At 42.2% G+C, this 71,553-nt stretch overlaps 1 protein-coding gene and 11 non-coding genes across 13 annotated transcripts in view; 3 read left to right on the forward strand and 9 right to left on the reverse strand.

Annotated features, from left to right (window-relative positions):
• The first annotated feature begins 6,126 nt into the window (after window positions 1-6,126).
• TRNAH-GUG lies at window positions 6,127-6,198 on the forward strand. The gene has a single exon. It is a non-coding gene; the product is annotated as a tRNA-His (tRNA).
• Window positions 6,199-10,707: 4,509 nt separating this feature from the next.
• TRNAI-UAU lies at window positions 10,708-10,801 on the reverse strand. The gene is made up of 2 exons: window positions 10,764-10,801; window positions 10,708-10,743 (listed from the first exon to the last, which is right to left on the reverse strand). It is a non-coding gene; the product is annotated as a tRNA-Ile (tRNA).
• A 5,425-nt stretch (window positions 10,802-16,226) lies between these two features.
• Window positions 16,227-16,300, reverse strand: TRNAI-AAU. The gene has a single exon. It is a non-coding gene; the product is annotated as a tRNA-Ile (tRNA).
• A 3,594-nt stretch (window positions 16,301-19,894) lies between these two features.
• Window positions 19,895-19,967, reverse strand: TRNAV-CAC. The gene has a single exon. It is a non-coding gene; the product is annotated as a tRNA-Val (tRNA).
• A 2,710-nt stretch (window positions 19,968-22,677) lies between these two features.
• Window positions 22,678-22,751, reverse strand: TRNAI-AAU. The gene has a single exon. It is a non-coding gene; the product is annotated as a tRNA-Ile (tRNA).
• A 10,465-nt stretch (window positions 22,752-33,216) lies between these two features.
• On the forward strand, window positions 33,217-33,290 carry TRNAI-AAU. Its single transcript has one exon. It is a non-coding gene; the product is annotated as a tRNA-Ile (tRNA).
• A 5,244-nt stretch (window positions 33,291-38,534) lies between these two features.
• Window positions 38,535-38,616, reverse strand: TRNAS-AGA. Its single transcript has one exon. It is a non-coding gene; the product is annotated as a tRNA-Ser (tRNA).
• Window positions 38,617-41,462: 2,846 nt separating this feature from the next.
• TRNAK-CUU lies at window positions 41,463-41,535 on the reverse strand. Its single transcript has one exon. It is a non-coding gene; the product is annotated as a tRNA-Lys (tRNA).
• Window positions 41,536-43,152: 1,617 nt separating this feature from the next.
• On the reverse strand, window positions 43,153-43,224 carry TRNAH-GUG. The gene has a single exon. It is a non-coding gene; the product is annotated as a tRNA-His (tRNA).
• Window positions 43,225-44,697: 1,473 nt separating this feature from the next.
• TRNAG-UCC lies at window positions 44,698-44,769 on the reverse strand. The gene has a single exon. It is a non-coding gene; the product is annotated as a tRNA-Gly (tRNA).
• An 11,362-nt stretch (window positions 44,770-56,131) lies between these two features.
• Window positions 56,132-56,203, reverse strand: TRNAE-CUC. Its single transcript has one exon. It is a non-coding gene; the product is annotated as a tRNA-Glu (tRNA).
• An 11,051-nt stretch (window positions 56,204-67,254) lies between these two features.
• LOC114043188 (hemojuvelin-like) overlaps window positions 67,255-71,553 on the forward strand; it is a 6,441-nt gene continuing 2,142 nt past the window's right edge. Inside the window, exons 1-4 of one of the 2 annotated variants that reach the window (XM_027862208.1) lie at window positions 67,255-67,511; window positions 68,940-69,117; window positions 69,596-70,161; window positions 70,813-71,553. The exon at window positions 70,813-71,553 is cut by the window's right edge and continues 2,142 nt beyond it. In XM_027862208.1, coding sequence (XP_027718009.1) covers window positions 69,027-69,117; window positions 69,596-70,161; window positions 70,813-71,433 — 1,278 coding nt within the window. In that variant the 5' untranslated portion in view covers window positions 67,255-67,511; window positions 68,940-69,026 and the 3' untranslated portion in view covers window positions 71,434-71,553. The remainder of the gene's footprint in view (window positions 67,512-68,939; window positions 69,118-69,595; window positions 70,162-70,812) is intronic. The other variant, XM_027862209.1, reaches the window with a different exon arrangement.

The raw sequence follows: 71,553 nt of genomic DNA on the forward strand, positions 1-71,553 counted from the left end.
TGGGCTTTTTCTCAATCCTCTTTCTCCTTGACCTCTGTGAAGCCTTTGTCATTGCTGATGACTCTCTCTTCCTTGATACTCTCTTCTCTTTAAGCTTTTGGGACACCACTCTCTCCCTGGTTTGTCTGCTACCTATCCAACCAATCTTTCTCTGCCTCCTTTGCTAGATACTCTTCCAGATCAAGCCCTCTAACTGTAGGTGTCCCTCAGTGGGATGCCCATCAATTGGGGAATGGTTGAACAAGTTCTGTCCTATGTCTTCTTATCTTCTCTCTTTATATACTACTTCACTTAGTGATCTCATCAGCTCTCATGGATTTAATTACCATATTTATGTTAATGACTCTCAAATCTACCTATCTTGCCCCTAGCTCTATGCTGACCTCCAATCTCCCATCTCCAAGTGCCTTACAAATATCTTGAACTGGAGGTCCAGTAGACTCAATATGTCCAAAACAGAATTCATTATCTTTTCCCTCAAACCTTCCCCCCTCCATACACACACACACCTTCCCTACTACTGTCAATTGCAACACCATCCATCCAGTTCTTTAGGTTCACAAACTAGGACTCATCCTGGATTCTCCACTATATCTTACCACCACCACCCCCATCCAAGCAGCTGCCAAGGCCTGCCAATTTCAGCTTTGCAAAGTCTCCTGAATACCCACCCCACCTTCTCCTCTGACACTGCCACTACTCTAGTGCAGGGCCTCATCACCTCACACCATGATTACTCTAGTAGCCTGCTGGTGGGTCTGCCTCTCTCAAGTCTCTCCCCAATTCAATCCATTTTCCATTCAGTTACTAAAGTGATTTTCCTAAAATACAATTCTGATCATGTCACACACACACACACACACACACACACACACACACACACACACACTCAGTAAACTCTAGTGGCTTCCTATTGCCTTAGCAAACAAATACAAAATGCACTGTTTGGCATTCAGAGCCCTTCATAACCTAGCCCCCTCTTACTTTTCCAGTCTTCTCACACCTTACTCCAACCCACATAATGTTTGATCCAATGACACTGGCCTCCTGGCTATTCCACAAACAAGACATTCCATTTCTTGACTCTGGGCATTCTCTCTACCTGTCCCTCATGCCTGGAATGCACTCCGACTACTGACCTGCCTGGCTTCCTTTAAGTCCAACTAAAACTCTACCTCCTGTGGAAGCCTTCACCAACCCCTCTTAATTCTAGTGCCTTCCCTCTGTTAATTAATTTCTATTCATCTTGCATATAGCTTGCTTTGTATGTTGTCTCTTCTGTTAGATTGTAAGGTCTTTGAGGGCAGGGAGCCTATTTTGCCTTTTTTTTTTTGTATCCCTAGTGCTTATCACTAGGCACATAGTAGGGGCTTAATAAATGTTTGTTGAATTGAATTAAGAATTATCTGTGCTTGTAAAAATTTTAAAAACCCAGCAAGGTAAGGATTATCTTCTGCCCCTTGGTGCAGCAACTTAAAGGAAGCTAAAAAGCACAACAAATCATATTGAGACTGTACCTGGAAACCAGGACAGCTAAGCCAAAGGGGCTTGATCAACATTAGATTAAGCTGTTCACTTAGCCTGCCTGGTTGTCAGCCCCTTTGGTGCTGCTTAAACTCTTTTTATTTTATGACAATGTAACAGGGTTAAATCAGGGAACCCCACCTCCATCTGTTGGTTTGAAACACTTCCCCTGGAGCTAAACTTGTGTCATGGGCCTTTCCATGGGGCTTCTCCTTCTGGCTGCTTGCTAAAAGACACAAGAACAGGATTTCCTAGTTGTTCTCCATAGTTCCCATCATAGCAGGTCACTTAAGGGTGCATGGCAGCAGGGTTGTATTTTGGGGCTCAGACAGCTCTCCTTAAGCAACTCTCCCTTGGCTCAACCCAGCAGCAGCTAACCTCAAAAGTCATGTACTACCTAGAGTGTGACTCCTGTCCAACAAAGGCACCCATCTCTGGCTTCCAAACCTTGGTTAAGTCCTGGGGCATCCTGACTTCTAAAAGAGGAAATCAGGTTTTTCTCATACTCCCTGGCTCACTATGCCCCTTGTCAAAGGGCAGAACTGGCGGGAAAATCTCAAACAAAGCTTAAGTATGGCTCATGTCTAAGTCTCTCCCAAAAAGGGAGTTAGTAGCATGCTTTTTGGAAAAGTTACTCAATCTATACAGTAGATATCAGGTATAGGGTTGTTATATATTTTCTCCACCATAAAAGAAATGCTTAAAACATAAGAGGTTCATAGATAAAATTGTGCATACTTATTATAAAAACTGTCACATACCGTTCCTTTTATATTCTCCACAGAGGTAAGAAAAACTCCAGGGAGAATCTGAAGACTTCTCAAAAAATATCATTTTTATCTCAGTCTCTCTTGTAGGAGCCACAACTCAAGGAAGGTCCATATTTTGTGACTATCCCAGCAGGCACAGTCACTGTCACCAATGCTGAGAAAGTCACAACTGCATAAGGACCTCCTCCTGGACAACCAGCAATCAGAGTTTTCAATGGCCCTGGATCTCTGGAGCTCAGACAGTAACCTCCAGGTCAAGAATCATTTCCCTTATATTGAATGCTGGGCCACTTATGCTCAATGAAAGAAATACAAAGCAGAAAAAGCAGCTTGGGATCCGATCTCAGGCTTACCTACCTCTCAAGTCAGGCAATGATGGATGTGATAGCTGCTGCTGGAGATGGGGAGAGGGGAGACACCTTCTGCTTACACCCCCTACCCACCTAGAGAAATGCAAAGTCAAGCTTATAGGGTTCCCATGTGGTTCAGAATAGGAGGTGCCAGGAAGAGAGAGAATTGGAGCAAAAGTTATTTCTCCTTTTAAGCCTTCTAAGTGGGCAACTCTTCCTCTTCAGTTGCCAGTTATCTTTAAGAAAGCATCCATTGACAGAGATCATGAACATCCACCTGGAGACTCTGATTGAGCACGTCTCCAAACACAGGTCCAATATGGCATCTACTTTATCAACAAAGCTGCCAAAGCCCTATAACTTCTCTACTCAAAACTCTTCAATGTCTCCAGCATGGCTCTCTATTGCCTACAAAACCCTCACTCTAGCTTTTAAGTTTCTCAAAGTCTGACCCACCCCACCTTTCCAATCATATTTGTATTACCTTCCCCTTCCCTTACTCCTGCGCCAGTCCATCTATCCTGCTAGGTTCCATGTACACAGCAGACCATCTCTGGTCTTTGTGCATTTGACAAATGGTACCCTTTGGCTACAGTGCAATCCCTCCTCACCTAGGCACCCCAGAATCCTCAGCTTCCCTCCAGGAAAAGCTCCTGTGTCACCTCCTGTGAAAGACCTCTCCTACCTAAATGTCTCACTTGGCTCATAGATCCCAGTTATTAGCACTCCTACTGCCTCATGAAATTCTTTGCATTTCTTTGTATATGCTTGAGGTTCCCATACTTATGTGCATTTATACTTCCCCAGGAGAAGGTAAAGCTCAATGAGGTTAGGCACTGCCTGGTTTTTACCTCTGTGTCCCTAACACCTAGTACAGGATTTTGTGCTTAGATGGAGCTCAATATTTGTTGTTGTCTGTGCATGAAAAAGCAGATAACCACACCCCCAAAGACAATCTCAGTGGATAATAACAGGTATGATCTGTTGGGGCTTAGGGTGTGACATCCTCAAGAATCCTTGATAAGCAGGAAAACTACACTACTGGGGCAAAATAGTTTGAAACAAGCAAAGAACTGTGGCTCTGGTGCTTTCCCATGAAGAGTGAGCAGGGAGGGGAGACATAAGAGAAGTTTGTGCTTAGAGAGAACGCTCTTTGTGTTGGGAATCCCCAGAAGAAGATATCTCAGTGTAAAATATCCAAGCCCACTCCTCTCCCAAGCACCCAGATGCGTCAGACTCCAAAGCAAGTCTGGTCCACTTTTCCATTTGGCCCTTCAGGTTAGAAACAGCCAGAGGGAAAGAAAAATGTTCAGAAGCTTTGTTAACCATAAAACAATGTTAGGATGTCCCTACCCAATAGTACCAGATGTGGGACTTGCTCTCAAAAGGTCCACCCTACAGGCTGTTTCTGTATTGTAGGGGTTTATTACCTTTGCCTCACAGGCAATTTGAAACCAGGAAGAAACATGCCCTTTATGTTGAAATTTCTGTGTTGCCAATTTTCCAGGAAGAAAAAAAAAAGTTTAGTCTCTCCTTGATCTTTGGCTCATTGTTGATTAAATCTACTGCCCTGGAGGCCAAGGAGAAAACTCCTTATTCCTTAGTTAGAAAGGTTTCTTATCTATTGCCTCAGAAATCCCTTGTTTTTCTCCCCCCTTTGCCCTTCTGCAACAGGGGAAAACACAAACGTGACAAAGAATGAAATAGCAGGTACAGTTATAGATCCAGGCATCCAAATATGCTAAGATTTGAAAATTAGAAGGTATCTCAGAGACTATCTCTTTCAAGTCTCTCACTTGCCTGCCTGTGATCTACTCTGGTGCTGAGGACTTCAGTCCTCACTGGACTCCCTAACTTTTGACTACTCCCACTCCAAAATTTTGGAAGCTTCTAAGGTCAAAGCTTATTCTAACTTTCTTATCCTTAAGACCAGAAAAAAATAAATACAAAGGGGCAAATAAAAGTGACTTGTGTTGACGAGTCAGAGTAGGGAATGGGTAGGGAGGGCCTGAAGCCTCTTTTCACCCAGAAGCTCACAGCCTATCTTACTGGGATCAGTCAAGCAAAAATGAGGACTGGAGTTGTTCTCCCATGGGAGTATTTTGTCTACCTCACAGTTCTAGTTCAACAACTGGCCGTGAAGGGCTTTTCTTCATCAAGAGGTAAGCTGAGTGGAAATAGAATATCTGTTCATGTTAAGAAGTAGAGGGCCAGACCCCTTCATACCATGTCATCTTCAGGAACTTCCAGAAATAGGCACATTCAACACACAAGTTCCCAAGTCAGACCCCTGTGGCATGAATATATGCATTATATGTACAAAATGATTACAAGGTGGTTGAGGGCTGGGATGGCCAGTCCTTGAACCATACACAGATGGTCTCTGCCTGCTTCCAATCTAACCCTGTGGAAACTTTAGGGAGCCAGTTTCAGGCCATGAGTGAGGATGTGATTGGTTCTGGAGATGGAAGTATTAGTGACAAGAATGGCTGATCAGGAATTGAGTTTGTATAGAAGCAGAATGAACCAGCCTTCTCTCCATCACTTTTCTTTGGTTGTTCTAGAGCATCCAGATTTCATACTCTTTTGTATTTTAATTTTTGTCCACCTATTATGCTTTACTCAGGAAATGATAAGAAAGAGCAGAGTTGTGCAGACCGAGAGCCAGTTGCATTCTTCTTCCAAGTCCATTTTATTGGTTCCTGGTTTCCTTTTCTGTCACAGGGAGAAACATTCACTTGGGCTCTCACCTGGGAAATCTAGTGTGCATCTCTACTGTTCCTTGACAACTTTATAATGTGTGCTGAAGCAAAGTGACTTCTCCTTCTGGTCAGATGGAAACTGTCAGTTTTAGGAGATGAAATGTAGGGAGGTGGGAAAAGGGAGAGACTGAAAGACAGAAACAGAGAGAGGTGTGTGAGGGTGTAGTGTTGTGGAATGGGAAGTATTTCTGTTGTATTTCCTTGGGTTGTTACTTGTCCTTCGTTGGAAGAGCGCCAATGACACCAGGAGGGTGGTGATGTCTTGACTTGCAAGAGATTTAGATTTAAGTGAGGCAAGACTATGCAGTCATCAGTCTCACTCTCTCCTCCAGGGTCATCTGAGTCCAGTGGCAAGATATAGGTCAGGAAGGCTGGAGATGACCCCAGATGCAGTGGGAGACCTTGGCCTTTTTTTTTCTCCTTGGGAATGAAGAGAAGATGGGCTGTGCCATAATTCTATGGAAAGTAGAAGCTGTGTTGTAATTGCTCCTTGGGTTGTGGTTTCACAGTGTGTTCTCCATACTGAACTCCATTCTTGGGAATCGAGTTTAGATTAGAGGGATTGGAGGTGTCATCAAAAAGGGAAGAGAAGTAGGACAATTCCCACCCCACCCCACCCCCACCCCCACCTTCTAAAATGGTAATTTCCTTGAGAAGGCGGGTTTAAATGCTTCTAGAAGAGTCTAGTAGAAAGCTCAGTAACGTCTTGCTTCATGGCTAGCCGTGATCGTATAGTGGTTAGTACTCTGCGTTGTGGCCGCAGCAACCTCGGTTCGAATCCGAGTCACGGCATAACAATTAGTTTAATTTTTGCCACAAGCCAATAGTTCTCTCCCAGGGAAAGTGCATCTTTTACAATCCACAGCCTCCAGACTCTTAGGTGAGATTTCTGCTACCATTATCCCGTATATGAATGCTTGGAACAGTGACTGGCACCCTGGACAAGGGTCCACTGTTAGGGTCACTTAGAGATGAGAGCAGTCGTGAAAGCAAAGTCCTTTGGAACACAGACTTAATAGGAACCAGTCCCATCTTCCAAAGAACCTGCTCCTATTGTTGGAAATGTCAGCACATGTAAAGTGGCTAACTAGCCTTTGGTGAAACCACTTGGCTGTGGCTTGAGGATCAGGCCAAGTTATAAAGTTTGAGCACTTGCTAGTTAAGTCACAGCTTACTATTTATTATAGGTTGCAGAAAAAAGGGAAACAAGCCAGGTGTGGCAACAAGCCCACCAAGTAGGTAGCTGATGGGCACCGATGTCACATCAATACAAAAAGAATTACAACAAGTGTACTCAGATAAGCAGGAATTCAAAGTCAGGGATCACTCATTCTATTGATCCCTGGCTGAAGTATTTCACCTAGACTTGTGGAGCTTAGTTTTCACAATTTTTTTAATTGTCCAGTTTGCTGGGGTTTTGTTTTTTATTTTGATCACCAGATCCTTCCAAACAAAGGTCTATCTTTTTATTTCTTTTATCTATTTATATCCTATATTTTATATCACTTATATTTCTTGACACATTAAACTTTTATAATTTGATAGTTGTTATTGAGTCGTGTCTGACTTTTGTGACCCCATTTGGGGTTTTCTTGTCAAAAATCCTGGAGTGGTTTGCCATTTCCTTCTCCAGCTCATTTGACATATGACGAAACTGAGGCAAACAGGGTGAAGAGACTAGCCCAGGGTCACACAGCTAGTAAGTGTCTGAGGCCATATTTGAACTCAGGAAGAGTCTTCCTGATTCCAGGCCAGGTGCTCTATCTATTTGACACCTAGCTGCCCCAAATAGAGATCATGGCAAAAAAAAAAAAATTGATCCTTTCAAACATTGTGGTCCATTTGCCAGTACGATTTGTCCTACTTGTAGAATACCCTTAACAGGATAACTTTAATTAGTCAGTCAATACAACTGATGGCAAACCCTGAAAAATCAAGAGAGAAGAAGGTGCAAACTTTTGGGTTGAATCTGCCCCCTTCCCTGGCTAAACTGAGTGTTCAGATATTGCTCAGCAATGCATTGTACAAGTATATTACTGACCCAGATAGTTAATCTGCTCAATAGAGACCAATATTATAAGGCCTTTAGTCCTAGTTCAACCATAATGCTAATCAGTAGTGATTGCCACTTTATTTCTTTGGACCTGAGTTGCTTCATCTATAAGAGGTAGCACTTAAAGCCCATAAACTCACTGGTCTCACCAGTTCAAATATTCCTTCATATTTTAATAACATTCCAAATAAAATCCATCCACTCTTCTTGGGTAACCAACAACTTTGAACAGATGACTCTACAAAAATCTTCATTTTCAGTGCTGACCTGTCATGCGGGATGTAGCAAATGCTACCTGACCTTGCTTTTTATCTTTTTCTGCTGACCTCCTGGCTCATCAATCAAATAGCAAACTCTTTGAGCTCAGGAACCATATTTTATACACCTTAACATACTGCATCTGCTGATGCTCATTAAATTGTTGATGGTAAGGATGATTCTGTTTTAGTTTCCTTGAATAGGATTGCCTTCACATTCCTTAATACGATTCAAGGACTCCCTAGGGGAAATGAAAAAAGTTTCATTCTAGGTAATGAATGTGGGTTTGAACTGAAGCTTCTTCAGTCAAAAAGCATACTTCATTTGTGTTGAAGTCAAGACTAGCCATTGAAATACGACGATGAGGCATTCTCTCTTCTTTCTACTTGTTGTTTAGTCATTTCAGACTCTTTGTGACCCCATTTGGGACTTTCTTGGCAGATACTGGAGTAGTATGCTATTTCCTTTTCCAGTTCATTTTACAGATGAGGAAATTGAGACAAACAGAGTTAAGTGGCCCAGGTTCACACAGCTAGTAAGTGTCTGAAGCTACATTTGAACTCAGATCTTCCTGACTCCAGGCCTGGTGCTCTATTCACTTTGCCACCTAACTGCCCCACTTTCTAATAAGTCCACTTGACACCTAGTAAACATATTTGACTCATTGTATCTTCTGTCTGTGTTTCTCAGCTGATGATCTGCATTTCCTTTCCCACATCCCCCTTTCACTACAGATAACTATTCCCTGCCTCTTTCCTGGCTTCACCCCATTTGCTCTCCATTCCAAGTCTCCCTAGGATCATGACCTTCCACCACCTGGGCCATTCTTGCCTGCTCTTCAGCACACTAGAAAAGTGAAATCCTTCAATCTCTCAGAACCCAGCTCTTCCTTTGGGGTTAAAGGAAACATCAAGGGAATAGATATTTATTAATGAATTTTATTTGTTTAACTGTAGTCGGTTACTTTTAACTCCTAAAAATTAATTTATACCTTTTGCTTTTACATAATCTTTTCTAAATATATCCCCTCCTTTCCTCAATCCAGAGAGCCATCTTTCACAACATAAAATAAAAAATAAAGAGAGGGAAGGAAATTCAGCAAAACAAATTAATTTTACCTCCATATTTAGTCCCCTTCCTCTTTGACATAAGACAGGTACATTCTCATATCTACTCTTCATTTCCAATATCAGTCATTATAATTGTACAATGCACAGTTTTGATGTTGTTCCTTCCATTTACACTGCTAAGGTCCTTGTGTATATTGTTTGTTCTTTTCTACTCACTTCACTTTGCATCAGCTCATAGGTCTTCCCTCTGACTCTTCCTTTGTTTCTAGTGCATAGTAACATTTATTATATTACATATTATATTACATTATATTATACTAACTATGTTATATTATATTAACACTGGACCCACTGGCTTTAACTGCCAGTTTTGTGGGTTTAGGTAGGAATGTCACACTGATAGATGGGTGGAAGTTTGTTTACTTCTTTCTGGCTATTTCTTCACCAACACCTTTTTCCTAGCTCCTTTGTATGTTTTCTTCCACCATTAGACTGCAACCTTCTTGAAGAAAAGGACTGTCTTGCTTGATTGTATTTTTATCTCTAAGTGTTTAGCACAGTTCCTGACATACACTTAATAAATGCTCCACTCATTTCAGTTCAAATAGACAAATGTTGAGTCCCAGAGTAAGGTTATGCCTCCGTCTCAGAGTTCTAGAGTTCCCCCTGAGGAGTTAAGAGTGGTTATCTTATGCCTTTGGCCCAAGATCCCACTGGCGTGCTTTCCAACGCCCCTCCCTCCTACCCAAGATTATCAGCTACAAATTAATTTAGTCAGGCAGACAAAATTGTTTTTCTAATGGAGTATTTGCAAAAGTGGTATAATTAGAACAGGAGATACAAAGTGTCATCCCCAAAAGTCTCTGATAGTCTTACAGAAGTGCAGAGTCCAGGGGAAAGCAGTCTTAAAGCCTAGAAAGCAAAGGGATGACCCAACTCCTGATTGCTAGAAGTCCTTTTCTTCTATTCATTCTCCTACTGAAGAAGTTCCCTTTACCCATGTTGTAGTTTCTTTGCTGAGCTCCTTGTGTGGTTGTGAATCTGTGTATAGTATGTCCTTGCCTCTCAATGCAGACTCTCCTGTCAGTCACACCAGAGATGCCCCTAGGAAGTCCAACATCCTCTGGATCCTTTGAAGATCCTCCTCCAACCCAAGGAGTGAGGGGAAAAAAAATAAAGTCAAAGCCTCTCTTCCCTCTCCTACCACCAACCCTAGGAAGTTCCTCCTTGCAGGTTTGATGAAAACACTCTCTCACTTTCTTCCCCAGCATGCAACTGACTGGAACTCCCCAATTCCAGCTAACTCTATGCTCTTATGTAGGATAGAGAGAGCATTACAAAATCCCTAAATGCAAACCTGCAAACTCATTGCAGAATCCAATGGCCTTCAAAGATTTTTCACACAGTCTAAATACTATGACTGAGATTGATTGAGCATCTTATCACTTACTAGTGGGGTGATTATTGATTTATTCAATTATCCTACTCTTCCATTCTCCCACCAGGTCTGACATTTGCTGTCCTTAGCAAATCTGAAGTGTGTTTGCCAAATCCAGGGCCCCAAATCTTATATATTCTTTAGTGACTGGGACATCTCTTTTTGAATGCCTTCTTGAATACTTGAACTAAAGAATCTTAGGAAAGGTCCACGTGACCCAGTTGGCAATTAAACTTGATAACTCACATTCTTCCAAAGTTCCAAATACATAGTGATACAATTTAACAAACCAATACCATTTTACAAAGTTCTAATAAGTTAATGTCTGTCTATCTTGCTGTTTGCAAAAGACCTTCCTCAACCCAAAACAATAAACCACAGAAAACGAATAGCCTATCATAAATCTATAACCCACCATTCACCCACAATAGCTGTTGTGGAGTAAAAATCCAAGCAGTTTTTTAAGCACGAGAAAAAACACCTGCTCCAGGTGAGGATCGAACTCACAACCTCGGCATTACTCGCTCTTGTACTGTCTTATAAGTACCGCGCGCTAACCGATTGCGCCACTGGAGCTTTCTACGCAACAAAAGGCCGAGCGAAGGTACATAAATCGGAGTTGGAATCCTTTGCTGTTTTAAAGGTAGGTTTTATGAAATGGGTTTTAAAGACGTTTTCTACTGGGTAAATATGAGTCCGTAGGGGTGCCAGGTGTATGTCTAAGTTGAAAGAATATAGGAGTTAGGATTAGGGGCGCCAATCAGAAAGCAAAGGGATATGTCTGGAGAGCCCCACCCTATTATACAAAAGTTCCTTGGCCACCAAGAAAAGCGTCCTTTTTCTGGAGCGTCAGTGGATCAAAGACACACAGCCGGATCCGCTGTATGAAACGTCTTGCAGGAAAATAGTGCGGCCACTGTCCTCAGACCACCAGCACGCTCTCTTGCAGTGTGTGGGCATTGCCATAGCAATCTGAAACTCAGGCCAGACACACACTCTGGTCTACTGGTATAGTCACAATCTCTGAGCGGAGCGACTAAAGACATATTCATGTTGCACATGAAATTCATAAGGAAATAACAGAAAAGGGACACAAGCTCACTGACCTCGGCCGAATACGCAAATATGAGTCTATTACCGCACACAGCTGAGTCATGGTTTCAGAGCTGAGCTCCTGGTCAAAGTTGGGCTCTCTGGCTCGGCCCACACAGCCAGAGGACACGCCCGGTCAGTGCCTCTGTGACTGACCGGGGAAGAAAACACAGCCCGGAGCGGGCTGGAGATAAGAACTATTTGAATGTTCAAGTCCATTCTTAAAATCACACCACCTGCTTGGACCTGGGCAGATCACTTTAACTTTTCCTGAGCGAACTACTCTCCCAGCAGGTGCAGATCTGCATTGGACTGCTCTGACTCCCCGAGGTGTCAGGAAGGTCTCAAGAGTTATACAAATTCACATTCTCTCTCTCTCTCTCTCTGTTTGTGTGTGTCTTTCTGTGTGTCTCTTTCTTTCTTTCTCTTCCTCTCCTTCTGTCCTACCCCTTCCACTTTTCATGCTTTTCTGCTTACTGCCTTTCCCTCTCCGTCTTTGTTCAAACACACAGGGGTGCACAATTCAGTGGATAATCACTTCATCTCAGAGAAACCTTGAAACAGAAAGCAAAACAAACTTTTAAAAAAACAAGAATTGGGAAACAATATTATTTTTCTCTTGAGAGAAAGGGAGAGCGGAAAATTCCTGTGGAAAAAAAAAGGAATGGAAAACCAAAAATTCACCAGTTCTGTTTTAGGCAGCATGAACAGCTCTAGACACTATAATAATTCTGTGTGACTTCATAGTTCAGTTTCACTCTCTCCCTTTTTTTGTTTTTAATCTCAGCTTTTACTTCCTTACCAGTTCTAACAGTGTTATCAAGGAATACTCGTGGTGAGAGTGGGGGATATTGCTTGGTTGCAGTCCCTTGGCAAGGGCCACCAGTGCAGAGGATCTGTCTCTCAGGGTGACTCTTCCATTTAGTCTAATGTCACACACACATACACACACACACCTGACTGCTCACTTCTGGGTCTCACCCTTAATCCACATTTGCACTCTAGGGTCTCACTTCTCCTTTCAGACTGCATAGAGGCTATTAGTCAGAGTTGCAAGGCAGTCTGGGAACTCAACTAATAAATTCCCATATGGCAATGGACATAGGTCTTCCTAAACATCCTGTTACACACAAAATGCTCACAAACTGAGTTATGAAGAAATCCTTAAAACCTTCGACAGTAACCCATCACATCTGGTATGTGCTTTGGGGGAGGAAAAGGCAATTTTAGAGGAAGTGCTGGAAAGGTATTTCACTTTCATATCTGAAGTGCCTGTCTGTGACATTCACAAGCCCAGATCTGTTGGCAAGGCAGGGCATGCCTTGGGCTTTCGTAGCACTTTTACCTGCAGCAACTTCCTAGTGGTGATCATCTCCTTAAAGAAACTGACAGGTAATCTCCGGCTTTACTTTGCACCAGCTGTTCTGCTTGGTTTCTATGGCACCATTCTTCCCCCAGGATAAGCTCATCAGCAGAAATCTCCTCATTCTGGGGATTGCTTCAGCTTTGGTACTCAACACCTCCTTAGCACCCTCAGTTGCCTCTCCCCTCTTGTTTGGAGGTCTGGAGGCCAGAGCAAAAACCCCCAAGGCCTCCCTTTATTGAAAGCTCAGAATTTCCAGCCCCGTCTACATTTCCCACCAGCTGCTTTGGTTGGTTTCCACTCTATTAACATCATGCACCTGCCTCCGGTACCCTCTTGCATTCTCCCAGCCCCTGCTTTTCAGCTTCTTTTTGGATATGGCCTCCCTCTGTTAGAATAAGAGCTCCTTGAGGGCAGGGACTGTCTTTCTTTTTTCTTATTAGGGCCTGGTACATAGAAGAGTTCATCCCTGTGAATCACCTGACATTTACATTTTTTTAAACTAATTTTTCTTGATAACTAAGTCCTATCTAGGTCACATTTGATCTGTGAAGCAGCTAATTGGAAGAAGTCTGACACCTTTCACAGCTCATCAGTCTCTTCTCTTCATTGCCACCATTCCTGTCTTGCACAGGAAACCCCAAACACTCTGTTCAAATTTGTAGTAGGTGAGGGCCAGCCCTAGACAGGAGTTTGCAGAGGGCCAGTGTCCTCTACTAAGAAAAAAAGAAGTGGTGAAAGCAGGCAAAACAAAGTTTACCAGAACAAAGAAATGCTTACCCACAGTGGTCTTTCCCTTCACACACAATAGTGTGGGAGAAAGGGAGCAACAGAATCAATCCATCAATAAACATTTATCAAGCACCTACTATGTGCCAGGCACTGTGCTAAATACTGGGGAATGTGAAAAGAGGCAGAAGGGGTAAGAGATGCTTGAGGATAGGGAAGTAGCAGGTGATGCTAGGAAGCTATACAAAGCTACCATGTTCATCCTCTTGCTGTCTGGAACAGGTTGGGGGGGCAGGGAGAAGAAAATGCCTAGATCACTCTACATACAACTCACTTCTGCTCCTCCCCGCTGCTGCTTCCCTAAGGTGAGTTAATGTCCCTTTTCATATGATTAGAATTCTAAGAAAATAGTTACTGTTTTTGATTGTGACAAGCTGTAGTATGCAAGAGTGATATGGATGTCATTATTACCTGTTTTATAATTTTGGGACAAATGTCTATTTAATCACAGAGAGAAAATGAGAATTTGATTACTCATCATGAACTAAAGTTGGACCATTCTGAGAGAGGACCCAGAGTTTGAATCCAGAAAGAGGGGAGAGAGAGGTAAAAGAACAGATTTCATAATTGTAACAGTTAAGGTTGAGGCTGGAAGTGATGGATATTACAGTTGCTGTTAAGAAATAAGTTCAAGTAAGGGGAGTAATTTGAAAGCAGAGAAGTCACTTAGTATATTGACCAGTTTGACTGAGACCATCATGTTCAGTGAAGTGTTAGGTAAGCACAGAATGGATCATCTCAGTTTAGCAGTGGAGCTATCTGTTCAACATAGAAGCTATGTTCATCAAGGAATTTTATGAATTGTTCCTGAGACAGAAAGATAACACTGAGGTTTATTGTCCTGGACCTGTTAGTTACCCTCTAGCGAATAGGTTTTCCTAACCCATGTGTTTCCTTGGCACATTTCTGTGTATACTAAGCCATCTCCATAGACATAGACAGATACTGAGAACATTGGTGAGAGAGGTGATCCAAGTTTATTCATGGATTATGTTATAGTTACTATTTCTGTATTTACTTTAATATATAAGTACTTGTGATATTATTATTTTGTTAGGTAAACAGTTATATTTAAGATCTAAAATTGTCATTACTGTGAGTAGCTGGTTTTGAGTAAATGAAAAGATATGAGTCAGGGCTCCCAAGCTGAAGTGGTAAGGGACATGTGACAATAAGGTTACCCCTAGGACCCTGGGAGAGTTTGGGTGTAAACATGTGGTAATGATCCTTCTCTGAGAAATTAGCCCTGAGTGAGAGTAGAATGGAGTGAGTAAATATGCCCTATATGAGAGATGTAAGGTGCTATAGTGTGGAGTCACTTGGAAATGATTGGGATACTTGAAGGTGAGGAAGAAACAGGCATTGTAGAGTAGCTGATGTCTGAGGTCCCAGTTTCTAGCTTGGTATTGGGACGTCTCAGGATTCCTTACCACACTCCTTCCACCAAGGTACTTAGCGCTCCAGTGAGCTGAAGAATCTGACTTCCTTCTGTTCTTATTCTTATTTCGCCTGTTAGCCTTCTGAATCCTGCCTTGGCCATCTAAGTTGTCTCCTGGCATCTCCAATTCAGCATGCAAAAATAGAATTCATCATCTTTTCCCCAAAACCTTTATCTTCTTTCAAATTTCCCTGTTATGGTTTTGGGGACTATTATTGTCCCAGTACCCAGGCTCCCAACCTGGTATTAGCCTTAACTCCTCACCCTAATTAACTTCACATATCCAATACACTGCCAAATCTCATCACGTCTATGCCTGTTCTCTCTCACAGAAGCCCTCTCTCTTCTCTCCTCTCACACAATCCGACACGCTTGTTCAGATCTTCATCACCTCTCACCTGCACAACAGCAATCGCTATTTAATTAATGCAAAGGCCTCAATTCTCCCCCCGATCCCATCCCCCCTCCATTCAGCTGCCAAAGTGATTTTCCTAAATTTCTGATCTGACCATGTCATCCTCCTATTCAATCAACTCCAGCAGATCCTTGTTACCTCCAGGATAAAATATAAGTTCCTATCTTTCACATTTAAAGCTCTTCATAGTTTGTGCCCTCCACTGGCTTCCTTACCGTTCCTCAAATTGGCCACTCTGCTTACTTTGTGGTCCCTTTGTACTGGCTGTCTCCCATAACTGGAATGATTTCTTCTTCAACTCTGAGGCTTGGTTTACCTGGCTTTCTTCAAGACTCAGCTCCAATCCCACTTTCCAATAGGATGCTTTTCCTGGTTCCCTCCTCCCCCCAGGTCCTAATGCCTTCCTCTTTGAAATGATCTTGCATCTACTCTGTATATATCATGTTCTTAGTTATTTACACGTTGGAATATAAACTTGAGAGTAGGATTTTTTTTCTTCTTTTCTTCTTATCCCAAGTGCTTAGCACGTTATTGGTACACAATTTTTAATAAATGTATTTTGGCTATCACCTGGAAATATGAAAGGCATACTATTTTCGGTGTTATGATAAAATTGTTGAGATGTATAAGGTAAAAAACACGCTCCTATAACCGTCCACTGTAGACTGCCTTCTTTCGTTGGATAAGTATCTGCACTCAAGAAGCCCAGATCCATTAGGAATATAGACGTATGAGATATACTCCGGTCCCTACACGTGCAAGACAACACACATAAGCACATGGTTAACGAGGACTCTTAGTATTCCAAGTACATTTAGAGGTTCATAAGAAACTGCTTGAATGACTTCGTTTGAGTTTCTTCATGAAAACCTCAGTCAGCTACCCAGCGAGCTCCAAAACATCTTGGCCCGTACGGGGATCGAACCCGCGACCTTGGCGTTATTAGCACCACGCTCTAACCAACTGAGCTAACCGGCCAACATACGTAATTCTTCTATGAAAATTACATTAAAAGGAAAAACATTTTGGCTGGACGTTTAGGATACAAAGCCCGGAAAAACTTGAGAGAACAACATCGGATTTCTGCTTTCCCTCTCCACCGGCAACTGAACAGAACTTTGCTCAGAATTTACTGCAAGACATGTGTCCGACACCCGGAGTTTCTCGCTCTTTTGCTGTTTACTTACATTTTGTAGTGGATTTACAACTGCTTTCCGGACTCTGTCCCTGCCCTGCCTTAGGGGAACAGACAACTTGGTCTGGAAGCCGAATCACCCGCATTCCACTCCCACCTCATGCGCTTCTAACAGCCTCGCCCCATGCACGCTTGCACAAAACACAGCACCAATCTCCAGCCCGCGCCCACTCACGCTCTCGCCCAGAGGCCACTCTCTCTTCCACCCTCCATCCACTCTTGAGCACCAGCTGGGAGTTGTTTGGGTTCTGACCGATTACCCGGGAGCCTGCGAGGCAGAACGCCAATGACCAAACAGGGTCTTAGCAGAGAGAGATGGATGAAACTAATGAGGCAGCACTTCAGAGCCAACTCTTCGCTGCCTTTCTGTGTTGTTTTCACCTCATTAGCATTCTTTTCTAATCCGCAGACCCCCCGGAGGGAAGCTCACTTCCCTTTTGATTGGATCGCCTTTGGCCCCGGCCTCAGTCACAGCCAACTCGAGAAATCAAAGGGAAACCTATTGGGGAAAGCCGGGAAATGGGCGAGAGAAGAAATTTTAGAGAAGTGACCTAGAGATTGGAGAGCAACGTGTCTGTGATTTTTGAACAGAAGTGGAGAGGAGGGGAGAACGGGATTATGGTGGAAACAGAGACAAAGGGCACGAGAGACAGAGACAGGGACAGACAGAGAGAGGGAGGGGGAAGGGGAGAGGGAGAGTGGGGGAGAGGGAGACGGAGAAAATTCCTCTGTCTCTGTGTGTCATCCTCCGTCTTTCTCTTCCTGTGTCTGTGTCTCTACCTCTGTCTCTTTCTGTGTCTCTTTCATTTCGTATCTCTCTGTGGGTCTCTTGCGCTCTCTGTCTGTTACTGTCTCATCTCTCATTTTTCTTGTCTGGCTTCATTTTAACAAAGAAGCGATTACTGCTGTAAGCCGAGTAGGAAGGCGACAACAGTCTACTCTTACTACCCAGATCCACCTGAAGCCATGAACACATGGCCCTGTTATTGCTTCTTTCCCTGTGGTATCTATTCTTTTTTTTCCTCACTTAATCGTATCTTATTTTTTCTAATTACATGTAAAGATAGTTTTCAGCATTCACTTTTATAAGATTTTGAGTTCCAGGTTTTTTTCTCCCTCTCCTCCCCCCTCCCCAAGACTGCAAGCAATTCGATATAGGCTATATATATACATGGTTAGCCAGATTTTTACTGAGCCAATCTCTAACCTGAGAATGCTGGGAGCCTCACAAAGCAGGCCTAGAGACTGGAGTGCCAGCAATCAAGTAGTTTAATTAATCAATTTCAGTGTGAGGAATGTTCTTTTAGCTGAAGTAAAAGCACAGGTTATATACTTAAATCACAACTGGGGAAGGGGTGGGGGGGTGGATTCAGTCAATTAGTGGTTTCCCAAGAGAAACCCCTAGGTCTCACAGTACAACAATTCTGGAGTCAAGTCTTTGGGGGTTGTGATCACCTCCCCTAAAGTACAGAACCAGAGTTCAGGGAGGGGAACAGGTTCTTCAATCTTTGATTCGCTTCATGTAGGGTCCAGTGATTGTGAACCTTGTCAGAGTTTTGAATAATCAGTCTAAGCTGCATTATGACCTCAGATTCCTAAGCCAGAGAGGCTTGAGAAAACTAAGTTATTAGGATATTCATTACATGTATTATATTGATTAATATGAAAATTACAAATTCCTTTCTCAACATGTACAATCATATTGAACAAGTGGTATCTATTCTTTTCTGCCTTAGGTGGAATATTGGAGATTGAAGAATTAGACTGGCTTTGTGATCTTGGAAAGGTCAGGAAAGCGCCAGGTACTAGGGCACTCGTCAGAGTAAACTGTCAAGTCCCTTGAAGATTTAAAGTTCCCTGACCTAATCCAGCCCATCAGTGAATCAGCAATGAAACTACTGGTGTCTTGAAACAAAGAAGTGACTTTGTCCATTGACTATGCTGCTTATGATATGGAAGTAAACTTAAGTTTGAGTCATTTCCCCAGGGACTGAGGAGGTATGGGAGAATGTGCTCCCTGGTGTTGAGGGATTTGTATTTCTATTCTTATTCTATCTTCTTTGTAAGTATCCCTTTGTAAAAAGTAACTGATGTTAATTGATTAAATGATACTACTATGCTAATCACTGAGTCTATTGATGATATAAGTTAGATATTAACTGCCACTCGGTGACTGCTATTGGGCAAAACACACTGGAATGGAGGCCCCAACTGACAGGATTTGCAGTGTATACCAAGCCCTCATGGGTACCTCCTAGAACACTAAAAGGAGTAAGAGATAGTTATTTATCCTTACTCAGGCAGCACCGTTAGTGGAAGTGTTCAAAATAAGATACAAACTGAATTGTGATCTGGTTAAGAAATATTATATGTGAATAATTTTTAAAAATCTTTTTTAAAGACACTAGACCAAGTCTAGAGGAAGGAGGAACAAGATTCAAGAGGACAACGTTTGTCGCAATTAGTTCATCTTCCTATCCCTCCAGAAAAAAGGGGCAAACTCCTTCAATACAAAGATGGGCATGGCAGTTTGCCCCTTCAGTCTGGTAGGTTATGTATCACCTAGTATGCATACATGTATACATACATATGTATATGTATGTATATGTATGTGTGTGGATCTCACTCCCCCCATACTTGGGGTGTTCCTCTGACTTGAGGGTTTGCCAAGCCCTATTCAAGGCTGCTCATCTACCTTTGGTGCCCACCTGTCATCCAGCTCTCACCTGTGGCTCCAAGAAACGGTGGCCTGCGCAGTGGCCACACCCCGTACGACAGTCTCGGCAGATGGGCTAAACCAGATTGAGAGTAACTGAGGGACCTCAGGCCTGTTGGTAAGTTAGAGGGATGTCTACCCCAAACACATGAAGACTTCCCCCGGCGGAATGGACAGATGAGAACAATTTGTTCCAACGGCCATGAATGCAGCTGAAGCAGGCACTGTGGATCGCTTAGAGCTTGGTTAGACATCGAAGATGGCAAGGTCGTCCGCTGTATCCTGGGCTATCAACAGTCGTCTTGAATTTTGTCCTGCCATTGGACTTCCTTGATGAAGGGAGAGTGAGGCTGATGACATTACTCAAATGCTGCCTCACTTAAACCCAATTTACGAGCAAGTCAAGAAATCACCCATGATGTCACCGGTCCTCTTCAAAAACGGACAAACAACAATATACACACACTGACATTTATCTCTATTTTTATCTTACAATTTACTGAAATGATACAAAGGTACATTTAGATACAGTTTGAGGGATGAGAGAAGCATGTCTGCCTCCCATACGGGGATGCAACAAAGCGTTATTCCTTTGCTATTTTTGCCTGGCGAAGGTGCAGTGGCGCTCTATGGGGTCGGGCAAGGAATAAAAGTTTACGACTGTTTCCGCCCGGTTTCGAACCGGGGACCTTTCGCGTGTGAGGCGAACGTGATAACCACTACACTACGGAAACCACCTACTACAGGAGGACTATTACCCCTTAAAAATTCACTTCCGTGGGAAATGTACATATTTATATGTAAATATAACTACGGGAGTTGTAAATATGGAAAACATAGTATATTGAACACTAAACTGTACAGTATTGTCACCACTGGCTCCAAGAAACATCGCCCGTGAGCGAAAGCCTCACACTTGAAGCTCCATCTCAGACACGAAGAAAGCTCTTTCGTTTAGCTCTTGCTTGCCCCTGAAACTTTCGCTCTGTTCTGCTCCCCTCTCCACGCCCGTCCAGTTCTCTGCCTCTCTGGCGGTTTCTCCTGAAGCTTCTTCTTCAGCCACTTTCCAGGATACATTTCTCAGACCACCACCCGTTACTCTACATAATCATCCCATCCCTGATACAGGACGGTGCTGGCTGAGACTTCCCAGCTATGGACTTGCTCCAAGTCTCTCTGCCTCGGACCAGAGTTTTCCAGGTTACAAAACTGTTGCCTCCCACAGGGGAGCAGAAATCTCGATACCCACCGAGATGGTGTTCGTTCCTATTGTTGTCATTTTAGGAAAACGTCCCGCCCCCTCCAACCCCAAATAGACTGGAAGGCCTTCTAAGATGGCAGATGCTTTCTCTTGCTCCTCTGTCTATGCTTAGTGACTCTCCTTTGCAAAAAAAAAAAAAAATCGCTCAATGATCGTTGATGATGAAGAAAGAGAAATAACATAACTCTTGGTGTGCTGATAAAGGTTTGACAACGGGCTGGGGGAAGGTGGGGGAATGTATGCAATTAAGCTTAATTAATTAATTAATGTATGCAATTAAGCTTAACCTGCATTATTACCATTTTCTCCAACACTTCATTGTCTAGACAATCAGTAAAACAAAAAAAAAAAAAAATCAAGCGCTGATTTCTATCATTTGGTGATTTCGAGATGTAAATGCTCACACCGAAAATTTAACAATTGGTTCCCTCTAGTCGGTGAATGGTTCCAGCATACTTCTGGATGCCACCACCACCTCCCACCCCCACTGTTGTGAGCAGACCCGGACTTAAAATCCATTGTTCTGGAGAGTCTTTCTTCGGGTTCACCTTCAAGAGCTACCTCTTTCTTCTCCATCTCTCTATTCTCATCCACAGCCTCACCCACCTCCTATTCCTGTTGTCTCTGGAAAACCCCCACACCTCTCTCGAGTCCTGCCAAAAAGAAACTCAGGCTTCCTGTATGAGAAAGGCCAAGATGTCTCAGCCCCACGAATAGCTTGCCAAAGGGAAGAGTCTAAAAACAGAGAGTGTACTAGGATGTGTCCATCCTTCCCCAATCATGCAGTTTTCAATCAGGACAGACTGAAATCTGGCCTTGGCTACTACAGCTTCTGGGAACTTCCCAGAGCCAATGCACAAGCAAGCACTTCAGAAACTCTGGTCACATCAGCCATTCTTGTCTACAGTCCAAGTCACTCTCAGGCTACACTCATTGTAGACTCAGTCAGAAAATCAAGCATTTATTGAGAGCTTCCTATGTTCCAGTTACTGTGCTAAGCGCTGGTGACACAAATAAAAGCAAAAAGAAAAGCCAATGCTCCCAAGTAGCTTACAGTCTAATAAGAGAAGATGATTTATAAAAGGGGAGCTGTAAAAGGAGGAGGAGGGAGAAAGGAAGATGCTGTATGGGGGCATGGCAACTAAGCCCAGAATGTGAGGGATGGCTAGTCAAGACCTTCCCTCAAAACTGAGGTTCCAGGAAGAATTTTGCAAGTGGAGAAAGGGTCCACAGGAGCAGAGCAAGGAGACTGCAACTGAGGCATGGTGGCCTACTCTGACGAAGCAAGGATGGTCACTAAGAAAGGAAACAAGCATTTATTTATGAAGGTCCTACTATGTGTCAAGTGGGAGCAACGGAGTGGATAGAGTGCCTAACCTAGAGTCAGGAAAACCTGAGTTCAAATATGGCCTCAGTATGACCCTGGACAAGTCATTTAACCTTGTTTGCCTCAGTTTCCTCATCTGTAAAGTGAGTGACAAACCACTCCATTATCTTTGCCAACCCCAAATGTTTTCAGGAAGAGTTAGACTCGACCAAATAATAAATGTGTCATGTACCTTCCTTTTAAAAATGTTATCTTGCTTGATTCTCACAAGACACCTGGGAGATAGGTGCTATTAGGATTCCCATTTTAAAACTGACAGAAATAAAGCACACAGCTGGTATCAAAGGGTTTATCTGGACTTCAGCTTCATCCTGACTTCAAGACACTGTTCAAAAGAAGAAATTGAATACAAATATAGCTATATTTTTCTGATAATACTTTCATTTCCTTCTCCACAACACTCAATCACAGTCACTGAGTCTGAATTGAAAGTGACTTCAGAGGCTACACAATCCAATTAACCTCTACTTGAACAAGAAGCCTCCCACCAAAATACTGGAAGAGTCGTCACCCACTACTGTATTTGAGTACCTAGAATTGTTAGAAAGTTCTTCCTTAATAGATTTATTGTCCCCCAAAGGTTTGCTCAAATGGTATCATTCTGTTTTCTTCTGCACCATAAGTAAAATAAGAACAAAGTCCAATACCCCAGATGAATAAGGCGGGGAAAAGATTGCATTCCCAATTTCCCATAGACTGAAGCCAGTTGATACGAAATGCGAGCTTAAAACGCGAGTACATCGAGACACAACATATGGCTTTCGAACAAATCGTGCAGGAGGGCTTTAAAACTAAGTGGCCCGTACGGGGATCGAACCCGCGACCTTGGCGTTATTAGCACCACGCTCTAACCAACTGAGCTAACCGGCCGCCTTACAAGCTACTTTCTACGTCTTATTAAGAGTACTATAAAGAAATTTCAATATGACAGTTAAAACTATGTATTCATTGTTGCCTCAGATAAAGTTATTTCCGTAGCTAAGGATATGCTCTGCGATTCCTTAGACCTCTCTCAGCTGTCTCTCAACACAACACTCTATTCACAAATCACGAAGTCAGGAAGTACCAGTAAAACAGAACCCTCTCACTTACAGTTGCAACTGCTTTCCGGAGTCTGGGCCTCTCTCAGCTGACAGTTAACAAGTCCGACTGCAGACAGACGGCTGATTCCGAAATTAATCGTTTTGTTGTTGTTGTTGTTAAAGATGTAGTTAATTTAATTTTTCATGATGTTCACTGCTGGTTGTCTTTCAATTATTTCCCTATTAAAGAAAATACTCTGATGCATATTCAGGCAAAAATTATAGGATCACTTAGAGCTGGAGGGGGACCCGGCAATAGTAGAATTACAGGAACTGAAAGTGATCTAATACAACTTTCTCATTTTATATATGTATGTCTGTCTATCTATGTACCTCCCTCCCTATCTACTTATTTTTTACAATAAATATTTCTCTCTTTTTTTTGCAAATGACATCTGATTATCAAGTATTTTGTTCCTTTCCATTTCAACCACCCCCTCCAAAAAAACTGGGACAAGAAAAAAGAAAAACGAAAAAAAAAAAGCATTGTAACAAATAAGTATAGTCCAGCAAAACAAATCTCATATTGACCATTTCCAAAAATATGCATCTCATTTTGCATGTTAGTTTACCATTTCAAAGTCAGGAGGTAGGTAGTTTCATCATTAGTTCTGTGAAATCATGATTGATTATTTTGTTGATTGGAGTTCTCAAGTGTTTCAAAGTTGTTGGTTTGTGCAATGTTGTTTATTGTATAAATGATTCTCCTGGTTTTGTTCACTTCTTTCTGCATCTATTTACAGAAATCTTTCAGGTTTCCTTGAGACCATTTCTTTCATAATCTCTATTAGTATAATACTAATAATATAGTAGAATAGTTAAATATAGTTTAATAGCACAATAATAATAATACTAGCTAGCATTTACACAGCACCTACTATGTACCAGGCACTTTACAAATATTACCTCCTTTGATCTTCACAAAAACCCTGGGAAATAGGTACCATAATTATCTCTATTTTACAATTGAGGAAACTGAGGCAAACAGAAGGTAAATGACTTGCCTAAGATCACACAAGTGGTAATTGTCTGAGGGTGAATTTTAATTCAGATCTTGCTGATTTTAGGCACAACACTCTATCCTCTGCACCACTTAGCTATCTTATCCACTATATTTATATACCATAATTTTTTCATCCATTTTTCAGTTGATAGGCACCAATTTAGTTTACAAAAGAGTTGCTACAAATATTTTTGTACACTATCTGTACTGGCTAAGAAACAGAGTGGTGGATCAGTGGAATAGATTAGGTTCACAAGACACAGTAGTAAATGACCACAATAACCTAGTGTTTGATAAACCCAAAGACCACAGCCTTTGGGATAAGAACTCATTATTTGACAAAAAATGCTGGGAAAACTTGAAAACAATAGGGCACAAACTAGATATAGACCAACATCTCACACCAAATACCAAGATAAGGTCAAAATGAGTACATGATTTAGACATAAAGGGTGGCACCATAAACAAATTAGGAGCTCAAGGAATAGTCTACCTGTCAGATCTATAGAGAAAGGAAGAATTCATGACCAAACAAGAGACAAAGAGCATTACAAAATATAAAATAGATAATTTTGATTATGTTAAATTAAAAAGCTTTTGCACAAGCCAAACCAATGCAACTAAGATTAGAAGGAAAGCAGAAGGCTGGGAAACAATCTTTACAGTCAGTGTCTCTGATAAAGGCCTGATTTCTCAAATATATAGAGAACTGAGTTAAATTTATAAAAATACAAGCCATAACCCAATTAATAAATGGTCAAAGGATATGAACAAGCAGTTTTCAGATAAAGAAATCATGAAGAAGTACTCTTTTGAATAGGCAATTCTATTTTTCAGCTTGCCTATTTTTGAGTAGGGAGTATCTAATTTTCTAAATCACTTTTGATTAGAGACATACAAATCAAAACAACTCTACCACCACATACCTATCAGATTGGCTAATACGACAAAAAAGGAAAATGATAAATGTTGGAGAGGATGTGGGAAAAGTGGGACACTAATGCACTGTTGGTGGAGTTGTGATCCAACCATTCTGAAGAGCATTTTGGAACTATGCCCAAAGAGCAACCAAACTGTCCATACCCTTTTGACCAGCAATACCACTACTAGGTCGGTATCCCAAAGAGATCATAAAAAAGGGGGGAAAACCTACCTGTGCAAAAATATTTTAGCAGCCCTTTTTCTGGTGGTAAAATATTGGAAATGGAGGGGATGTCCATCAATTGGGGAATGGCTACTTGAACATAATGGAATACTATTGTGGTACTCGAACATAATGGAATACTATTGTGCAATAAGAAATGATGAGCAGGCAGATTTCAGAAAAATCTGGAAAGACTCATATGAACTGTTGTAAAGTGAAATAAGCAGAACCAAGAAAACTTTGTATACAGTATCAGCAACATTGTGTGATGCTCAACTTTAAACGACTTCGCTCTTCTCAGCCTCACAATGATCTGAGACAAATACAAAGGACTCATGAAGGAAAATGCTATCCACGTCCAGATAAAGAACTGATGGGCTCTGAATGCAGATGGAAACACACTTTTTTCACTTACTTGATTTTTTTCATATTTTTTCTTTTGATCTATTTCTTCTTTCACAACTGTGATTCATGGAAATATGTTTTACATAATTGCATATCTATAACCTATGTCAAATTGCCTACCATTTTATAAAGAGGGGAGGTGAGGGAGGGAGAAAATTTGAAACTCAAAATCTTGTAAAAAATGAATGTCAAAAACTGTCTTCAAATGTAATTGGGAAAAATAAAATATCCTTTAAAAAACAAATAAATAATTTTGTACATATAAGACTTTTTTCTCTTTCTTTGATCTCTATGCACAGTCCTAGTAGTAGTATAGCTGAGTTAAAGTGTATGCATAGTTTAGTACGTTTTGTGGGCATCGTGACAAAAGAATGCCTATTACCAATTCACAGTTTCACCTACAGTTTATCAGGGTGGCTGTTTCCCCACAGCCCCTCCAACATGTGTCATTTTATTTTTTTTGTCAACTTTGCCAATCACAAAGGGGTTTGAGATGAAATCTCTTAGCTACTTTAATTTGCATTTTTCTAATTATTTGAAACATTTTTTCTTATGACTATAGCTAGCTAGGATTTCTTGCCTTGAAATTGCTTATTCATATCCTTTCACCATCTATGTTGGTTGATTCCCTAAGGTACTCTTTTTTAAGTCTTATTGATGTATTTTGTTTTTACATTACATTTACAAGTTACTTTTTTAACAGCAAGTCTTTCAGGGTTAAGTGACTAGTCCAGGGTCACACAGCTAGTAAGTGTCATGTGTCTGAGGTCGGATTTAAACTCAGGTCTTCCTGACTCCAAAGCCGGAGCTCTATCTACTATGCCACCTAGCTGCCCTCTATATTATCTTTTAAAAAAAAAATTTTAAAAAGAAGCAACAATTTTGTTTCTTCCTAAGTGCATCATTATATTATTTACAAAAATTGATGATTTGTGGGGTTTTTTTTGTCTATACTTGCTCCGAGAAAGACAACTAAAACTATAGATTAGGAAATTGCTGCTGTGGGACTTGTGGCCACTCTATTGTGGCATGAACTGAATTCAATTTAGTTAAGAGTCTCCCTCAGAGACTTCTCCCTTCCCTCAGTTCTGAATGTAGAGGGCAGCTGATTAGCTTTCCAGGCCTGCATTGCTAAGCACAAAGACCCTTTTTGCTCCCTGCAATCAAAAAATCACTGGTTGCCTCATTTCCAATGTCTGTGTTTGTTCTCCAAACTTAACAACCTTACAGAGCTAGTTGTCAGTACTTTCTAAATTGAACAAAAAATTATGAGCAAGAGAAATAAAGACCATCGAGGATGCTTTATAATCTGAACCTGAGTTCCTCTGGACCAATTATTTCTTTTTTTTATAATTAATTTGTTTATTTTTAGTTTTCAACATTCACTTTGGTAAAATTTTGAGTTTTAAATTTTCTCCCCCTCTCTCTCACCATGCCTCCCCAAGATGGCAAGCTATCTGATACAGGCTCTACTTATACATTCATATTAAGCATATTTTCCCATTAGTCATGATGTAAAGAAGAATTAGAACTGATGGGAGAAACCACAAGAAAGAAGAAACAAAACAAAACAAAAGGGGATCAACTATTATGCCTCTATCTGCATTCAGACTCCATAGTTCTTTCTCTGGATGTGGATAGCCTTTTCTATAGTGAGTCTTTTGGAGTTGTCTTAGATCCATGCATTGCTGAGAAGAGCCAAGTCTATCAAAGTTAGTCATCAAATAATGTGGCTGTTACTGTGTACAATGTTCTCTTGGTTCTGCTCACTTCACTCAACATCAGTCCATACAAGTCTTTTCAGGTTTTCCTGAAGTCCACCTGTTTATCATTTCTTATAGCACAATAGTATTCCATGACATTCATATACCACAACTTGTTCAGCAGTTCCCCAATTGACGGACATCTCCTCAATTTCCAATTCTTTGCTACCACAAAAAGAGCTGCTGTAAATATTTTTGTACATGTGGGTCCGATTATTTCTTAATGAGTCAAATCGCCACAAACAAGAACCAAAGAGAAGAGGTGCTTAGATCTGGATTCCTCTGTTTCCATCTCTCCAAGCAATGCTAGGTGAAGGTCACAGCAAAATTTTGAGGCTAATATCATGAACTAACCCTGAAATCTCTGCTACACTTTCCAAGTTTCATAACTAAGTTGGTTACTTCATGACATCCAAACATAATTACCTCCACGCAAAAACCAATTCCGTCATTTCAGTAAACAAAGTTATTAGATAATGGTTTACAATGATTCATTTCACCATCTCTGTTCTCCAATCTACTGTCTGGTATTGGCCTTTAATTGCTTCACTTGTGTCTTGTTTTATAAATCTTAAAGCAATATACAAAGATGAGTTTCTTCTATTATTCCTAACAAAATTGGTTATGGTGTAAACCAGTTGATGGGAAGTGATTGAAGATTAGAGAGATGGAGTGGGGTTGGGATGATAAAGGGAACAATCTCCTGGCAAAGATGGGAGAGGATGGGAGCAAGTGGTTTGCTTTTGCAAGAAAGAGAGCTAGATCTTCATGTAAAGCAAGATGAAGAAAAAGACAGTGAGGGAAGATATTAGAGTGATAGGAGATGAAGAGGACACAAGAGGGAAAGATTGATGTATCAAAGTTCTGTTTAAAGGGTGAGGGAGGGGTTACCATGAAAAACTTGAGGAAAGATGAAAAGATTTGAAATGACTGCTGGGGTGAGATGGAAAATCAATTAGGGAGGTATGAAATTACCTTAGCACACTGAGGTCTTACTTGAAATTATGTAACTTCAATTTGTAGCCTACTCAGTCAGCACAGGCTCATGATTTTTTCCAACTTCCTTCAGCAACAGGAGAAAGTTCAATAGTTGTTAAGAGGTCCATTAAAGAAGGCAGATGAGATAGAGCACCGGCCCTGACGTCAGGAGGACATGAGTTCAAATCTGGCCTAGCACCAAACACTTGACACGTACTAGCTGTGTGACCCTGGACAAGTCACTTAACCCTAACTGCCTAAAAAAAAAAGGGCAGATGAAATAATCTAAGATTGGGAGTTAGCTAGTTGTAACTGGCAGTAGGACAAGTGAGCAAGGAATTTGTCTGTAGAGTTGAATTGATTCAATAAGTGGTCAAGGTAAGGAAGGTAGGAAAGTGTAGCCAGCAAAATGATGCAGACATGGGAAATAATGGAGGGTTGAAGGCACTAGAGATTATGAGGATGAAAAACAGGATTAGGAATCATAAAGCACAGGGAAATATGGAATGATAAAAGATTAGGATCAGATAAAGGAATTTCAGAGTTTATGAACAGATTGTAAAACTTGTGAGTCAGTCAGTCAATAGGCATTTATTGAATGTCTATTTTGTGCCAGGCACTGAGGATACAAAGAAGGGCAAAAGACAGTTCTTTCCCTCAAGGAGCTCACAATCTAATGGGCAATGTTAAGATCAAGGTTAAGATATATGTATGTATGTATGTATGTATGTATACACACATGCAAGCACACATATACATATATGTATGTGTGTATATGTGTGTGTTGATATGTTGAAGTCTCCTAATATGAAGGTAGGAGTTGAGGTGGACAGGAAAGACTGTGATCCAACTGAAATAGTTGAGGAAGGAGAATTTGCTAGAGATGGATAGATAATTACCATTCAGAATTGGATTGAATGATAAATCTATGTTGCATAAACATCAAAGGAAGTGATGTTTTCTGAGTGATGGTAGTAGAGGAAGTGCCTAGAATCGATCATAGGAAGCAAGGAATATGCCGATTTCCTCATCATGACCAGTATGAGTGAAAATCCAACCAATACTGAAAATGTGATCTGGGGTGCTGTGTCATCATGAGGGAGCAAAGGTATGAATGTTAGGTTTATTCCAAATCACTGGGATGGAGACAGTATGAAGGTGTGGGGATAAGTTAACCAATAAGGAATGAATCCAGCAGAATATCCATGATTAGAAAGAGGTCCATTGAAGGAGACAGGTGATTAAACTGTTCATGTTCCTCCCTTAAGGTCTAATCTTGTAGCAGGTGTTGAGGTCCCAGGGGATTGGTCCAAGATATGGTTCTCCAAGCACAGGAGTAAACCAGAAGGAGATTGTGAAGAAAAATAGCTGCAGATTAACTGACCAGTAGATTTATTGCCCTGTTCCTACTTCACTCTCTGGGCTCAATTGTGCTAGTTCTAGATTTATACACTGTGACTCAGGAGAGGTGAGAAAATTTCTCACTAGGATTTCATCTTGATCTTCCTACTGCCATCTGCTTAAGATAAGCATATCACATACCTTACTGAAGTCTGCAGTATCAAGACTGAGATATGACCCTCAGCTCCTGTTGTAACTAGCTAGTTCCCTGCTCTTCTTCATAGACATATCAGTACCTTCCCTTTCTGCTGTTTTCTGATATGGCCTGTTTCCTGATATGGCCATCCTTATCTTCTCCTTCTGCCATCTCTTTTCTGATATGGAAATCCTTATCTTCCCACACATGTCTCTGTAAAATTCCACTGTACCTGTTCTGCTTTTGTATTCAGATCCTGTATGAGGTAGCTGAAACTGGTTCTCTGGACTCATTGACCTATTGGTTATCATTCAGTGTAGGCTTTGCTCCAAGAGTGATAAACTGCAGCTGTTCCTGTGTCTGTCTGCTGTGCTGGCTTATTGGCAGGGACAAGTCTGCCATTGAGAAAATTAACACAACACTGGTCAGCTAGTTGATGATTAGGGCATTTACCCTCTGCCTTTTCAACTAAGGGCAACCCACCACTCCTCCCCCAATCCCAACCATACTCACAAATTGGGTTTAGAGTTATAAAGTTCCTCTGGGGTCTTGCAACCACAGAGGGCATGATATTTTTTCTCCAAGAATCCCTAAAACATATAGGGAATCCAACTAATGAGCTGGACAAAATCTCAAGGTGTTCCTCTCCTCATAAGGCACAGCAAAATCCTCTGGGTACTTCAAATAGCACAAGACACTCAAAATTGTTTCCAGAGATCTCTGAAACCCAAAAGAAATCCTGCCAAATGTTCAGATATATTGCTTTCTACATAGGGCACACCAAAATTTCTCCAGAGGTCATTATGCCATGGACAATCCCCTTGGAGTTCCAGGAAATTTTCCTATTTGTCCTTATACTAAAAGGCACCCAAAACTTCCCAAAAGAATGCCTACCACTGCCAAAGTAGTTTGAATTAAATTTCAAACTCTCCCTACAATAAGACAAGTAGGCTCAGTTTTAGGAGAAATCAAGTAAGGATTTATCAAGTAAGGATTCACCAAGTCATGGACATTTGGGAGTCTCCCAAAAGAGATAAAGGCACCTGGTCTTGACAATTCAGGCTTTCTAGGCCATCAGAAAAACTTTCTCCAATGATCATATTTCATTAATTGTATCCTCAGCACTTATCACAGTGACTGGCACATAGTAGGTGTTTAATATATGTTTATTGGATTGGATTGGTTAGACTTATAAAGAAAGACGTGGAAAACTGATTGTAAAATTGTAACTTAAAGACAGGTGGGAAAATGGACAGTTTTTTCCCCCTCTAACTCATTCTGAAAGCTAGGGAAAATAATTATGAGAATCCCTCCAGCAGTCTAGGTGTAAAGGGCTCAACGTTTACATCATAGGAGCCTCCATATATGCATAGGCTCTGTTGCTCACTCTTCTAATCCCACTTACATCATCTCCTGAGCTTCTAACCCTGAGGGGTATTCTGACATTATCACTTACAAGTTCCCATTTGGGTGTGTTTTCTCCAATATCAATCACCAGTTAATATTGCTCCAATATCATTAACCAATTTACATCAACTAGCTTTTATTTATTTATTTATTTATTGGCGAGGCAATAGGGGTTAAGTGACTTGCCCAGGGTCACACAGCTAGTAAGTGTCAAGTGCCTGGGGAGAGATTTGAACTCAGGTCCTCCTGATCCTAGGGCCAGTTCTCTATCTGCTGCCACCAAGCTGCCCCAACTAGCTTTTACAAAGAGATATTTACTAAATGTATATCAAGAACAAAAATACCCCAAAATTACCTCAAACCAAGACATACACCATTTTCCCAAGGTGGTCCTTGGGAGTGTGGACCTGATTTTAAAGTGGTGATTACAAAATTTCCCCCAAGTCCAGTTCTGAGTGGCATCTGTGTAGTAGATAAGTCCCTCAATCACTCATGTCTTGGATGTTGGATTGATTTATTAATGGGCTAAGTCAAAGTGGTCTGGCTCTTCACTAAGCTTAGCTGTTTTGATTATCTGAAGATGGTTATGTATTCCAGTTGATGGACTTCTAGTGGCTTGTCCAAATTTAATCCATTCCATCTCTGCTGTTCTTTCATCTGAAATCTAGAAAGAATGCACACAACAGACAGAAACAGAGAAGGCATTGTGCATCATAATCATATGGTGCATGGGTTGAGTAGAAGAGAGTCTATGAAAGGCAGCAAGCCCCTTAGACCTTTCTCCATCATCTAGGAAGTGAAGAGGAGAGGAAAGGAGGGAATAAGCATTTATTAAATCGCCCACTATGTTCCAAACATTATCTTTACAAACTTTATCTCACAGCAATCCTAGGAGGTAGATGTTTTTATGATCCCCATTTTACAGTTGAGGAAACTGAGGCAAACAAGTTAAATGATTCACCCAGGGTCACAAATCCAGCGTCAGGCCATATATGACACACACACTCTCTCTGTCTCTCTCTCTCTCTCTGTGTATGTTCTTTCTCTGTCTCTTTGTCTCTATCTCTTTCTCTGTCTCTGTATATCTGTCTCTGTCTCTCTCTTTCTCCCTGTCTCTCTCTTTCTCCTTGTCTCTCACTCTATCTCTGTCTAGTTCTCTCTGTCTTTGTCTCTGTCTTTGTCTCTGTCTCTGTCTGATTGTGTCTGTTTCTGTCTGTCTGTCTCTGTGTCTGTGTCTGTGTCTGTCTCTGTCTCTTTCCCTTTCTGTGTCTGTCTTTCTGTCTCGGTCTCTTTCTTTCATTTCACGGTCACCTCTCCCTTAAAATCTGTATTCTTGAACATTTCCCAGGGCTCCCCTTTGATTTAAGAGCCCTTTCTCTCTGCCTCTGTCTCTGCCTGTCTCTCTCCCTTTCGCTGTCTCTGTCTCTCTCTCTAATTTCACGGCCACTCTCCTCTAAAATCTGTGTTCTCGCACATTTCCTGGGCCTCGCCCTTGACTTCAACCCAGGGGGGCTGGAGCAGCCAGTGTCTACTTGAGCTCGGCAGCGGAGGTGATGGGACTGGCTTAGAGTGCTCAAGGCTGGCGAGAGTCGGGGTGAGGGAGGTGGGGGTGGGGTGCCCAGTGCCCAGGAAGAGGTGGCCTCCGGGCGAGAGCGTGATTGGTCTCGGGCTGGAGATTGGTGTGGTGTTTTGTGCAAGTGTGCATGGAGGGCGAAGCTGTTAGAAGCGCATGAGGTGGGTGTGGAATGGGGGCGATTCGGCTTCAAGACCACGTTGGCTGCTCCCCTAAGGCAGGGCAGGGACCCGTCTGGAAAGCAGCTGGAATCCAAGCTGGAGAGGCTTCTGGTTTCAGAGGCGCTTCTTGGAACAGTGCTGTGCCTATCCGAGCCTGGAGGTGACGAGTCCCAAAGTGTTCTTCTATGTGTGTTCAGCTGATTTTATGGAGAATAATAATACACAGTTATACGTGTTGGGGCGGAAATGTCCTCTTTATATTCAACTTTAAGATTTGGCGGGGGCCGGTTAGCTCAGTTGGTTAGAGCGTGGTGCTAATAACGCCAAGGTCGCGGGTTCGATCCCCGTACGGGCCACTTCTTTTGGAGTTCCGGAATCAGAAGGATTCTCCTAATTTCAGGAAATTTGGATTCCCGTCTCGCTGCTCCTCAGGCTTCCCTATCTCAGAGGAAGCATAGCGTTCCCTTGACCCCACTTAAATTATTTTAAATGTGTTTTTATTCCGATCTTAACAAACGCTAAATAAAATGGGCGTTTCCGTATACAGAGTAAACCAGAAAAAGAGGGTTGCACATAAAACTCAAGATCTCTGTTATGTACAGTTTTCCTTTTAAATATCTAAATACAGTCTGCACTTTTCAAAGCTGTCCTGCTTATCTGGGCTTCTTTCGAACCTTCCTTCTGTTCTTTTATGTTCATTTACCCTTCAGTTTAGCTCCACTTTGCTCATCTAGAAAATGGAAACAATAATTCTTGTAATATCTATCTTATAGATATAAAAAGAACCGAACTAGTTTGCCAAAGTTTTTTTGTAAACTCTACAGGTGAGGTAGGGAGCGTGGGCAAGGGAGATGATTATAAAAGTGATTCCAGAAAAAGAATCAAAGAAGTAAGAATAGATTTCAAACCCAGGCCTGCTCACAACTAACGGTGAGAGTAGCAGCTCCAAGAGTTGTCATTTTCAGGGATATTCATAACAAATGTTTAACAAGGTGTATAGGGGGCGGGGGTTGGGGAGGGCAGAATTTAGGAACGACGTACTTTTAAGTGTGACTTGCATTACTAACATTTTCTCCATCACTTTCTTAATTCTAGATAATCCACAAAACAATAAATCAAGACTTCATTTGTAGCACGTTTGTTTGCTTTTTTTCAGAGATGGAAATATTCACCCTGAATTTTAAACATCGGCTGGAAAGGCTCTTCAAGCTGGCTCCATAACATCCCTGGCTCATTCTCTTTCTTCACCTTCAACAAACATTCATTGTTCATTGAGTGAATCGCTATGTGCAAAGTGTCTATACAAATACGTACATATGTAATGTAGCAGAGACTGGATGCCATTACTATATGTTTAAGTGGGAAGGGAATTTGGAGAAATTACAGTTTAATCTATGTAGAGTCCGTAAGGACACTAGAACTTTAAATGTTGTTCTATGACTGAAGAGATAGTAAATGAGGAACAAGGAGACAAAACTTTCCTGAGAGAAACGATTTAACTATTATCTTTTGAAGAAACATGATGAGAATTATTTTTTTTAAAAATTATTTATTTTTATTTTTATTTTTCAACATTCACTTTTATAAGATTTTATAAGATTTTGAGTTCTAAATTTTCCCCTTCCCTCTCCTCCCCTCTCCCCAAGATGGCATGCAATAAGCTATACATGTAAAATCATATTAAACATATTTCCACATTAGTCATATTGTAAAGAAGAATCATAACCAAAGGAAAAAAACATGAAAAAGAAAAAAAAAGAAAGAGAGAAAATAGTATGCTTCGATCTGCATTCAGACTACACAGTTCTTTCTCTGGAATAGCATTTTCCACATGATGAGAATTCTTGAGAAAAGACAACTAGCATACTGAGAGAGTTTAGTGGTAGGATTGCATTTCTAGAATTGAGAAATCAGCATTAGCAGTAATGGCAAGAGGTAACTGGTTGTTATCTCTCTCACAGGGGCAACAGTGTAAATAATTATGTCTTATTGTTTATTATATTATATTATTATATATACCATATATCATATTATGTTATAATGAATTGTATAGACTTTAACGTTTATTTAAACCTAGGAGATTAAGGGGTTTTATAGAGAGATAAACAAAAGTTTTGTCTCTTCAGTTCATTTTATGCTTAATAAACCAGTGTAATTCAAAGCTAATTGATTAATTATTGAAAGACATGTTGCCATTTTTAGTAATTTATGAGGAAATATAATAGTATATGCCTTGACTGCTTTAATCTGGAAGTAGGAGTGAATAAGATGAGAGAGTCCAGTTATATATAGCCTGAAAGATGGGAGTCTGATATGATTGTCACTTAGTGTAATGCATCACACAAATCCTATGTTGGTTGCATCTTTTGAGTGTTAATCCAACACATGTATGTATACATATTATACACATGTATATATATATAGTGGGAGACTGGCACATGCACAAACACTTTCAGTTCGGATGATACAAACTCATCATACATCATCATGATTTTCCTCAAAATATCTCCCCAGCACCATCCTCTTGGAGTAGTTGCATCATCCAGACAAGCTGATGGAGTTTGCATATGCACCAGACTCCCATTACACTTGGATATGGTGGCAGCTAGGTGGTACAATGCATATAATTTGCTAGACCTGGAGTCAGGAAAACTTGAGTTCAAATCCACTCTGAGGCATTTACTATCTGTTTGTCCCTGGGCAAGTCACTTCACCTCTGTCTATACCTCAGTTTTCTCAACTGTAAAATGAGGATAATAATAGCACCTACCTATGCAGGGTTGTTGTGAAAAATCAAATGAGATAATATATGTAAAGTGCCTGGCATATAAAAGGTACTATGTTAATGCTTATTCTCCTTCCCCCAAAGAAAGGTATTAATACTGTACTCTGTTGTAGGTAGAAGGCTACTTTTAAAAATTAATTTATTGTTATTGTAATCCAAGCCTTATTCTGATCAGAGAGGGAACTATCTGAACTGACAGAGCACTCCCACACCCTCAGATATCTCTCCACATACATCATTTTGAAGAACTACTTTATAGGATTTTTGAACAAGGAATATTTCATAGTCAAGACTGATTGAGAGCCCAGAGTTTGGGTAATGATTTCATTAAAAGTTTGCTTCATTAAATAGAACAATAGTCACTTAACTTTCTTCCAACCCTTGGAGAATTGTTTTTCTTGAAGTCATTCAATCCCTCTTTGACCACTCCCTTCAAGGATTCTCTGTAATCAAACCTCTATGCTGTTATTCAGTCATGTCCAACTCTTCATGACTGCATGGATCCATGGGGTTTTCCTTGGGAAAGATATGGAGTGGTTTGCCATTTCTTTCTCCAGTAGAATAAGGGGACCAGAGGTTAAGTGACTTGCTCAGGGTCACACAGCTAGTAAGTGTCTGAAGCTAGATTTGAACTAGGGTCTTCCTGACTCCAGGCTCATTGCTCTTAACTACTGAGCCTAGTTGCCTCCTCCTCTTATGTGAATCATCCTAATTCCTTCAGGATATTAAGAAAGAAGTTAGTACTCTTTGGTGGATCAATTAAGGGGCTCCTTACCTCTGGCCTTCTCTGATAGCCCTGTCCTTGCACTTTCCCCAGAGTCATGACCATTAGTATCTGCCTGGAGGCCAGACAGATAATGCTCAACTTCTTTTGGTTATGCTCTTGACCATGGACAGACTTCCAAAAAGAAGCTAACAGGTAGCATACTGGGTGCAGACTATTTTGCCAGTGAAGGAAGTTGAGCAAGGAGCAGCAGCCATAGTGGAAAAACCAATAACTGGGATAGAACCTAAAAAGCCAAGACTGCATCTGGGATGTTCTGAGCAAAGAACACATTGGGACATGTGGAACCAAGGCAAGGAGGCAAGCAAAGCAGAGTGACATGGACAGATAAAATCACAAGCCAAGAGGGACAAGGCTGTGATCAGGTACATTCTAGGAAAAGCAGACAGTGGACAACAGGCCATGGGGCTGATGAAGAACAACAGTACAGTTAATGACACCTTTGACATTTTCCCCCATTTCTCCAGAACAGAACATTATCCCATCTGCCAGTCAATCACTTTCTACTTTTCCCCACTCAATTCAAAAGAATGGGGGGGGGGGGTGTCTCCTTTCTTTTGGGCAAGTTATTTTCTCACTGTTTATTTTCAATTTCTTTTCTATTTTATTGTTATAAAAACTTGCTAGCATCAACCAGATCCATTTACTTACTGAAAGGGATGAGGGGAGGGACACACAGGAAAAAATCCTTAAAGGAAGAAGAGGCATTTTGTCCTCAATGCAGTCTGGGAGTGGAGAGAGCTTTAGCAATTTATTAGCAAATATATTCAATATTATTTAAACATTAGACAAACCTAGAAGAACCTACATAAACAGGAAGATGGAAATCTGAATTTGCCTGAATGTATATTGAGGCTACAAGCTTCCCTTGGAGCTGTTTAACTTGATAGATCAGGGACACCAGAGGTGAAGCAATTTTCAGAAGACTGAGCTTTGTGTTTCATGCAGGCCACAGCTGACTGGTAGTAAGGGCTCCGGCTCCTGCCCAGTCTTTGCTCAGGCACTCCCCCTGGTGGCTACACATACACACATCTATGGGGGGTGGGGGGAAGGGAGAGGGAGACTCAGACAAACAAGGTTGGTTGTAGTGTTGCCTCTGTGGCTATGTGACCCTGAGAGCAAGTCACTTAATTTCTCAGCGCTTTAGACAGCTCTTTAAGACTATAAGTTGCAGAGAAGATGCTGACCTGTGTTGGTAGAGAGTTAGTTAATCGAAAAGTTCTCTGTGTCAGTGAAATCACACATCTGGTCCTATCCCTTCAAGTGTTCCGATTCCAACAAGGATTTCCTCTTACATTGACCCAGTCTGATTGTTTCCCCTTTCTTCCCATCTTTGTTTCCATTATTGCCACAGAGTATGTGTATAGATTATTTATGCAACAATGACTTACTATCACTGCTGGGCGAAGTGGATCCTGGGCATTTGCCTTCTGCTACCCCACCAGCTCTAGACCCACATCAGAATGGACCAGGGTCAATACTGGGTGAGCTTGGCTTCTGAGGAAATAAGGTGTCTGTTTTTGTTTTAGTTTTGTTGTCTCTGTTGTTTTGTTTGTTTGTGTTTTTTACCTGCAACCCTGGGTCTCTGGGGAGAATCACTTCAAGTTTTGATTTGGCTCTGAAAAAGAGAGGAGTAAATGGAAAGTCAGTGTTCAATGTAGATCTATTTATTTCCTCTACACACACACACACACACACACACACACACACACACCCCACAAATGTACACTGACAGAAAAACTTGAATAAGCAGCAAAGTAACTACTGTTATAGTCTGATAATAATTGCAAGCATTAGTTGAGAATCAGGACATTCAGTCTTATGGATCCCTCAAAGCTGGTGAAAGAAAGATAATATTTTAATAGCTTTATCTTCTCTTTCTCACTCTTTCCAGAAGGTGGTGACCTTAATTTTACCTGGCTAGAGACTATTCAATTAAATAAGACCTCATTGAGTGCCTATTTTGGAGTGAAGTTCCAAATAATATTTTTTCAAAATACAATTTTGTTCTAAAGAAGGAGCAAACGACCCCGTAGTCGGCAGGATTCGAACCTGCGCGGGGAGACCCCAATGGATTTCTAGTCCATCGCCTTAACCACTCGGCCACGACTACCTGCCTGACAAAAGGTTCTCTTGAAAGTATCTTCTCTGATCAACCTCAACACTTTTCGTTACTTTTAGGCAATTATCTGGGACATTGAAAGATTATATGATTTGGCTATCGTTACATATAGTTAATATGTCAGCTAATCTGTTATACTTTGGTAGAGAATTTCCACTTGGATAACATCTAGGACTCTTGATTGAACTGAGTTATTGTGTTCCCGATTGGAAAGCTCATTCACTCTGTCTTGTCTAATAGACATTCTCATTTGCAAAACAGCTAGCTCTTTGGTGGAAGGGGTCAATACTTGGAAACATATAGTTATACATATGCACACATATATGGGGGAGAGGGAGAGAGAGTTTGTTTGCACATAGTAGTTTGTACATTGTCTCTTCTGTTAGATTGTGAGGTACTCAAGAGCAGGGTCTGTCTTTTGTCTCTCTTTGTATCCTTAACAATTAGCACAATGGCTGGTAGATAGGGTGCACTTAATAAATGTTTATTGACTATCAAAGTCAGCCGTACAGGAAGAACCCAACTCTTCACCTGGGAGGAGGGATGTGAATTTTCTTACCTCCTTATCTTCTTCAGATATGGACTCTAGCAATGGAGCTATTCACCCAGAAGGTACTCCATCTACCAGTCTGAGAGCTTAAAAGGGTCCAGGCAGGAGAGATCCCAGCAGAGACATATTTTCCAGACAGACAAAGATACAGAGAGATAGTTATTTGAAGCTAGAATCTCCCTCAAGAAGCATGACCTCTGGCAGCTGAGAGAACAGCCATCTACTCAGGAGAGAGCTAGTCCTTGCACTCAAGAGTAAGACTACAGACAGTACTACATTAGAGAGAAAGGTCTTCAAGGCCTGCCAGGGCAAGAGGAATGTGGGGTCATCTGTGTGCTTCATTACTACCGTGGTATGAGTTTGTGCCTGTTCTTCCCAAAGATATAGCATGTATTGATGGGAGAGTGTACCCAAATTTATGGGAAAGAGTATCTGTAGCTACAGTTTTTACTGTGCCATTTTAGAAAATGCCCTTGCCCTAAGCTAATTATTTCTCCTGACTGATTATTCATATGAAACACATTGGTCAGTACTCATGAGCTGTAAGAATATGACTCTTACAGAAGCACACTAAAAAGAGAAACAGGCTGAGGCCTTCCTCCATCAAACCCATGAGTTTAAGTATCAAGTTAGGAGACTAGACCAGACACGAGATCTGAATTTCTTCTTAACTGGCAGGAGTTCGGGGATCAAAAACGTTTGGTGCCCATGGGCTTAAGAAACAGACCAAAAATGCACTACAAATCACATGGGTCAACACAAAGAGACTTTGCTTTCAACTCACTCTGGGCACTTATAAAGAAAAGAAAAAAAATCACAAAGTTGATTATCTTACTCGAACAGGGTTTGTAGCGGGTACTGAAGCTGGATAAAAAGTTGTTCCTCTTACAAATGTAACCTTTCAAAATGAGAATCAACCCCAAGGGGGAAAAAAAACATAGATAGCTACATAGGGATATACATATTATCTTCACAAGAAACCTGGGAGATAAGTGCCATTATTATATCCCCATTTTACAGATGAGAAAACTGAGATTTCTATGTGGAATCACACAGCTTGTGTCTGAAGCTGAATTGGAATTTACATCTTTCTGACTATGACCTTCGCTCTACCCACTGTACCACCTTGTAAAAAGCCCTGGTGTCACTTATAAGACTCATTTCTATATTCTGATCATTAAAAAAAAAAAAAGGCTACCCATAGAAACTGGGATTTCTTAATATTCTCAGAATAGCATCAAATGTATTTTAGGATACAGTAACAGTCGAGAGTCACTGAGCCTGGACAGGCGCAGAACTTTCAACTGTGGAAAATCATTGCTTACAATTCTTTCAAATTCAGTTTGTTGCCTTCTTTCTTCCCTGGCTTCCTTCAACCCTGTGCTCCCCTAACCTAGACCCATGTGCAGAAATTTTGTAGAAATAAAATCCCGGAAAGAATAACGCGGGGTTCATACAAATATAAATTGTGATGGCGAGGTGGGACTTCTAGCTAGGGCCTGGTAGGTCCCCAAAACACTTCCAAATACCCCAGGCTGATAAAGTCCTGATTAGCCCTGAGACTGCACCCTGTTTTTCCCGACTTCCTGTTTCCTCTTCATTCCATTGGCCAGAAGGTGAGGAGCTGAATTCTCGAGAAGAGAAAGGTTGACAGCACCGCCCAGTGGCCATAGTCTACTATGGGTTTATTGCAGAGCCCTCAAACCTCTCCTGTCCTTAGCCCGCTCCCACAAAACTCCTTTCTCTAAGTGTGATTGCAGCTTAGCCCGAAGTAAGTAAACATGACCCCTCCTTCCAGTCCTCCGAGACTGCTTTCATTTTCCGAGTTGACATCTCCCAGTAACTACGAAAGAGAAAAACTCCCCACCAGCAAAAATCTTTCTTCAAGTCTCGGTCCAAGTGCACGTTCTCAGCCAAGTCTTTCTTTTCTACAAGTACATCCTGTGTCTTTCCCCATCCCCAAGTCTCATGTAAGGAACTTAATGACAGAGTCTGATTTTGTCTTTGTTGACGCAGAGCCTTATTATTCATGCAGGTACAAGAGAAAGCTTCCACTGTCCAGCACTGAGAGGTTTTATGGGAGCACCGAAACAAAGGGCGCACAGAATGAGAGGACATGGATCACTTGTAATCTGAATCACTGGAGGGGGTGCCCAATACAGGGCCTCACGGACCCTTCGAGGTATCCTCAGCTCCTAGCACGATTCCTTGCGCTAGTAGACCCTTAAGTTGCATTCAACTGGTGCAAACACAAAAGAAAACTTGTTTTGGAAAAAAATAAGTACTACGCCCAACGTGGGGCTCGAACCCACGACCCTGAGATTAAGAGTCTCATGCTCTACCGACTGAGCTAGCCGGGCGATAAGCTGATAAGGCTCCTACTTCACAGTTCATGAAGGAAAAAAAAAGCACGGGACAGTGCTTCCACTTGATGACAACTTTTTTAAACAACTGAAATGAAATAAGAAGTTAAGTGAATGATACCGGTCCGTGCAGGCCTCGATTGTCATGTTTCCTGATTATGGAAGATCCCAATAGGATTTCCTGTGCCTTCGCACTTTAATGAACCAAAGTCTCTGAGGAGGAGGAGAGAGGAGCGCTTCGGTCCAGGGAGGAAGGAGCGCTGAACCTGGGATAAAGGACGGTTCTACATCCCATACTTATCAATTCTGTATAGATGGGTTCGTTCTGCCTCATTATTTTTTCTTGCCAGTTCCCGCAGCGATCACCAACCTCACTTCCTCTTTCCGCCGATTCTCAGGCACTAAAATTGGGCGTTAAAACCCTGTAGCGCTGCCCGGGGGGCCTCTTCTTGGGAGGAGGGAGTACTGGAGAAGGGCTGACGCGATTGGCCTTTCTCGTGGTGAATGAAATGGGAAGTTTTGCCGTTACCCGGACGTGGGTCACTCACTGCACCCCTTACTCCTAAGCTAACTCGCATTTCTGTGCCAGATCGCTAGCCAAACGCAGGAAGGAGGAGCTAAGGGCTCGGGGAAAACTGGCCAGCGTCCTGAAGGGCTCTGAGTCCTCGCATGCTTCACCCCTACGAAAGACATCGACCTTCAAAGATACTCGTTCTTCTCCAGGGTCCCGGTCTGGCCAAACATTCCTTGCAACGGGGCTAATGAGACAGGAAATACCGACACAAAGCCCTGGGGCCTGAGTCTCCCAAATAATTCTGCTTAGCCTGGTCTAGGCTCACTTCTTAGTTATGTGTCAGTTACCATTGAATAAGCACTTGGGAACTAAGGAGGGGGCACTGCTTCCGTAGGCTAAAAGAGTTGAGAGACCCCGAAAGAAGAATGTAGGTAGCGGAAATTCCTGGGCCCAACCACAAGTCAAGTTTCTAATTTACCAAAGGAAAATGGAGTTTCTCACTGGTGAGGATTCTCCCTCGTGGCGCTAATTGTCATCAAAATAACCCAAAGCTTTCTACTACCTTTTTAAAGGTTCTTTCATGGAAGCGGTTCCCAGAGCAGGCAGGTAGCAAGGAAACAAGCATTTATTAAACGCTGACCACGTACCAGGCATCGTGCTCCGTGCTTCGATACAAAAACAAGCAAAAAAAGAAAGACAGGGAACTCAAAAGCTAAATGAATCTGCAAAAACCAACTCCGTCATTGCAGTCACCCCGAATATAATTGCGTATTAGTTTACTGTAACTCCTTACCCCTCTGAATCCCATGCCACCCGTCTCACTCCACCCGAACCCCAAACAACTTCCGTCTTATATTTTTCTTTGCTTTTCTCCCAGTGTATTGGTCGTGTAATAAACCCTAAGACAGGGTAAAAGTGTAAAAAAAAAATTATTCCTAACCACATTCTAAAATCTTGAGGCTATGGGGACAGCTTCCTCTTCACTGTAAGATACATGTACCCAATGTATCTATGGGGTGGATAAAAATGTGATTGAGTACACACTGGGAAAAGACGAAGATTATGGCCCTTTGCAAATACGTAAAACGTAGGAGTCCCCCTGCCGTGACTCGGATTCGAACCGAGGTTGCTGCGGCCACAACGCAGAGTACTGACCACTATACGATCACGGCTCGCCACGGAGGAGACGAGCAAAAGTTCTGCAAAGATAGTCTTTCTCCATGATTTAAGGCGGCCCCTTTAAAAAAAAAAGTGTTCTTTCTTCAATTGTCCCTGCTCTTTCCTTCTTCGGTTTCTATCACGAAATCTTTTTCTAAAGACCATGTATAAAGGCTATCTTGTAAAAAAAAAAAAAGAGAGAGATTTTTTTCTTCCTACAACACCCAAAAGTCTGCTAAAATCCCGTGCACAGTACCGACTTTGGCTTCCAGACGACTGCGCAAAGGGAGGAGCTAGATCATTGACCTGTCTGACCCTGAACTAAGACCTAAACTGTCCTTTTCACCAGCCCAGAATGGACTCCCTTCTGCTTTCCAGCCGGCAGTTCCTCTCTGGTTCAGACCCTGGCTCCCATCTGAATTCCACACCTCGGCTCTCGTCTTGGGTAGAGTCAGGGCTTGGCAATTTTAATCTCGTGATAGACTTAGAATTCTTTCACTGAAAACTAACGTGATTGATGTGTCAGGTTCTCTCTTTTCTCTCTTCCAGTACATAGCAATATTTCATTCTCTATATTCTTTTGATCTGGGACAGGTTAAGAAGAAATAAGACTCCTCGAATGATGTTATGATTCAACACTAATTAGAAAATCCGACTTTCCCCAATGGAAGAAGCAGAAATCCGCCTTCACTCCGTTCTCCCTGAATGAATGAACGGTTACCGCTTGAGGATAATGCACTTTGTCAATGTTTTACCTTTTGACTCACATATTTTCCCTTCCTAAATATCCAAAAATCACCTGAAAGGGAAAAAAGGAGTTTTCTAAACTATTCCAACACCTCATAGCAGAGTGTAAATGTCCCTAACTTCTATAAAACTACAGCCACGTGTGCTACCCCTTGGAAGATTCTACCAAGCTGGAAACGTACCAGCAACGGAAGACAGCTTAGCTAAATTCAGAGAGATTTATCACCAAATTGACTACGAGATGATTAATTGTTCAGCCAGAGATATTGGAAGACAGCCTACTAAGTGTCAGAGGGGTTGCGATTTGCACTCGTGGAGGGAGCAGCTCGCTGGATGCTGGCCCTGCGTTCTACACACTGTTTTCTCAGGACCTGATGGTGCACTTTCCTTTTCTTGGACTCTCAATCTTATTTGAAAACTGTATCAACCAGCCTCCGTTCAGTTTAAAAAATACATCCCATTTGTTTCTTTTTTGCAGGCGTCCGAGTAAGGCCTTCTTTCACATACCAACCCAAGGAGGTTCTGCTCGGTTTATTGCTGTCTTTTAGAAGGCGAGGTCTCTGGCTAACTACATGCGGGGACGCCACCACACCGTTCTTCGGCTGGGAACACTACGTAGGCATTTCCTCTTCCTAAACTCTCTCTTAAGCCCTAAAACTACTAAAAACTACAAGATTATCCCTTTCTCTGTGGCGCCAACTCTGCCGAGAGAACAAAACTAAAATTTTAAAATTACTCGTTGCGTTGGCCGGGAATCGAACCCGGGTCAACTGCTTGGAAGGCAGCTATGCTCACCACTATACCACCAACGCTACGGCGAAAACCTCATTCTAAGTTATATTCAGTAATGTAGAAGTCTTGAGATCCAGACTCTGTAAGGCATTTTCAGTTTCAAATCAGTCTCCATTTTGTAGGTTTCAGAAACAGGAGCCAAGAAAGGAAAGTAGAATCTTGAGCCAACCCACTTTGCCATTGTGATGAAAGTCCACCCAGAAGAGCATTGTGCTCAGTGAGTTTGTAATCTCTGGGTCTGTTGACTAGAGGAGTGGAGGGCGACCAAGAAGAGGGCTGTGTGTGTGACTTGTAGTTCAGTTGTATGAAAGCAGAGAGAATACATTTAAACAATTTGATGCCAATGGAGGCCTGGTCCTCTCAGGAGAATCTTGTCAAAATAATTGGTCTGTCTAACGTCTGTATTCCTAATCATGGGGACTACTACTCTTCTTGACTTTATGTTTAAAGTAACACCATTCATTTCATTCATTCATTTTTTCACAAAGCCTCCCATGTTCAAAACTTTAGGGCTTACTTTCATTCATCCCATTTCCTCACTTAAAAAAAGTCTATGATTTCATGGAATTAAGGGATTTCCTCTAGTAAATTAGTGTTTCTTAGTGTTTCTTGGGGGCATTAAGAGCTTAAGTGACTTGCCCAGGGTCACACAACCAGTATGTATGTGTCAGAGGCTGGATTGAAACCCAGATTTTCTTGACTTGAGAGGCAGGCTCTCTATCCACAAGTCATTTTGCCTCTCTTCTTAAATCCAATCAATTATCAAATCCTGTTGATCCTGCCTTGGCAACATTTCTTCCATATGTCTCTCCTCACAGCCACTACTCTGAAACAGATCCCGACAGTTACTGATTGGGAATATTGCAAGTCTCCCAATAGGTTTTCCTGACTCTTCTTTCACCAGCATTTAATCCGTCATATGTAAGAACCTCAGACCACCACCATCACCACAATCACTTCAGCTCCTCTATTCTAGAAGCTGAGGTTCAGAAACATTGATTATGTGTAGCCCAAGCAAGTACTTTTTAAAACATCGTAGGTGAACTCCCTCATGGACAAGCACCTTTGTTTCTGACATGGATGTCTTTCAGGAATGCTATCATTGCCTCAGTTGCTGTTTCTTGGGTTGGGAAAGACCATTCTCAGGAAATCTCTCTGGCACAGTGAAGAAGAAATCTATGAGAATGAAAGCATATATAACACCAATGTCCTCTGGACCTAAGCCAGGCATTTCTATTTCCTGGAGGAAGGATGCTGGGTGAACATAGAGACTTCCCCACCCTGCCTCCTTGCCCCCACTCAGGTCCTCTGCTGCACAGCTTAGTCATCTGAAAACAGAAAGGTTGAAAGAGAATGGTCTATCTGCTCGCTTTTATAGGATGCCCAACATAGGGTGGTTTCTCCAATTCAAATCTGTCCTCCTAGGTGCAAATTGATCAAACATCTTGGCAGCAGCTCCAGTCACTAGAAATCAGGGGTTATGTGCCCCCGGTCCTCCAAACCAGGTTCTAATGGGCATGCCCACACTCTTCATGGGAAGATGGTCACCAGATACCCCCACACAAAGGCTCAAGCTATGACAGCTCATGAGGGGAGAGAGAACTCATCAATTTCATCAAGGAATTACCCTGATCAATCCCACTTTTACATGCATGGTACATCTCTGCTGTGACTGAAGCTTCTCTTAGCTTCAGTTTCCCCACCTGTAAAATTGTCAGACTAGGTGACTTTGAAAGTCCCTTCCATTTCTAAATCTAGGATCCCATGATTCTTTAACTCCCTCTCATCTATCCAGTACTGCTCTGGGGTCAGGCCTCAGATGCCACACCTAGAAACTAAAAGCCTAGAAATTCAGAAAAAGTCCTAGTGCTGTTCTGACCTGGCCTCAGACACCTCAGGCCAGTGGAGGACCAGAGTCCCCTGGTTACCATGATCTGATCTCAAAGAGTTGTGTAATTAACCAATTAGAGAGTGGAAGTAGGGGTCACATTCCACCTTCCCCAAGATGGCTAATAATGGGACTTGTTCATGACACAACTACTTGTATCTCCCAACATTTTGCCCCCCTTATTCCCATTCCTCCATTCAAGCTACCAACTTCTTCCCCTTTTCCCCCCACTCCCTTCTTTGTCAGGCATAGGCCTTTAGAACATTTGTAACCTAACCAGGATCAGGTACCCACAGTAGTAACACCTCAGGTGCTCTTAGGAAAATTACATATACATACAGGTACAGAGTCCAGCATATCCATACCCTGCCTCCCCACTTGGTGATCATGGCAGATATCCCTCATAGGGCAGGCAATACTCTGTAGCACTGATGGATAAGTAAGAGTCCAACATCTTTCTTTTCATTTTGGGTGGGACAGAGCGAGTGGTACAAGGTGAGTAGGCATGGATGGGTTTGTGATCAGTCACAGAATTCATTACATTATCTTTCCATTCAAACACACTTTTCAAACTTTCCCATTACCGTGAAGGGCACTACAATCTTTCCAATCATCCAGGTTCACAGTCTCTGTCTCACCTTTGACTTCTCACTCTAGCATACCCTACATATCTAATCAATTGTCAATCTGCTTCCATATCTATCCCATTTGTCCCCTTCTTTCTGCTCACACCAACAGCAACCAAGTTCAGGCCCTCATCACCTCTCACCTGGACTACTGCTATAACCTTCTAATTGATCTTTCCAAATCAAGTATTCCTTTTTTCCAATCTGTCCTCCACACAGTTGTCAAAGTAATTTTTCCTAAAAGCTTAGGTCTAACCATGTTGCTCCCCTACTTAATAAACTACAGTGGCTCTCTATTAAATCTGAAATCTAATATCTCTCTCTTAACCTTTAAAAATGTTTTTCAAAATCTTTCCTCCCTCTTTATATTGCCAAAGACTTGAGCATTTTCTGATCTCATGGTTTACTTTTGTACTTTTCCTCTGATATTTCAGGAACCTAATTATGATGATTTACAAACTTCTGTAAGCTCAGAACCCCCAAACTAGGGGAGAAATATTTCCCCTCCCTATTGACCTAGCTGATACTGGCCTCTCTGTTCTAAAACACCTTTGAAAAAACAATCTCCACCAGCCACTGTGTTTCTCCTTCCCACTCCACTATCAAAAACACTTGCTTAAAATGTAACAAAGACAGATTTTCTTTATCTGGAGGAAAAAAACTCATTATAAAGTTACAGACAAAACAAACAAACAAACAAGATTTCTGAAGGGCCGGAAACTCTCAAAGAGTAAAAGATTGGAGTACTCCAGGCATTGATGGGGAGGGGGAGGGGGGAAAGAGAGAGAAAGAGAGAGAGGAAGTAGAAAATGAATAAATTCACCAGATTATAGCAGCAGGCACATTCAGGCTAAAAGCAGTTTCTATAAAGGCAAATTACCCCTTAAGCAGATCAACAATCCAAATAAGGTTCCAAAAACTCATAATTATGTTATTATTTGTTATATTATGTTATTTAAATGTATTCATTGTTTAATATCATTATTATATACATTATTTAATTTTATAATCAATCAGAGTAGCAGTGCCTTACACTTGCATTTGGCTCCCACCACTGACAGTGCCCCTCCCTATAGAGCTACAAAGTTCCTCAGTACCCCGATTTAACTTTTCTGGAATCTTCAATATCTCCTTCCAGTTAGAAAAACATTATACTTCCCAGAAGCCCCCACAACAAATAAGAGGCCACATTGTATGTGTGAGTTTTGCAGGAAAAAAACCACAATTATCAGTAAAGTATCATATGTATTTATCATAAATAAGTAAATATATATGCAGGACCCCTTCCAAGGCTACTTCCCCAGCTCTAACTCATTGTCAGCTAAGTAACCAGGTGCAACTCATTACTACTCTCAAAGTTCCAGGGGGTTTCTAGTACTGTCATTCACAGGCCAACATGGATACACTTTCCAATGATAATCATCCAGTAAACTTAGTTAGCTTTTAGCAAGGACATTTACTAAGAAGGTATAGTTAGAACAGTAGCTAAAAAAAAATATTCTCTTCCCCTCTGAAGTCTAATCCTCTCAAACAAATACATACTCAGTCTGTGTGGAAAGTGGGTACAATCTTAAAGTACAAAGACAGTGGAGTGAGGCATCCATATAAAGAACACACGTGGTCAAAATGATAACTCACAGCTTCTAGTTATCGGACTTCTTTTCTCCCTTCTTAAAGTCTTCAGGAAGTTCCCCTTTAGGTTTAACTCTCTGATGGACTCTGCGTGTTGTTCATGCCTTTGTAAAGTATTTAGCCATCGCTTCTCTCTGCCATGAGGGACACTCTCCCTACAGCTGCCTCTCCTCAGGTAACTGTTGCTCCCAGCATGATGTTTTATCCCTGACTTTGTCCCCTTATTCCTGCTCCCAGCTGGAGGCACTGTCTGCTGTTGGTCCAGTTTCTGACCCAAATGAGTGAAAAGATAGGCTAGTAGAATACAGCAAGAGGAAGGAATGCCCCTGTCCTCCACTGATATCCTCAAAATCCCAAGAAAACAAGAGGAAGTTTCCCAAACTGTTGGGTGAAATCCCTTTAGGGAAATTATGGGAGGACATAGAGGAGAGCTGCACAGATCAGGTAAGCATGGAGGGTTTGGAATCTGCATCTTTAGAGAGTGTACTCATACCAGTGTGATCACAAATCCATTTCAGCATTGGAGTATTTCTAATCTCCAGGTATGGCGCCATCTGCTGCTGCAGCCTTATTCTTTCACCAAATAGCAAAGAAATATTTTCCATCTACTTTATACAAATATTGAATGTACCTATTTATTTACATGTTGTCTTTCCTCATTAGAATGTTGTTCTTTATTTCTTTAAGGGTACCTTGTAATTAAATCTATACAAGCCTTTTGTGTACTTTGGTAGTTTGATCTGATATTTTATGCATTTTGTAGTTCTTTGGAATAAGGTTTCCCTTTTTAATACTGCTTCTTGGATTTTATTATTATTATATAGAAATGCTATTGATTTTTGAAGGTTTGTTTTGTACCCTGCAACTTTGCCAAAGCTAGTAGCTGTCTCAATTAGTATCTTTGCTGATTCCTTAAGATTTTCTATATACACCATCATATCATCAGCAAATAAGGATAGTTTTATCTCCTCTTCATCTTCCTCATTAGCATTTAAGCTCTTAGCAAGGAAGAAATTATCTTTCAGATCTATAGATAGGGAAAGAATTCATGGCCACACAAGGGAGGATCACCGAAGGTAAAATGGACAATTCTCGCTACATAAAATTAGAAAGTTTTTGTACAAGCAAAACCAAAGCAGCAAAGATGAGAAGGGAAACAGTTAATGGGGGAAAATATTTGTTGCAAGTTTCTCAAATAAAAGTCTCATTTCCAAGATACATGGAATTAATTCAAATTTATAAAAAAAAAATCCATTTCCCAAATGATAGTCAAAAGCTCATATGAACAGGCAATTCTCAAGGGAAGAAATCTAGGCTATCAATGTCTACATGAAAAAAAAATACTCCAAATCACTAGTAATTAGAGGAAATGCAAATTAAAGCAACTGTGAAATTACACCTCATAGGGTAAGATTAGCAAAACTGACAAAAAAGGAAAATGATATGTTAGAGGGGCTGCAGGACAACAGGCACACCAATGCACTATTGGTAGAGCTGTGAATTGGTTCAGCCATCTGCAAAGCAATTTGGAACTATGCTTAAAAAAAAAAAAAGCTACTAACCTGTGCATATGCTTTGAACCAGCAAATACCAATACCAGTCATATACCCCAAAGAGATCAAAGAAAGAAGAAAAGGATGAGTGTGTACAAATATGTTTGTTGGCAGCTCTTTTTGTAGTGCCAAAGAATTGGTAACTAAGGGAATACTCATTAACTGGGGAATGACCAGAGAAAGTATGGTATATGAATATAATGGAATGCTATCCTGCTCTAAGAAACAATGGAAGAAAATTGAGAGGATGTCCATCAATTGGGGAATGGCTGATCAAGTTGTTATATATGAATGTGATGGAATACTATTGTTCTATAAGAAATGATGAACAGGCCGACTTCAGAAAAACCTGGGAAGACTTGTATGGTCTGATGCTGAGTGAAGTGAGCAGAACCAGGAGAACATCGTGTACAATAATAGCCATGTTGTGCGATGACTAATATTGATAAACTTAACCCTTCCCAGTAATACAAAGATCTAAGACATCTCCAAAGGCCTCATGATGGAAAATTCTATCCACATCCAGAGAAAGAACTATGGAGTTTGAATGCAGATCAAAGTATACTATTTGCTATTTTTATTTTCTTCTGTTGGGTTTTGTTTCCTCTTTCTGGTGGTTCCTCCTATTGGTTCTAATTCTTACAACATCAGTAGTGTGAAAATATGTTTAATAGGAATGTATATGTATAGAGATCGTGCTCTGTCTTGGGGAGGGTGGTGGGGAGGAAAGGGGAGAAAAATTTTAAACTCAAAAGCATATGGAAGTGTATACGGGCCGCACGCCGACCCTCTGCTAGTCATGCGCCAGTACCCACTTCTCTTAAAAGAAGTACACCACCAGAGTCTTACCCACGCCTGGGTCTTCGGTTCTGAGACAGATCACCACACAGAGACGAGCCATCGGGAGGCACCAACACCAGAGCTTTATTCAGAGGCCAACACAGCAAACCATCATAGCAAGCCCAAGCAGCAAGGCCAGAGCAACAGGGCAGGAGCCAGGGGAGAGCACACGCATGGACAAGAGTACGTGACCTAGGAAGTCAGACTCAGGAGGGGACTGGGTCAGTGCTGCACAAAGGGACCCGGAGGTCAGGAAGGTCACAAGAGGCATCTGGGGATGACGTTGCATATAGGGAGGGGACTAAGCAGAGGGAACTCAGTCCTCTGCCATCCCACTCCCACGTGGCACCGCCCCTTGCCTCAGGAGCTCAGGCCCCTACTACTTCCTTGTACCCAGCTTATGTCACAGAGCACTGCCCAATTGCCTCAGGGCTTCTCTGTATCCAGCCCATCCCAGTGCACACGACTCTGCCTACCACAGTCCCTGCCTCGACTTCCAAAATACCCAGGTCTTACCCTACCCTTGCCACAGTACCCAACCTGGTAGCTGCCAACATCAGACAGTCCCTCACAATTCCCCCTTTTTGTTTAATAGAGGGGTGGAGACGGGGTCTCCATACTAGGCCTTCGGTACTGAGTGCCTCTACAAAACCTCTAAGAATCCTAAGAAAACCTCCTAAAATAGTGGGTAGTAACAATAACAGTATAAATGCAAAAAGAGTTATAAATGCCCAATGGGTTACAAAGGAGGGGATGGGGAAAGACGTATGCTTAATCCAATCGCTAAGGTGATGAACAATATCATCAGTCTCGTGTTGGTGCCAAGTATCAGATATGTTCCGTGCCAGTCTAATTAACACCCGTAAAGCCTGGAGTACAGAGGAAAGATTTGTAGCCTAGATCTGGGAAAAGGCACAGGTAACATTACATCAAATAGAAAAGAAAGGAGAGTGTCATATACTTTGTGAAACGGTGTCGCAAGTGGCGTTATGGTTTAAGGGTGTTACACAAATGGATCAATATCAGCCATCGCATGGCAACTGCTGTCTCAATTCCCAGCCACATAAGTTCATTCCCAATGTCCTGAGTAGCCAATGCTACTTTTTTGAATCTGCTCCTCCAGCTGCTGATCAATATCAGCCTGCACTTGGAGGGCTTGGACGAATTTATTGGCCAGTTCCTCTATTTTTGAGGCAAACAATTGCTGTCCACTATATAAGTCCTGTATCTGGAACTCCTCGAAGATGGATGCTGCCAACTCCAAGTGCCCCAGCCATTCTCTCGTGTCCCAGGGCACTGGAGCTGACGCAACCTGTGGCGAAGTCCTGATCGCGCAAAATGAAAACAGTTTTACTCAGATTAGACATCCTAACTGTCTTTTCTTTCTGCTCTCTTTGAATTTTCTGTTGACTGTGTTTCTTCTCCCATCCTTGTTGTCTCTCCCGGGGCTTCTTCAACTCATTTTGTTCTTCTTTCTGGTACCCAGCGGCTCTGGCCATCAGAATCTGTAAGACATAAATACCTCGGCCCTCTCCACAACACTACAGATGGGCCTTGCCAGTTTCCTTCATCGTCCTTCCAGAGGACTTTCTGGTTAAGGGATGGTGCATGTAGTGCTGTTTTTAAAGGGCCAGATGAATTACAAGTGGGTGGTGTTATTAGCTGTAGCATGCTAGGGGATAGGCCCGTGTCTCTATCTAGACAGAGAAAATTGTATGTATATAAAGCTTTATCCACATCTGCTTGGGTAGGCCACCGCCCTGAGCCCCGACCTCCTACTCCCCCTTTTTGTTTACTGAGGGTAGCTTTCAAGGTACAATGGGCTCGCTCAACAATAGCCTGACCTGTGGGGTTATAGGGGATCCCTGTAACATGCTTAATGCCAAAGGATGTAAAAAAGGCAGTCATTTGTGTAGATAAATAGGCAGGCCCATTGTCAGTTTTAATGACATGAGGGATCCCCACAGAGGCAAAACAATGGTACAGATGCTTAATAACTGATGGGGTGTTCTCCTTACTGGATACAGTGGCCATTATAAATTTGGAAAAAGTATCAGTGCAGACATGGATAGTGACACGGCCAAGATGAGTGACATCCATTTGCCACAAGTCATTGGGAAAAAGACCTCGTGGGTTAATTCCCTTACTGGGTGGAGGGGGGAGAAAAGGAACACAGCGCACACATCGCCTCACAATTTGTCGAGCCTGTTCACGAGTTAAACCGTACAGGCGTCTCAGGGAGCTCGCTGGTAGGTGTAAAAATTCATGGGCTTGTTCAGGAGGGGTGAGGACTGGCAGTAGGGAGCACTGTAAAGCACGATCCGCTACATCATTGCCTTCAAAAATGCCTCCTGAGGTGGACTGATGAGAATAAACATGAAGAATGTAAAGGGGGTTTTTTCGCTGCAACAAAATTTGCTGTAATTCCCTCAGGAGAGAGGATGTGGTGGACTTCTGAGGTTGGAGGACAGCGACCTCTATGCATTTAAGAACCTTTACTGCATATAGACTATCAGAGATTAAGTTTATAGGCTCAGGATATTTACGGCAAGCCTGGAGGATGGCAAAGAGCTCATTTTTCTGGGTAGAGTCATAGGGGGTTTCTAATACTGTTATTTCCTTGGAGGCCTCATGATAAATAGAGGCCTTATAGTTTTTTGTAGCATCAGTGAAAACATTTGAGCCTTGAACAGGTTCTCCCATAACCTTTCGTTGGGGTGGTACTAAGGTTATTTGCTCTAGCATAGGGAGAAGCAGACAGGAGGAATGAGGACTTATCTCAGCCCATTGGGAGCAATGTGCCCAAGACCAATAGGTTTGCATAATGGCTTCTCGCTGTCCAGGTTCAAAATTCGAGTAAAGTAAAGGTCGCTGTCCAGACAAGTGGACAGCCCTTTGTACTGCAGCTAAGGCTAGTTCCCCTAACATCTCATAATAATTTGGCAGTACCTTGTGAGCCTTCTTTGCATATACAAATTCTAATAATTTGGGACCTTGGTGTATAACACAAAAAGGACTCTGTTGATTGACCAAGGAGACCTCTATTCTACCTTTGGGGTCCCATCTGGCGGTCTGGGCCTGGGCAGCAAGTGAGAATATTTGGGACACTGCTGCCTTAGCAGCAGGAGTCCATGCCCGAGGGGAGTTTAAATCTGAATTTCCTTTTAAGATATCATATAAAGGCTGCATTACAGCAGGAGGAATGGGTGTGCGGGCCCTGAGCCATTGGATCTGTCCCACTAACTTTTGGAAGTGATTCAAAGTGGTAATCACAGAAGTGATTGTTGGTAAATCAAAATAAATTAATTTAAAAAAAAGAGAGAAGAAACAATGGAACAGTGTGGTTTCAGAGAAACCTTGGTAACTAACAAGAGTAAAGTAAACTGAACCAGGAGAACAATGTATATTCTGTGATAATAACATTGTAAAAATGAACAACTTAAGAACTCACATCAAAGCAATGGTCAACCATGTTTTCAGAGGAATGACAATGAAAAATGCTACCCATTTCATGACATCGAGGTGATAGACTAAATGGGCCCAATGAGACATGCATTTTCGGACACAGGCCAATGTGGGCATTTGTTTTACTTATGGATGCATATTTGTTACAAAAGTTTTCTTTTTTTTTTCTATTTGTTCCAGTTGAGGTGGACAAGAGAGAAAATAAAATCTTCTTGGTAAAAAAATAAAATAAAATAAATTTTAATTTTAAAAAGTATGCTGCTTGAAGATAGCATTAGATTTTTGCCTTACTTTGTAATGTCAATGCTTACAGCACAATGCCCAGTCTAATATTAAAAGCTTGATAAATCCTTGACTGAACATTCATTAAGTACTTTCTATATTCTAGGAAGGAAGACAAAGGACAAAAATAGAAATTTAAAAAAACCTCAAGCTTCACCCTCAAATAACTTACATTCTACTGGCAGACATAATATGTAAACCGTTAAACAGATACATCATCATTTGAGGAGGAAGAAAGTACTAACAGCTAGGGGTATCAGTAAAGAATTTTCCCAGAAGGGAAGATTCTAAGAGTACAGTTCTACGCACTCAAAGGTACAGAAACGGGAGGTGCAGTTTTAGGAGAGCTAAGCTAGTTTGACTGGAATGGGAGGTGTATGAGGGGGCTGTCCAAAAGGACAGGCTGGCGCCTAACTGTTATGGGAATGCAATGTCAAACTGAGAAGTCTGTATTTGATCCTACAGACGAGGAAGAATCAGCAGAGGCTACCTCTCCTTCGAAACAGCGTAGATCTGACACTCAGCAGAGGCTAGAGGAACTGATTAGATGCCCTAGTATTGAAGCGTTCTATTCAACTGGCTATGGGTTACGCTGCCCCCTTTTCTAGGTGGGATATAATTACGTATGAAATAGCTTCTTCAGCTTACTTCAGCATCCCCTTTCTCAGGCTTCTCTCAGAGACACTTCTTTCCTCGGGAGTCTGGCAGATGTTGCCGCAGGCTGTCCAAAATTTCTCCTCCGGCCCCGATTGCTTCTGTAGCTCCGGAAAGAATGAAAAAAAAAGAGATTTTCCTGTATGTGATCTGCCTGTCTTCTCCAGTATCACTACCTAGCGGGTTATGGCTTGGGTTCCCCCCAAATTTCAAGAGTGAGGTGTCAGGCTCCACTAAGGCCGTAATGTCTTGCCAGAAATTGAGACTACTTAATTTTCCGTGATTCCTTCCGGCAGCGTTCATCGAAAGTACCATCTAGGAAACTTTGTTGCTGGTGTGCTGTGTTCAGCAAGTTGAAGAAATACTCGTAATGCCTCTACCTAGTCTCCCTCATTCAGTGCAGGAAGGCCTTTGAGATAGAAAAAGTTACTTAAAAAGCGGTTTCCCTGACCGGGAATCGAACCCGGGCCGCGGCGGTGAGAGCGCCGAATCCTAACCACTAGACCACCAGGGAAGACGATAGCTTCTTCTCTTATATCATTCTGGTAGCATGAATACAGCAGGATTTCTTTTTATATGTATTAGATCTATATTTTTTCAGCTCAGAGTAACACCAAAGAGAAGTTTTTGCTCCAAAGCTCAGAGCTCTCCCGTCAAATTCTCGCCTGCCTGGAGCTGCGTGGCTTCGAAAGAAAACCTGAGGAAATTCTCTGCCCTTCCAGTGAGTCCTGACGCTGGAACCTACCGTGGAACTCAGGCTGCAGCAGTCCTTGGAACTCCAGAAAGGGAGCCGTGGGTAGGGGTCACGGCTGGGTGGACGAGACAGGGATGGGGGAAACTGTTAGCTAGAGATTACAAGACAAACTTCTTGGTGAACTTAAGCATTGAAGCAACAGGGCTAGCCATTTGTTTTGCATTTCCGTAGCTCAACTGGTCCCTCCCTGGTCGGTTCCTTAGAGCTAGAGGTCTGAATTCCCTCCTGATTCCCTAACGGTGATGCTGCCATGGGTGCAGAACAACCCTTTGAACCTTCCTCTTTCCTCCCAGACTCCCAGGGAAAATCTCTTTAGGTTTGACTGATTTCCAGCACCTTTCCAAAAGGGACTGACAGAATCCCTTCTAGAAGGGTACTCGATGTACAAAGTAGGTCACGTATTTATTTCAGTTATTTATTTCTTCTACCACAAAAGAAATGATTAAAACCGAAAGACTCATAAGAGCACATTGAAAAACATTTAAAATATGACACCGTGATGCATAATGCCTCATAGTCTCCCATGAGGTGAAAATATGAAACACTTCATGGCATTTAATATCTTTGCCTCAAAACTACACTGTCCGACCAACTCACTCAAAACCCCCTATCTCCTGTTCTGCCAATTGTGTATGACCCATCCTCCTGTCAGTGATCACCTTCGTCTCCGAGAAGTTGTAGTAGCAGGACATATCCTCTGTTATCACCTTCACCCAGGAACTCTCGGCGTCTTGAACTCTTAAGCTAAATAATGAGACCAGAAACAAACATTGAACTCAAGATTTATATTTGTTCACCTGTGTTCAGGGACAGAAACACGCCAAATCAATGTCCCCTCCAACATTTTTATGCAGGTGAAAGGCTAAAATGAAATTTAAAGCAGCGGGGCAGGGATAGGAAATGTGACCAAAGAGTTAAAATAAACAAGGGGAGTCAAATTGCTTTCTTGTATACTTTATTTCTATGGCCTGGCTGTAGATGTATATTTTCATTGAATAGTGGAAGATGAGGAGTAAAACAGGATATTAAGTAAATTCTCAACTTAATCACAAAATTTCAAATCGGAAGAGACAATTAAGAGACAACTTGCACTCTTGTTCTCTCCTCCTCAATCAACAAAGTGGGTTTCTTCCTCAGACTTCCCCGGAGAGAATTCTCTCCCCACCTAGTGGCCATTTATACGTGGCAGGAAAAACTAGTGTTTGTCCAGATAGGACTGAGCCTGAACCTTGGATTCTGCCTGGGGGCAGGATAGAGGCATAAAAAAACAGATGACTCAAGAGGAAACAAAGTCTGACTCCCCTTTTGGATCTGGTTCTCCCTCCTCAGTATATGATCTTGATCCATGTGAGCCCCGCGGCTGAAGCCCCTCAGAGAGAGAGAATATACCTCTGGGTCTCGAGGATTCTACATAAGGATCATTTAAAGGAACTGAGGGGGATGTTTAACCTAGAGAAGAGAGATCTTCAAGTGTTTAAAAGGTTTTCTTGTGGGAGAGATTAGATTTGTTCGGCTTCGCCCAAGGGCCAAGTAGAGTAGAAGTAGGGGTGGAGCAGTTTTAACCTTGATGTAAAGAAATGTCCATTCATGAGAACTACTACGACTATTACCCACAACCTCCCTCTTCGGTCGTCCCTGTGACAGATTCTTTCTCCCTGTAGTCACTTTTACTCTCTTTGGGCTATTTCTTTCACCAGAGAGATCTGTGGTTTCATCTTGAATCAACCCATGACCTTCCTATGAGCCCAAAGAAACTGAGATCAAAGGACGCTGTCACCCTAAACTCCTAAAAATAAGGAGGGTTCATGTGTGACGATGCAGGTGGACATCTTTCTCTTTCATTTGCCCAAGAGGTTTCAGTACAATTACGATTATCTAAACTTGGACAGCAGAGGGAGCCCTTTCCCCCATTACTCAGGTAGTTGGTGCTTTTAGATATAATAAATGCATGAAAAATTCCTGAAAATCACTTTTTTCTTTTTACATTTATTTATACAAGTGTGTTATGTCTCCATCCCACTGTTCATTCAATTAGACAATGAAAAAGCAAAATAAAACCTTGACAACAAGTATGCATAATCCATCAAAACAAATCCTCACATTGGCCGTGTTCAAAAATGTATGCTTGTTCTGAATTTTAAGTCCATCACCTCTCTGGCAGGAGGTGAGTAGCACATTTCATATTTAGTCCTTTGTACTTGTATTTTACATTGCATTGATCACAGTCCTAAAGTCTTTCAAAGTTGTTTTCCTTTGTAATGTTGTCACTGTACAAAAATTGTTCTTAATAGTTCTACTAACGTCACTCTGCAATTCATACAAATCTGTCCAGTTTCCTCTGAAACTGTTCATTTCATCATTTCTTATGATATAATAGAATTACTTTACTTTTGCTTAATAGGCAGACCCCTTTTGTTTCCATTTTGGGACTACCATGCAGAGCTGCTATAAATATGTTCATACATATGGGTCCTTTTCCTCTTTCTTTGATCTCTTTGGGGTACAGGCCTAATAATGGTCAAAGGATATGCAGTTTGGTAACTTGGAGGAATCGTTCCAAGTGATCATCTTTGTTGTAAAAATAAATTTTATTGATATCTTTTGTATTTATATCTCCTACATTTCCCATTTTCCCAAATGATTGGTAATAGCTTTTTTATTCTTTTTTTTGAAAATGATTTGCTCATATTCCTTTTGACCAATTATATAAAGAGGTTGGCTGCTGGTCTTACATAATTGTTAGTTGCCTATAGTTTGGATATAATTAATAGATATATGTGATATAAAGAATCTTTCTCAATTGACAGTATCCTTTTGTATATATTAATTACATTAATTTTATTCTTGCAAATGCTTTTCAGTATCACTTTTTATCTTTTGTTACAGTTTCACATTTTGTTTTTCTTTTTATTTTGTTGCAATCATTATGTATATTGTTTTCCTAACTTCTCTTTGTTCTGTTCACTCCATTGTGAATCAGTTTATGTTTTCCCTGTATTCATCATGTTTAACAATGTAGTAATATTCCATTATATTCACGTGCCACAATTTGTTTAGCTTTTCCTCAGTGGACATCTGTCCACATTGTTTCCAATTCTTTGCTTATTCCAAAAAGTGATGCTATAAATATTTTGGTGTAGATAAGAATTTTTTTTTTCTTTGTCATAGACCTCCTTGTGACATATGCCTACTAGTGGAATTTCTGAGTCAAAGAGCATGGACATTTTAGTCATTTTCTTCACATTATTGTGAATTGCTTTCCATAATAGTTGGATTAATTCATAGCTCCACCAAAATGCATTAGGGTGCTTGTCTTCCCACATCTCCCGAAATACTGACTACTTCCCATCATTTGTCATCTTTGACAATTTGTTGGTTGTGAGGTAAAGCCTCAAAGTTATTTTGGTTTGCATTCATCTAATTATTAGTGATTTAAGACAGTTTTTTTCCTACGGTTGTCTTTCAATTTCATGAAATCCAAATTATCCATGGTGTGTTTTATGATCACTTCTATCTCTTGTTTAGTGAAGAATTTACCCTGTGAAAGGTATCTGATGTGGTTCACTTTTAAATTTCTTATGACTTTCATTATTTAGGTTAATTATCCACTTTGAGTTTATTGTGGTATAAGTTAGTAGCCTAATTTAATTTCTACCAAACTTCTTTGCAGCTTTTCCAGCAATTTTTGTCAAATAGGAAATTTTCTATAAGTAATTTATCATCTTTGGCTTATTGAAATGCATTGTTTCTCCTGTGGTATGCTTTCTCCAAAGCTACAAATGATCTCTTAATTGCCAAATCTGATGATCTTTTTTTTTTTTCAGTTCTCATCCCTGACCTTTCTGCTGCATTTGTCAATGCTGACCACTTCATCCTTTTTGGAAACTCTTTCCTTTATGGATTTTCAATGATACTACCCTCACCTGGTTCTCTTCTTACCTGTTGGATTATTATTTCCATCTCCTTTTTCAGTTCAGCATCCATACCATGCCTCCTAATTGTGGGTGTTGCCCAAGACTCTATCATAGGTCCCTATTCTCTCTATACTCCTTGTCTTGGTGACATCATCAGTGCCCATAGGTTTTATTTTCATCTCTTTGCCAGTGACTTACAGATCTACATATTCAGCTCAGGTCTGTCTTCTGAGCTTCAATCTACTATCACCAATTGTTTATTGGTATCAGAATAGGTATGAGAAATACATTTTAAACTTAACATATTCTGACTAATATGGAAATATGTTTTACATGACTGTACATGTATAACCTATATCAAATTGCTTTCCCTCTCAATGAGGGGAAGGTGAGGGAGGGAGGGAGAGAACTTGAAACAAAAAAAAATTTAAATGGATGTTAAAAATTGTTTTTACATGTAACTGGAGAAAATAAAATATTAAATATATTAAACTTAACATTTTTAAATTAATTATCTTTCTCTACAAGCCCACCCCTCTTCCAAAGTTCCCCACTTCTATGGAAAATACCATCATTCTTTCCAGTCTCCCATGTTTATAGTGTTATCTTCAACTCCTCAATTCTCTCTCACCCTCAAAACCAAATCTTGCCATTTCTATATCTTTATCTCTTGCATTTGTCCCTCTCTCTGCACTCACAGAGCTACTACCTTAGTTCAAGCATTTATCACCCCTCACGTAAATTATTGCAACAGCTTCATAATTTGTCTCCCTAGCTCACCTCTTCCCACTTCAGTGCGTCCTCCACATTGCTGCTAAAGTCAATTCTCTTTATGCACATATCTGACCACGTCACTTCCCTACTCAATAAATTCCAGTGGTTCCCTGTTGCCTGTAGGATCAAAGATAAACATCTCTATTTAGCTTTTAAAATCCTTCACAATCTGGGCCCAATCTATATTTCCAGATTCGTTGAGCATTACTCCCTCTCCCCCATTCTGTATGGTCTAGCTAAACTGGTCATCTCTCTCTTCCTCATACATGGAACTACGTCTCCAATCTCCACACAGAGAGAATAGCAAAGATGCTCATTTATCCAAATCAGTGGCAAAACAGGAATCAGAGAAGGCATATAGGAGAATATATACCAAATAATACAGAGTGAAAGAACACTCCCATTAGATGTGAGATAACTCAGCTCAACCAAGAGAGTGTCCTAGATCTCACCCACCCAAGGGGAAACTCCCCGAAGTTTCTACTATAGCTAGTTGGGAATAGGGACATGATGGAGCCCAACTACTCCTCTCATGTCTTCCCAGCACTCTTTCCTCCAGTAACCTGAAATGGGGTTGATCTCTTCCATCTTCTCTCTCAAAGCTGGAAGGCAGAAGCACCCAAAGTGACTCTTTGCTTGAAAAGTCCTGAAGAAGACTGGGGCTCCAGGAGTTCCAAAAGGGACTAGATAAGGCTGGAGCTCTCTCACCTTTCTCCAACTACAATCTCCGCTCACTAAGGGTAGGGCATTCCTCTCCAGGAGAAGGGAACTGTGGGACAGGGATTATAAACACACATACACATACACATACACACATAAATATTTGTGTATATGTATATACATACACATTGTACACACTATCAATCAATCAGTATTTATTAAGGGCCTACTATATGCAAAGCACATGTTAAGCACTGGGGATACAGAAAAAGAGTCAAAAGACAGTCCTTGCCCTCAAAGAGCTTATAATCTCATGGGAGAGATGACATGGAAGCTATGTTCAGGATAAATAGGAAGTAATTAATAGAGGAAAGTCACTAGAATTAAGAAGGTTTGGGAAAAGCTTCCAGTAAAAGAAAGGATTTTGATTAGGTTTAAAAGGAAGCTAGGGAGGTCAGTAGGCAGAGTAGAACAGGGAGAGTGAGTGTTCCAGGCAAGCTCTGAGCTAAGAGATAAAATATCTTGTTCCTGAAACAGCCAAAGTCTCAGGATGGAATAGTAGGTGTCTGGGTAGGAAGGAGCTAGGGTATATAAAGGGCTTTTGATGCCTAACAGAACATTTAGTATTTGATCCTGGAGGCAGTCAAGAGTAACTGCAGTTTATTGAGAAGAAAGGTGACATGGTTGGACCTGAGCTTTAGGAAAATTACTTTAGTGAAGGATGGATTGGAGTAAGGAGAGACTTGGGGGAGGCCAACCACCAGGCTATTGTCATAACCAAGGCGGGAGGTGATGAGGATGTGCACCACAGTGGGGGCAGTGTTGGAGGAGAGAAGGGTCCATATCCAAGAGACAGTGCAAAGGTCAAACTGACAGGCCTCAGCTACAGGTTGGAAATGGAAGGTCAGAGACAGGGAGAAGTCCAAGATGACTCCTAAGTTGTTAGCCTGAGGGACTGAGAGAACGATGTTGCCCTTGACAGTAATAGGGAAGGTAGGAAGGAAAAGGGTTTAGGGAGAAAGATAATGAGTTCCATTTTGGACAAATCGAGTTTAAGATGTCGAGTGGATATCCAGTTTGAGATATCTGAAAGGCACCTGGAGATGTAAAATTGAAGGTCACAGAAGAGTTGAGAACTGCCATTACATAGATGGTGATTGGTGAGCTGATGAGGGCCCAGGACAGAACCCTTAGGGACACCTAAAGTTAGAGGGCATGGTCCAGATGAGAATGTAGCAGAGGAGACTGAGAAAGAACAGCCAGATAGGTAAGGGGAGAGCCAAGAGAGAGTAGCATCTGGAAAACTGAGAAATGAAAGAGCATCAAGGAGGAGAGAATGATCAACAATGTCAAAGGTTGCAGAGAGGTCGAGGAGAAGGAGGTCAGAGAAAAGGTCATTGGATTTGGCAACTAAGAGATCACTAGAGAGCAGGTTCAGTGGAATAAGGTCAGAAGCCAGATTGTAAGAGGTTAAGAAGAAAGTGAGAAAAGAGAAAGTGGAGACATCTGTTGTAAACAGTCTTTTAAGATACACAGATATGTGTACACCAAAAGAAAATAAAAGTACTATCTTGGGGGTAGGAGAAGGCAGAAGCAATTTAATGATCCAGACTGTTATTGCAATAGAGATGGCATTTAGCAAAACCTTGAAGGAAGCCAGGGATTGGACAAGGTGGCAGTGAGGAGGGAGGGCAAAGACAAGCTGAAGCCGCAGTATGATGGACTTTAAACATACAACAAAGGACTTTGGATGATATCCTGGAGGTAAATGAAAGCCACTAGAACTTCTTTACCTCTTGAGTGACACGGTCAGACCTGTGCTTTAGGAACACCTATTTGGCCACTCTGACGAATAGATTAGAGAATAGAGACACTAGAGGAAGAGGGACTAATGAAGAGAGTCCAGGGAAAAGGTGCTAAGGACCTGAGCTAGCATAGTGACCATATATGTGGTATAAATTCAACTGAGCCCCCAGTCCTTCAAGACAATCCTTTAACTTAATCTTAACTGATTCTCTACTGTATTCTCCAAAGAAGCTGTTGCACACCATCTCTTCTCTCCTCAAGTCCCCTACAACACACCCTTTTCCTATTATCTCAGCAAAATGAAAGAATAAAAAAGTATTTATTAAGTGCTGGCCATGTGCCAGGCTCTGTGCTAAGTATTGATTATACAAACACAAACCTATTCCATTGCACTGGGGGAAGTCTTCACATGCTTGAGTAGACAAACTCACAGACAGATTTGAGGCCTGTTGGTTATGCTCAACTTGGTTTAGCCTGTCTGCTGATGTGGTTTTAGCAGTATATGGCCAATGGGCATGCTACAAGCTTCTTGGAGTCACAGTTGAGAGCTGGTGGCAGGTGGATACCAAAGGTGGATGAAAAGGGCTTGGCAAGCCTTCACACCATAGGTGCTGGTCCTCCTTGAATGCCCCATATTGTGTCATGGAACACTTAAAGCTTGACATCAAAGACACCAAGGTGCATCCCAGCCTTTATTCTGGCCATCGTGGATGTCTTTGCTTTTGTCTTGCTACTGGACTTCGATGACTCTGGAAGAGTCAGGCTGGTGACTGTGCAACTCTGCCTCACTTAAATCCAATTCACACACAAGTCAAGACATCACCCCATGGTGTCATAGGTCCTCTTCAGAAATGAAGGACAAACAACAATACATACAAGCAAGTAAGATTGTCATGCCTTCAAAGAGCTTATGGTCTATAGCTAAAAATGGAAAGTGGCTTAGGGGTACGTGTAGCAAAGCATAGCATGGAGATGGCCCAAAAGTGGCATGCTAGGCCTGAGATCAAGATTAGATAAAACAAAAGCTAACCAAACCAAACCAAACCCTGGATCACAGGTGTGGAAATTCGGGTTCCAGGAGGAGGCAGAGGGGAGGCTGGAGCTGCAGGTGGCATAGTATGGAAAGGACTTCACCTCATATTTTATTGAGAAAATGGAGGCAATTTGATGTCTTCTCCTCTATTTGAGCTCTCAAAGCCCCTCGACAACACCTCCCATTCCCTTCTCCTTTACTCTAGTCTCTTTGCCAAAGCCAACCCTACTACTTGTGCTCTTGATGCCATCCCTTCCCATCTGCTCTCATAGATTGTCCCTACAATCAATCCCTTTCTCTAATTTTCCAATCTTTCCCTAGCTACTTCCTCCTTCTCACCTGTCTAAAAATATGTCTTCTTGATCCTTGACAAATCCTCATTTAACCCGACCAATCTCCTTAAGCTATCATCCTATACCTCTTTCTTTCCCAGCCAAACTCCTAAATACCTTTTCATACCCATTGCTCCCACATCCTCTCCTCTCATTTAACTTCTTAATGCCTTGCATTCTGGCTTCTGACTTTATCACTCACTTGAAACTTTTCAACATTAACAATGATCTCATGATTGCCAAACCCAATGGCCTTTCCTCGGTCTTCATCCTTTTCAAATTCTCTGCAGCATTTGATGATGTTGAAAACCCTTTTCTCCTGGATAGTCTCTCATCTATAAAAGTAGAAACACCTATTAGATGACTTTCTTAAGGATTTTAGTGAAAAAGAAAGATATAGGATGATATCTGGAGGGTATGGTTGGAGCATCTAAGGGCTTTTTAAGGATGGGGGCACCCATGGGTATATTGTAGGCATCAGGGAAACAGCCAGTAGAGAGGAAAAAAAACCCTGAAAATTAGAGTGTGAAAATGAGAAAGGGGACAATTTGCTGGAGAAGATGGCATGAAAAGTCAGTCAATGGTACAGGTAGATGGGTTAGCTTTGACAAGGAGAAGGGCCACTTCTTTGTAAGAGAAGGATGAAATGAAGGTGGAGGTAGTTAAGGAAGACATCTCAGTCCTGTAAGCTGAGGAGGAGATAGGAGGGAGCTCTTGACAAATGGACTCCATTTTTTGGGTGAAGAATGAGACAAGGTCTTCAACTGAAGTGGCAGAGGGGGATTTGAGGAGAGATGAAAACGTTTATAATCGTCACTGTGGTGAGTGTGATAATGAATCAATCAGGAAGGTTTAAAAAGATCTCCTTACTGTTACAGATTCACCATATTGGTGCTAGACTCGGTGCATCTATCCAATCTGTTTAGCCTCCTGCTCAGAAATCACACCTTGAGGGATCCACAAGCCTCAGTATGCCCAATAGCAGGGATTATAGGCATTTACCACTATGCCGAGCCCAATCATCTATGTTAAGGGTTGTAAATCTCTGGTCTATTGGGAAGATTTAGCCCCTAACCTTATGTCTGGTCAATAGGGGAAATACAAAAATATACTGGCCTATGGCCACGAAAACAACATGACATTAAAAGTATTGAGCTGCAATATACTAAAAGACCATAAGATGGAACTGCTACTCCATGAAATTGTCTTTTTTTCAAAGACTTTGTTTATTACCTAATTTCCCTTTTTTTCTTCTATTTCTCTTTTAACTATCAATCACCAAAAGAAAAAAAAGATTTTGCAATTTTATATTCCCAACTCTTAATTTTTAACTAAGTAATGTTTTATGAAGGAAGGCTCAAATCAAAACTTTGCCATTTTACTACCTATGTGACCTTGTAAACAAGATCTTTGGCTTTTTTTCTTCCCCTGTAAACTGAGGCAAGAAAACTAGATGACTTGTAAGGTCTCTTCGAGCTCTAAATTTACGACACAGTATTTTCCTCTTAAAAGGACAAAATTACTTTTTCCTTGTGTGCCACTATAATGATTTTAATCTGTGTGATTTGGTGGCAGACGGAAGAAGGGAGATTCCCCTGTCCTACCACACTCATACATTCTAGTACCTTCACCTAGCAATTCGTCTGGTCTCTTTATTTTATTTTATTGGGGGGGGATAATAGGGAGAGGAGTAGGAGGGAAAGTGGGGAGGGAGAGCAGACAGCAGCTGCACAGACAAGAGCTAAATGTGGATCTAGGGCAAGGGAAAATAGATTTTAACAGCCCCAGCTTCTCACCAACTCCAGGCTCAGATTTCTTTGGGCAGCTGGTTTCTTTGGCCCTACTTTGATAGACTAGGGGGAAGGGAGGGGTTGAGGAATTTTGGGGAGGGATTTATCTCCTGCTGTAGTTTTTATTTAATGATAGCTGCTTTCCACCCCCAAATAGCATCTGTAGAGAGTAGGTAGCAATATCCAAAGGGCTTGGTAAGTGGGGACATATCAAAGTACTTGCCCAATTCCTCAAGGGCAGGACCCTATGTTTTAGCAATCCCTAAGGACTGACTGGATGAGACAGTGACTGGGGTTTCATGCAGGATGGAACTGGATATCTGACCCCTTTCCCTGTAATGGCTACTACTCTGATCTCTCTATACACGTAAACACACACATACATTCACACACATATACACACACAAACATACAAGTCTTTCTGCTCTCCTGCTCCCTCCCTCCCCCCAGAATTATGGTCCTGGCTATTTTTAAAACTCTCAACTCAGTGGTCAGGCCTCCTTCCACCTCAACGCAGCCTCTCTCCCCCATCCCCAGCTGTCAATCCCTTTGGTTGTATGTTCCCTCCTCACCCCCCCCCCCCAAAGCTTTCCTAGCTCCTTGCCCTCAGACAGATTGTAGCTAGGGGTCGGTACTGGAGTTGAGAGAAAAAGGACATGGAAAAGGAGATATGGGACCCTTGGATAAAGCTGACAGACAATAGGCAACACTGGATGGAAAACTGGATATCAGACTGACACTTGACCTCTAGACACAGAGGTAAGTCACCACAAAGTTAAAGCTTCTTTCAGAAAGTTTTGGGTTAGGATCTGAGTTTGCATTTTTCTTAATGCTGGGAATCATGGACACCAACCTCAGTTCCTCTAGGCTACATAGGTTGGTAGTCTCGATCTCCTCATGCTGACGTGAGAAATGCATGCAGACATGCTGACTACATGGGGTATATCCTAGAGCAAGGAGTACTCTGTGACAAAGCGGGAAGGGGGAGAGAAATTGTCTAGTAAGATGACTTGGCTGAGAGGAATGTTTCTCTAGGAGAAAGACTAAAGGGCTATACCCAGTCTCTCTCACCACCCTTTCCCCCCAACATCTGGGTCTCACAGTCAGAAATCCTCCTGTTCCATTTTCACCATTTGTCTCAGACTTTCTGGTGGGGTTTAGGGGGTGTTCTCTAAGCCTCCACCTTTGTGGTTCTCTCTGCCAAAGCTAATTATAGTCTCAGATATTTGGTCACTGACACCCCTCCACCCTCCAGCTATACACAAAGCTTCTGAATTGTGGGTATGAGAGGCAACTCTCAACTATAGATCTCCCTTCACAATATCAGCCCCTCTCCAGTCTATGCTTCACCTGTATGACCTTTTCCTTCCTCCACCCCAATTTTAGCCCTAGGTTCTCCACCAGGAGGAGATTAGTGGTGGGTGATTAGTCTTACCACTTCCTTCCAGTGGGGAAGAGAGAGGTATTGAATGTATGGGGGGTGGGGTCGGATTATTCTATATTTGCAGGGCTGAAGGGGTTCGTAGTTGAGAGTAGCATCACAGGAATATTAGGAAAAGTGAAGTAGCTGTTGGATCAGGAAAAAAAGATTGATTTGCACACTTGTTTTGCACTTGTTATTCAATGGAGAAAGCTAGCAGGTGGCTAACACCTATCTAGTACTCTCTAGGTTCCAAAAGAAATTGATCTGCATGTCACTGTTCAAAATAGGCTTTGGATATTAATAGCTTTAACCCTTCTTTTTCATTCTCTTGATCCACTAGTGGAGGGAATGGCAAGTCACCTGGGTCTTCAGTAAACCCACAAGCAAATGAGTTGTGTTTCTGAAATGTTCTCAGATTATATTCTCATTGAGGGGCCCATTGGGGTAACAGAGTAGCTCTGTGCCCTTGGTCATTTGTTTTTTGACCCCTCTGCTGTTTGGTCAGTTCAGGATGGGTCAGTACAGTGGACTCTGCTCCCACCCCAACACCCGCCCCATCTTCCCTCCACCTCTGACCCGGGTGTTGCACAAGTGCCCTGGGGTGACCATGGGAGGCAGACACAGGGCCAGAAAGGTTCCCCAAACCCTAAATCCCCCAGTACTCTCTTCTCATTCCTATCTCCCATCATTTCTTTGACCTCCCTAGATCCCCTATAACACTTCTCACTCAGACTTTGGCTCCTCTCACCTCAACCCCCAACCAGATTTCTCTGTGACTGAGGTCCCTTCCAGGGGATCCAGCCATCAGTTGGAAGAGACCTGGGGACCAGGGGGGACCTGGCTGGATAGGGATGAGGGAACCAAGCCACTCCCCAAGTCCCTGGTCCCCCCGTGGCAGCTCACTAAGCACCCTCACTCTTCTGCTGCTCTTCTGTGGACATGGTAAGGGGAGGGTTAGGGAAGGGTCTGGGGAGGGAAGGGGAAAGGGAATGTAATAAAGGCCTGAGGGATCCCAATCATTCCTATCCAAACTCAGGACTACAACCGGTATACCACAGATCAAGGAGAACTCTGTTCGGGGAGAGGAGGAGGGAGGAGGAAGGGAGAGACCCCGGGAGGCGGGGTGAGGGACGGTGTTTCTTTGGGAGCCTCGGTGACTGCATACGTTGTTACAGGGCCATAGGGAAAGGCTAAGGGGTCAGCAGCTGTCTGATGGAGGTTGAAGAAGTGGTCCTCAATTGGCATATGGAATTTGGAAGGTTGGGGCCCTCCCAATGATCTGGGGGAGGGGTGTCGGGGGCTACTGTGGATAAGGATATAATCTAGGGCTTTTCTGACAATAACATCCTTCATTCTCCATTTCCCCACTCCTTCTTTCCCCTTTCTTCTCCCGCCTCCCATTTCCCCCTCCCCCTACCAGCTCACTCTCAGTGCAAAATCCTCCGCTGCAACGCTGAGTATGTATCATCCACGTTGAACCTACGAAGTGGGGGATCTTCTGGAGGGAACCGGGGAGGTGGAGTCCGGGGCCCAGGAGCGAACTCTGGTGGCCTATGTCGCGCCCTGCGCTCCTATGCGCTCTGCACGCGGCGTACTGCGCGTACCTGCCGAGGGGACTTGGCCTTCCATTCTGCGGTCCACGGGATAGAAGATTTGATGATCCAACACAACTGCTCCCGCCAGGGTCCCACGGCCCCGCCTCCTCCGCAGGGTCCCGCCCCTCCTGGCGCTGGCCCCGCCCTTTCTTCAGGCCCCCCTGCTCCGGACCCCTGTGACTACGAAAGCCGGTTTTCTAGGCTACATGGTCGTCCCCCGGGCTTCCTGCATTGCGCTGCCTTTGGGGACCCCCACGTACGCAGCTTCCACCACCACTTCCACACGTGCCGTGTCCAAGGCTCCTGGCCTCTTTTGGACAACGACTTCCTTTTCGTCCAGGCTACTAGCTACCCGGTGGCCACCGGAGCCAACGCCACTACCACGGGGAAGGTCAGGGTGTAGACAGTCAATCCTGTCAATCCTTGTGAACAGCTTTGGTTCCACAACCACGACTCGCGCAACCACTTGCTGATTAGTCTCTCTGGCACTGGTTACCCCCCAAAATGCACACTAGCCACTCTGGTCCTCATTGGTCATTCCTCATAATTCCCTGCCTTTGCTGGCCCCTCCCCCCACAGTTGGCCACTCTCCCAGTCAGACTCTCCCTCTCCGTTACTACTATTAACTACTTCGTCCCCACAGCTTTTCATGATTCCCTTCACTCACCAGCATCTCCCTTTACTCCTTCTTATTGGTCACTTTCCATGTTCAGATAATCCAGAAGAAAAAGCGGGAGTGGCAGAGCCCTAAGTAAACAAAGGCTCAGATGGGGAAGTTTCTAAAAGAGGGGAACTCAGTCCTATGGGAGCTGCTACGATTGAGACTGTAGGTAGGAGGAGGGAGGAAAGAATGTTGATTTGAACTGGCAACAGGGACTGCTTGGTATTCAGGGAGGCCTAGGGGAAGAGATGAGAGTGCAGTGAAGAAGAAAGATCAGGGTGTTTTAGCATGGAATAGATGGATTTAGGGCTGGGGAAGAGGGTGACTTTAGGGAAGATCAAGCTGACCGGAAACGAACCTTTCTTCTTCTCCCCCAAACAGCTCACCATTATATTTAAGAACATGCAGGAATGTATCGACCAAAAAGTCTACCAGGCTGAAGTGAACAATCTCCCAGCGGCTTTTGAAGACGGATCGGTCAATGGAGGTGACCGTCCTGGAGGTTCAAGTCTGACCATCCGAGCAGAGGCCCCTGGGAGCCATGTGGAGATCCGAGCTGCCTACATTGGTACAACCATCATTATTCGGCAAGCAGCTGGTCAGCTCTCTTTCTCTATTCGGGCAGCTGAAGAAGTAGCAGGAGCATTCTCAGCTGAACAAGATCTACAGCTCTGCGTAGAGGGATGTCCCCCAAGCCAGCGACTCTCCCGGTTGGAGCGACAACGAAGAGGGGCTCTGACCTTTGATACTGCTAAGCAGTTGTGCAAAGAAGGACTACCAGTTGAAGATGCTTATTTCCATTCATGTGTCTTTGATGTTCTGACCTCTGGTGACCCCAACTTCACTCTGGCTGCTCAAGCTGCCCTAGAGGATGCTCGGGCCTTTTTGCCAGACCTGGAGAAGTTGCATCTCTTTCCTCGTGATGCTGGAGTTCCCCTCAGGCTTACAGCTCACCTGACCCTAGTACTTACTGGAATCCTTGTTTTCTGGTGTTCCATCTGATGAACACTCCCACACCCATTTTAATAACCTAACTAATACTTTAAATTTGGTAGGAACAACATGAAAAGGGGGTAGAATACTTGAGGAAAGGAACAAGGCCGGGGACAGTCTCAAAGTCTG

The sequence above is a fragment of the Vombatus ursinus genome, unplaced genomic scaffold (genome assembly GCF_900497805.2).
Source record: "Vombatus ursinus unplaced genomic scaffold, bare-nosed wombat genome assembly UNPS02014768.1, whole genome shotgun sequence".
Classification (NCBI taxonomy): Eukaryota; Metazoa; Chordata; class Mammalia; order Diprotodontia; family Vombatidae; genus Vombatus; species Vombatus ursinus.